This window comes from Engystomops pustulosus, chromosome 1 (genome assembly GCF_040894005.1).
Source record: "Engystomops pustulosus chromosome 1, aEngPut4.maternal, whole genome shotgun sequence".
NCBI lineage: Eukaryota > Metazoa > Chordata > Amphibia > Anura > Leptodactylidae > Engystomops > Engystomops pustulosus.
Genome location: NC_092411.1, coordinates 147,815,160 through 147,887,109, shown reverse-complemented (window position 1 = coordinate 147,887,109; position 71,950 = coordinate 147,815,160). Strand labels below are relative to the sequence as shown.

At 41.2% G+C, this 71,950-nt stretch overlaps 3 protein-coding genes across 5 annotated transcripts in view; 2 read left to right on the top strand and 1 right to left on the bottom strand.

The window, feature by feature from the left end:
* Window positions 1–15,023, bottom strand: part of TMEM38A (transmembrane protein 38A) — an 18,561-nt gene extending 3,538 nt beyond the window's left edge. The window contains exons 1-4 of the mRNA XM_072156587.1: window positions 14,743–15,023; window positions 3,242–3,398; window positions 1,115–1,299; window positions 381–468 (exon numbers count right to left, since the gene is read on the bottom strand). Of these exons, the coding sequence (XP_072012688.1) occupies window positions 381–468; window positions 1,115–1,299; window positions 3,242–3,398; window positions 14,743–14,866 (554 nt within the window). The 5' untranslated portion in view covers window positions 14,867–15,023. The remainder of the gene's footprint in view (window positions 1–380; window positions 469–1,114; window positions 1,300–3,241; window positions 3,399–14,742) is intronic.
* Window positions 15,024–30,430: 15,407 nt separating this feature from the next.
* On the top strand, window positions 30,431–41,595 carry SMIM7 (small integral membrane protein 7). The gene is made up of 5 exons (XM_072156574.1): window positions 30,431–30,587; window positions 33,165–33,206; window positions 34,194–34,246; window positions 38,873–38,963; window positions 41,069–41,595. The coding sequence occupies exons 1-5, from the start codon at window positions 30,562–30,564 to the stop codon at window positions 41,082–41,084; spliced, it is 228 nt and encodes a 75-aa protein (XP_072012675.1). The 5' UTR covers window positions 30,431–30,561; the 3' UTR covers window positions 41,085–41,595.
* A 3,425-nt stretch (window positions 41,596–45,020) lies between these two features.
* Window positions 45,021–71,651, top strand: MED26 (mediator complex subunit 26). 3 transcript variants are annotated; one of them, XM_072156550.1, is made up of 3 exons: window positions 45,021–45,279; window positions 67,190–67,264; window positions 68,663–71,651. In XM_072156550.1, the coding sequence occupies exons 1-3, from the start codon at window positions 45,208–45,210 to the stop codon at window positions 70,328–70,330; spliced, it is 1,815 nt and encodes a 604-aa protein (XP_072012651.1). In that variant the 5' UTR covers window positions 45,021–45,207; the 3' UTR covers window positions 70,331–71,651. The 3 variants fall into 3 exon arrangements, with proteins under 3 accessions (XP_072012651.1, XP_072012661.1, XP_072012643.1); XM_072156560.1 differs by lacking the exon at window positions 45,021–45,279 and adding an exon at window positions 45,327–45,514; XM_072156542.1 differs by lacking the exon at window positions 45,021–45,279 and adding an exon at window positions 48,285–48,331.
* The last annotated feature ends 299 nt before the right edge of the window (window positions 71,652–71,950 follow it).

Here is a 71,950-nt window from a genome sequence, read left to right as displayed (position 1 = left end):
CATGAAGTGTGTAGCTTGTTCTATGTGAGCAATAATTGTTAATAGCTTATCTGGACAGAGCTTATAGTGCAGAGTACAAAAGAAAGACAGAGAAAGTTCTGTAAAATCACAGACTGGGATGGAGGTATCTTAAAGTGTTCAAAACGTATTAACAAATAGCCCACATGTCATATTTGAAACATAAGGCTGTCAGGATGTTGAAAACTGGACTAAATAGAAAGGGGCCAATAGATATATACTAAAAGTTAGTCTTGAGTAGCTAAGTGGCTGCCTTAAACAATGAGAACCCTGTTTTGTTTTATTTCAGTAAAGCAGCTGTTAAGGGGTTGATGCTACAGAGAGCAACTGTCACATGAAACTATAGTAAGTTGTGCACTTACAAGGACATGTTAAGAATTTCATTAGTCTCCGGCTTCCAAACACCACGCAATAGCTGTTCCACATTAGACATCAGTGCCACACCAGAACCTATGACAAAGTAGAGCAGTAAATTAAAGCAATCCCGTTCAATTAAGACATTTTAAATGTAATATCATAACAACGTGCACAAAATACAATTAAAACTACACATTATATCACCAAATATGTAGAGCAAGAAAGATAAAAATAGGATTACTTTTTAAAACATTCCATTAAATATTTGAAATTCTGTTACTGCAATAAGAGATCTGGATACAAGTTCAGTAGGAATTGATTAATAATCTGTGCTTATTTCAAATACTTGTTCTATATGACTGGACCAAAATGTAACAAGAACACATAACACTAGTGGTTTTGTCATAGTCTATATCAGCAATGTCATATTTGATAGCATAGAGTGCTGCTCTTGGAATGAAATTGATGGGACACTACAACAGAACTGAGGCAGATTATGTATCTGTATCTATCTGTTTGTTGGTGGGTGTCTAAAGCCTGTTTGAGGAAGAAGACTTTCAAGTCAACTATCCAGCTATGGGAACATGTAGTGGCAATTTGGGTTTAGAGTGTATTTGCCAAATCCAATGATAAATTTATTGACTGAATAAATGATCCTCTAATATATCAGTTTGATTATAAAACCTCCCTTTAATAGGAACATTCAATTGTGCATAAATACTTTTTTTACATTCCTTACCTTTGACCCAGCCAATAAGTACCATAATAACCCAGCCATGATGGTAGTGGTGATGGGCATGGTGAATTCCAATAGCAATTTTTCGTACACGAACAACTTCTTTCATACCAACAAACACAAGTTTCACTGGTAGAAAGCTTACACACTTGTAGAAGAGATTAAGTGGACAGAAAAACATGAGATACCTGAAGAGATAAGATAAGGAAAGCATAACATTTTAAAAGTCTCATGATGTAAATTGATAAAAACACTGCAGCAAAAATACAGCGTCTACTGGGAAGTATGTGGACCTGCCCAATAATGCATATGAAAAATTAGTTACCATCTAATATATATCAGTTTAATAATAATACCACAACAACTAAATAAAGATATAACAAGTGATTCATTAAACAAACTGCTGTCATTTTTAAATGGGGCTGTTTTGTAAGATGAAGTGAATATCCTCTCTATTTTTAAAGTCTTCTATCTCCTGTTCGTTTATTGTTGTTTTTCTCCTTCAGGTCTGTCTATGGATGTGGATCTCAAGGCAAATTTAGATTGCCACCCTGAGTGAATTGTGAAGAAGTAACACTGTGTGGCTTATTTACTAAGAGTCACGCTGCTCACTTTCGTCGGACTGTGCGCTGTCTTCAAGGAATACACGGCTTACACATTTATTTAACAGGTGTATGCGCTGCGATTGTATTGTACACAATTGTTTTTTGGTGCAGCTGCGCTGGCTTTCAAGCGGGGAGCGTGCCATCGATGATCCAGACTGACTGCGGAATTTAACCTTCAAATTGTGCCGCAAGACAATGCACTTACATGCACCAGGAAGAAGAAGGTGAACTCCATCAAACCTGGTAAAGCGACACATGCACGATATTGGACGCACAATCTCAGTGAATGGCGGCACAGTGCATTATCATCGGGCAATGCGCTTTCTGTGAACTTCGCAGACCGGGTATGTAAATGTGCCCCTATCTATGCAAAGGGGTTAAGTCCTTTTCCATCTACAGAAAATTGGGAAGTATGAGTAGGTGACTGGTGGTTGTCTGGCCAGTACAGACGGTATACACTGGTGCGCACCTGCCATGAGGCAAGTTGAGAACTTACTGGACGACGGGGCGGCATTGTGCGCCCATCCATGCTGCTGCCGGCCCGCCACCCATACAGCCGCCAGAAAGGCAGCAGAAAGGCATGGTTCACCCCTGGGTTTACAAGAAAGTTTGCTACATGTAAAAAGAGATACCTGGGGTTTACCCACAGACAGAAGACGGACTAAGTATCAGTGTGCAGTTAACATTTTATTTACATTGTGTTTTGTAAATGCAAATGTTAACAGGAACTTAAATAGACAAATTTCTTTCAAAATGCAATCTAAATGCCTTGTGTAAACAAAGCCTTAAAGGGAAACATCTGGAGTAGGAGTCAAGTGGGTGTCTCAATCAGCCAGGTTATGGAGGTTATGGAATAAGGCCAAATGATTTGGACTCCAGAGTAGAATATAGACAGATACCTTCTCTAAATGCGATTTCTCCAAAATTAACAAGCAGATATGTTTGTGTTGCGTATAATGGGGCCTGCTTTAGCAAATGAATAACCTGATATGTAAAATCCAGTTGACAGGTTCCCTTTAAATGTAAATGAGGATCCTATTAAATGTAAATGAATGGTAATCCAGAAGGATTTACTCAAGCAAAAGCTATTTCTAAGATTCAATAATACACACATAGGGGCACATTTACTAAGGGTCCGAACGCCGCACTTTGGTCGGGTTTCCCAAATATTTCTCTTTTGCTCTGAATTGCCCTGGGTTTTTGGCGCACGCGATCGGATTGTGGATTGCATGCGACAGAAATCGGGGGGGGGGGCATGGACCCGACGGATTCTGACAAACCGCGGAATTTAAAAAAGGAAATTGTGTCACAAGATCAGCAATTACATGCACCAGGAAGAAGCAGGTGAACTCCGGTGGACCTAAGAGGGGAAGCGACACGTGCAGGAACTCGGACATACGATATTAGTGAATCGTGCCTGACCCGAATCCTCGTCGGACAACGCACCGCGGGATCGCGATGGGACCGGGTAAGTAAATCTGCCCCATAGTCATGGAAACATATACTGTAATACAGATATACTTACCAGACAGCAGATGCTAGAAGTATATTGACATTGTTACTGAAATAATCAATGGGAGAGTCTCCGAGCAAAACATCTGCAAGTATGTAGCTCCCAAAACAGTAGAGCATGGCACACAGCCAGGAGGCTACAGGGCTGCGTCTAGACAGGGCCACGGCACCTTTATGTGAGAAAAATGTTAAGAAATATTAAATATATTATTTTGCATCATCTTTGTTGATAAATAAATTAACTTCAGGTATAAAATAGAGTCTTGTTTTTTTAGCACTCACAGTTGTGTACCACCTATTGTGGTGCACAAACATTAGGGGAGAAGATAGGCCAAAGGTGTGAGTGTCTATATTAAAACTTTACTTTTATCAAATACAGGTTAAAAATGAATTACCTTGCTTTTTGACTAGGATTGGTGCTGTAGGCACCTGTGGCAATTGCCATAACAAAGATTATCATAAATGCTAAAGACACTTATGCTTTTGTCCTCTTCTCCCCCAATTTTTCCCCTATCTTTCAATATCTTTCTTCTAATTCACATTGGGATGAAAAGGATGCAAACAGAAAGAGTATTAGTTATATTAAGACATGGTAGGTAATACATGTAGATTTTCATTGTGGATTCCACATTAAAAAATGTCCATTGTAATGTGCAAAACAACATGGATTAGGTTCTGAGGGCCTCACTAGCATAAAACAGATTTTCAGTTTTGGGTTTGAGGGCATGGTACTGATTCTCAACTCTGCAGTTTTATCTTGCATATTTGCCAAAGATATTTGCATAGCAAAATCACTAGTTATCCATCACTATGGATTTCTCTTGATTCTGGGATCATAAAAGCAGTTTATGTGGTGAAACTGTATTAAAGAAAAATGCAGAACATCATACAATACATCTCTAAATCCTCTTTAGCTAAAAAAAAGAAAACAAATTAAAACTGCAAATTCTGCTTCTTAAAGGAAACCTACCACTTGTAGTGGCAGGTTTCCGATGGCAATATCGGGCACCAGCTCAGGGTGAGCTGGTGCCGGAGCTTATTTTAGTTAGTGTTTTAAACCGCGGTATCGCGGTTTAAAACACTTTTTAAACGTTGTAGCCGGCGCAGGCAGGTACGCGCTCGGCGCTTACCGTGCACGCGGCTCTCATTCACTTCCTATGTAGCCGCGTGCACGGTAAGCGCCGAGCGCGTACCTGCCTGCGCCGGCTACAACGTTTAAAAAGTGTTTTAAACCGCGATACCGCGGTTTAAAACACTAACTAAAATAAGCTCCGGCACCAGCTCACCCTGAGCTGGTGCCCGATATTGCCATCGGAAACCTGCCACTACAAGTGGTAGGTTTCCTTTAATGTTTTAAACTATATTTTATTCTTGATGTAATTGTTTATTTTGAACAAGCACTGCAGAAAAAATGAAACATAAATTTTTGATTTCTCATAAAGAAGTTCAGAAATGCAACTGGTAGCCACATGCCTATAGTCTGTCTTGGATGGAGTTGATCAGCATGTGGATGGTGGTTTTGCAAACTTCTAATTCGTTCTTACATGTGAATTTACATATACATTCTGTGGCAAACAACTGAGACCTGAACAATTTTATAAATTCTCAGAAAAGTGTTGCACTAGCAGCTGAATTGTTAATGAATTGAATAGCCCTCTAAGGATAATGTCACTGTGGGGAGGTGAAATTGGATGACAGACAGCTGAACCACTGTACAGAACTAAATATAACCCATAGGTCAGCATAGGAGCAGAGGACACCTGTCAAGGAATATCAACCATTAATCAAATAGGAGAAGAGAAAACTTTGAAAAGCCTGGTCTAGCAGAAATAGCAATAAGAATTATCTCGATTGATCCCAATGATATTGGCAGTCATTAGTGATAATAATAATCTTATGGTTATAAAGTGGTTGCTTTAAAATGTTAAATAATTAGTTGTATAGATTGCAGTTATCTTCACAATGGTTTGGTAATAATGGCAAAGGTCTCATTACTGCAAACACAGAATAGTCACATTGATGTTTTTGTTTCATTGCACTTCAAAGTGAAATGTATTCTTACAATAGTTTAGATACAAGGCAGACATTCATTTGTTATAGTCATTTGACGTGATTAACAGAAAGATTACTTTATCTACATGTGAATTATTGTCCTGTACACAGAGTTATTTACATTTCTATCACAGTTTACAAAATAGAAACTGTTCTCTATTTATCTGCTTCAGAGAAATAGGAAACTTTGCTTTGCATATAACGGAGTTGTAAATCAAGAGTTAAATGTTAAAGATTGAGGGAGCACACATGTGGCCCTTGCGTTGTGTTGTAAATGCACACAGTAATCCAGAACTATTTTTAGAATGTACATGTTTAAGGAAGAAGACTTGACTTATTCTAGTTCCATTTTTCTTAAACACATACATTCTAAAATATAGAAATAGTTTTGGATTATGCTACTACTAAGTGAATGGTTTGTTGAGGGTGGATCATACATGGCACTTGTGTTGCATTTACAGACACATCGGAAGTGCCATGTATGACCATACCCTCAACAAACCACTCACTTAATAATAACATAATCCAGAACTATTTCTAGATTTTAGTATGCACGTGTTTAAGAAAACTAGAACTAGACTAGAGTTAGACAGCACAGAAAATGAAATAAATGTATATGTATGTCCATTGCTATGGCTGCATTGCAAAGCAAAGTAACTTTAAGGATACTGCAGTACTCTGCCAATAATGCATAATGGACTATTTTTGCCAGTACAAACAAATCTTACAAATCAAAATGTGCTTGATTTCTGGTCAATGTGGAGGACACTTTTTGCACCTTCCTTTTCATGTATCATGATTTGGAGGTAAAGGGGCATAAATCAAAATGTGCCAAACTGCAACAAAATAGTAGTATATCCAGTGACCCGTTAGTGACCACCAATAAAGGATTTGATGACCCACTAAGGGGCAATAGGCTAGACAACTGTGTTTTAACAGGCCTAATCTACATCTCCTTTGACTGCCAGCCACCTACTTTGCGAGGGAGGGGGCTCCTTCCGTCATCCTATTGGATCCCTACAATGCAATCGAAGGGTGCCAGTATTCTCACTGGCCCCTGTAGGCTTTCCTATGGCCTCCGGGCCTGCCATGTAGGAGAGCCTACAATTCAAATGTGGTGTACAATAGGTTGCCTGTCAGTATAATGTACTACAATATAGAAGCATTTAAATTTATTATACAATTGATCACATCATTGCATGTGGAAGTCTCATAGTGGGACCAAGAAGTGTAGTAAAAATTGTCAATAAAGTGAAGAAATGTTAAAAACAAATACCAGTTTCTATATACAGAATGCATTTTAAATATAAAAAATACAAATAAAAAAAACTATACATAATAAGGAATTAATGCATCTGTAACAACCCAACCAAAACATCTACTGTGTCTTTATCTTGTACAGTGTACAATTTTAAATATTAAAAAAAAAAGGAATACGTAGAAGAAAATGGAACCTGAAAAAACAGCAACTCGTTCCGCAAAATTCAATTCCATCAGTTAGCCCCGTCGGTGAAAAAATAAAAACATCATTTTTGTAAGTGATTTTATTATCCAGAGCCTTAAAAACCTTTTTAAAAAGTCTTTTTTCTAGGTGACCCCGGCGTATCAAGATTAGATAACGCAAGCACCGGGATCAAGATGAAGAGGAGGACAGGTGAGTATCTGTAGGTTCTTTTTACTACAAACTTTCCTGCAAAAATATGCCCTAATATGGTCACGTTAATGGGTAAATAGCAAAGTTATCACTCGTGGCATGTGCCCTAAAGCACATAAACAGGCCTTTGATAAGATACATTACAAATTTTGCTATTCTAACTTGTACTGATGTTTTATGCAAAGTTTGCTAAGAGTTAAGATTTTTTAGACAGTATAAATAAATCTGTCTCATTATGTCAGATTATTGACATTCGAGTTGGTTTTGTTAGAAACTTTGCATCTTTTTATGCGCCACTGTGTTGTGCCCAATGTTCACAATACTAAACGATACCACTATGTTATACAGCAGTCCACTACTTGGAGATAACAGCGCACTGCCATCAAATTGGTATACATGCAATTATTTTTGTGTGTTTTGGTGTGTGTGCAAAGGTTCACGTTTCATTGTTTGCAAAACAAGAAGAAAACTCACATTATACAGGAAACAAATTAAGAAACTTCATTATCTACCCAACGACAAGCTTATACACTAGAAAAATTGTTCTACACATATTGACATTGTGTATTTACTTAAGCTACATGGATAATACCTAGGGTGGAGACACATTTAGCTAACTCTTATCAGCTTTTCCATGCGACTATACAACATAGAAAAGAATGTTGCTGTACATCGATTTCCTATTGTAAGTGTATCACAGCCTAGCTTTTAGCAGCTACAGACCTTTATCTACCCAAAGCAGCAGTAGTGTCATATAACAAGGCAGCTAGCACTAGTTTCAGGGCCTTACAACAGTACCGTGGTTCAGGTTTATTAAATAAATACAAAAATAAATATAATAATAAGAGACAGAGCTCTTAATGATATGGAAAGAACCTTATTCATATTGCTCCTACCTATAGGGAAATAGCAGTACTGTAGGTACTGTTTATGATTTTGAATCATAAAAAGAAAGAATCCTTCCTTATGTAGATAAATTACAGTAGCTTGAATGTACATAAAATTAAATATTTCCACAATAATTGACAATGGCCCACATTTATTAAAGTTTTTGCACCAGTTTTGTGTCTTGCTTTGCACTGTAAAGAATATGCAAACTGCTTTTGCTCATGTATTTACAAAGTGTGTATGCCAGTTTTCTGTCTGACTTTGTGCTGTAAAGAATATGCAAACTGCTTGCTCGTGTGTTTATGTGTTTAAGTGTCTGACACTCCACTGACCTTATCTGCTCTCTGCCTACAGCCTCCTCCCTTTCATTCTAGGACGAGAGCACACAGACACTCACTTCCTGCTGGCAAACAACTGCAGCATTGTGAGGAGAGTAAAGCTACAAGCTACAGAAAGATAAGATCTTTATATCAGGGGAGTAGGAGGGAGATATATAGCCGAACTGTGTGTTTAGTTAGCAGAGCTGAGATTGTCATTGTGTGTTATATCTATCTCATGGATCTCATCATCACTCATCTCTGATCTGTCACATCTCTCTTTCTATGTGTCAGATGTGTTCAGAAGCTAAAAAAAAGTGTATATAAATCCGTACCCTGATAATTTAAGCACATTGTCAGTACACTGTATCTCACAGCACTATATAGATCATAATGTGTCTGCTTAGAGAGTCCAAACCCACACTCTGGAATTTTGCACTGACTATCACTGAGTTATGGAAGCTAAAACAGCAACAAAACTGAGTAAAGTTGTAAAGTTATGGGTTAAAATTATCTTTGTTGTGTAAACATCACTAGGGGATTCTTTCATGGACAACCCCCTTTAAGAAAGACTTGGACCAGTTAACACACAGTCCAGAGAATTAACCAAATTTGTGACATTTCCACTTGTATTGTGTTTAGAGGGTCAGATGTGAACAACATTAAATTGTCTGCATATAGGGTTGTACGTTTTATTCCTTTATAAACTGGGTGTCTCAATTTTATGGCCAGTGGCTCGCAAGAGTGAATAATAGGGGCGACAGGGGGCATCCCTGTTGCATACCTCTGCGCAGGGCAAATTAAGCTAAGGGGGAGCTATTCACTATTAGTGAAGCTTGTGGTTACATAAAATATCCAGCCACGCAGTGAAGACAGGTTTGAAACAAAATTTCCTAAGTACTTGCTGAAGAATGGGCCACTCTACTGAATCAAAGGCTTCAGTAGCGGCCAGTGACACCAAAGCCCAGTCAGCACCCAATTTCCTACCTCGCTGTGTAACTACCTGTACTCTCCTAATTTTTTTTAGAAGCCGATTTGCCTGGCATAAAATTGCATTGATCCAGTTGGGTGAGAGCAAGAATAACTAAATTTAGTCGTTTAGCCATTATTTTAGTAAGAAGCTTGTAATCTGTAATGTTTAATATGGCAATGGACCACACATATTTGAGGCCTCTTTGGTTGACACCCTGTTTGGGTGACTAAAGTACTTAAATGTCAGTGTAAAAAAACTAACTTGATTATAAAACAGTCATGTAAAAAGGAAAATTTGTTGCGTCTCCTATGTTTTAGAAATAGTCTATATGCTCACCTTTTGCATGAATGTGTGCATACCGATAAAGGTACATATTTACATACTAACAGGTTTGACCTCTGGTAGAAGCAAGGAGCTGCAGGACATGACATAATCAGTATTCTTGCTGATTACAAGATACAACACCTTTCAGCGATTCAACTGCAGAAGGTGGTCAGCATGCATTATTCCACATTGAGATCCAGAAACATCATTGTATCAGTGAGTCCAATGAGCAGCTTATCAGATGTGCAAATGGGCTTATATTAAATTTCCTCCACTAATTCATTTAACTGGTTCACGACCACCCGCCGTCTATTCACGGCGTGCGTTGAGTTCCGCTGCATGGAGAGGGCTCATGGGCTGAGCCCTCTCCATAGCTGGTAAGTATATGCTGCATATTGGCCAAAAATTGCCTGAAAATGCCTGATCTATCAAAATATAATAACGATTATTCACTGCATTTAACCTCGTAACACAAAATAGCGCCCAAAGTCGAAAATGTCACTTTTTGGGCATTTTGAAAAATATAAAAAAAAATCTATAAAAATTAATCAAAAGGTCGTATAGTCCTAAAAATCATTGAAAACATCATCAAAAGTTGCAAAAAATGACACCACCCACAGCTCAGTACAGAAGTATGAAAAAGTTATTAGAGCCAGAAGATGGAAAAAAAAAATTTGTACAGGAGGTTTTAACCCCTTAAGGACGGAGGGTTTTTCGGCTAATTTCTCGCTCTCCAACTTCAAAAATCCATAACTTTTTCATTTTTACGTGTACAGACCTGTGTGAGGGCTTATTTTGTGCGTAACAAATTTTACTTTCCCGTAATGTTATTTATTTTAACATGCCGTGTACTGCGAAGCTGAAAAAAAATTCCAAATGTGGAAAAATTGAAAAAAAACCGCACGTGCGTCACGTTCTTGTGGGCTCAGTTTTTACAACTTTCACTCTTCGCTCCAAATAACATGCCTACTTTATTCTTTGGTTCGGTGCGATCGCCGTGATACCAAATTTATATAGGTTTTATTGTGTTTTAATACATTTTCAAAAATTAAACGAATGTGTACAAAAAAGAAAAAAATTTTTTTGCCATCTTCTGACGCTAATAACTTTTTCATACTTTGGCGCACGGAAATGTGTGAGGGGTCATTTTTTGCGAAATGAGGCGACGTTTTCATTGCTACCATTTTGAAGTCTGTGCGACATTTTGATCATTTTTTATTTCATTTTTTATGTTATGTAAAAAGGTGTAAAAGTCGCATTTCGGACATTTGGGCGCCATTTCCCGCCTCGGAGGTCACCGCCGGCCGTAACCGTTTTTATATTTTGATAGATCGGGCATTTTGGGACGCGGCGATACCTAATATGTCTGTGATTTTTACTGTTTGTTATGTTTTATATCCGTTCTAGGGAAAGGGGGGTGATTTGAACTTTTAATATTTTATTAATTTTTTTTATTTTTTAAACTTTTTTTTTTCTTTTTTTTTTCACTATTTTTTAGACCATCTAGGGTACATTAACCCTAGATGATCAGATCGCTCCTACCATATACTGCAATACTACAGTATTGCAATATATGGCGTTTTTGCAGGTCTTACATTACAATGAGCCACTGGCTCATTGTAACGAACCTGCATAAACCATGTAGCCTCGTGTCAAGAGAAGACCCGAGGCTACCATGGTAACCGATCGCCGCCCCCCGATGACGTTCGGGGGCGTGGCGATCGAAAAAAAGATGGCGGCGCCCGCGCGCCGCCGTCTTTTAAACGCCGCCCGCGACTTTGCGGGCGGCGTTTAGAGGGTTAATAGCCGCGATCGGTGCAAGCACCGACCGCGGTTATTAGCGGTGGGGGTTTTGTGCAAAATGCAAAAACCCCCACCTCTGTATGAAGAGGACTCAGCCCGTGAGCCCTCTTCATACATCCCTTATACCTCTGCGCCGTAGAGCTACGGCGCAGAGCGTTAAGGGGTTAATATGTGAAAACATTATAAAACCTATACAAATTTGGTATCCCCGTAATCGAACCGAACCAAAGAATAAAGTAGACGTGTCATTTGGCGAGCACAGTGAAAGCTGTCAAATCCAAGCCCACAAGAAAATGGCGCAAATGCACTTTTTTTTTACCATTTTCACTGCATTTGGAATTTTTCCCGTTTCCCTGTACATGGCATGAAATATCACAGAGCTCTTTACGTGTAAAAATAAAAAAAGTTGTAGTTTTTTGAAGGTGGGGAGTGAAATATGGAAATGAAAAAACAGGAAAGGGCCTGGTCCTTAACCAGTTAAAGGGGTTGTCCAAGTTTAAACAAAAACATATAACCGGCCGGGGGAGGGGGAAGGGTGGACAAAAAGAGCTTATACTTACCTTCACTGGCACTCCTGTGGTAAAGCGCTCCCGATCACCGCAGTGCATTGGACACAGCATTAGATTCAATGCTGTAGGCGGTGACTGGAAATTTTCGGCTGTGCCAGAATATTGAATTTTATGGTGCACAGACTGATCTTACTGATCTTTTGAAGCCACAACCCTTTTACCAAGGATATGCCCTAGTCCGAAAAAAATTGTCTAAAATCTGCAATAAATGTGGTGCCCAGCATTTCAGTTTGATACATCCCCCAAACAGATTGATACATCTCTCTTCAAATTTTTTTTTTGTCTCTCAAACAATCCATTGCACTATGGCAGCATTCCTTTGACATTTCTGAGGTCCTGTAGAGGCTGAACTATTATAAGATAAATGGAGACTTGCTGCCCTGACATGGTCACACATTGTGGTGCCCACTTCCATTTCAAATCAAAAGAAACACCTAACTTCCACTAGTGTTCCCTTTTGTCCTGCGCTCCATCTAGCTTGTTCCATTTACACATGCGCTTCTTGAATGGGTCAAGTAAGAAAATGTATAGGGGAGTAGGACTAGAATCACCGTTGATTTTGTCAGTACAGACAACATAATATATAACAATTGCTTATTTTGTTACATGTATCAATGATGGATTCTCATTCTCATCTGTGTGTAAATCCATTATAGTCCTATACATAGCTATGTACTAGCAGCTGTTTAGTCCACTGTGACAACCATTACCTTATTCATGTTCGTTGTCATAGGCTTGCCTCTGTTACCAGTATCCCTGAATAGAAATACACGCTAGTTTTGGTCCTGACCTGTAATACTATATGTATGAGTGAAGGGCAACTCCATGTTTCTTCAACTGTTGGTAGAAACAAAGGGGCATAAGCAATCCATGAGAAAAAGTGACTTAAGAGCAGTATGTGTAAGGTTTTGTAATAGATATGATTCGGAACTAGGTAAAATACATTATTGCTTCAAATATTGTCTTTTTCACCTCATCCTCTCAAAAACGGGATAGTTTAGATTTCATTTTCTTTTAGGATTAACTGTCATTACAGCAATATAATCAGTAGAGAATCATAACAACCTGTTTGGGTGGTAGCCCTCGGCCCAAGTCTTCTAGGGTGCCCATGGCCGCCCAGACCACCCACCAAATTTTATACTGAGAAAGACCTTCACCCATTAAATCTTTGTACATCAGTTCCTGCTCACAATACACAACAATAATTTCCGGGCATTTGAAGGTCCTCCAAAGGTCCTGAAATTGCAGATTAAAAGCAGGCAGAAGGGACGCATCCTCCATTCCCCAAGAAGCTTGATTCTAGTACCATATGTAGGAAGTGAATTCCACATTACGTAGGAGCTATAAAATTCATACAGCCCAGGGCCCACAGCAGTCTAAGTCTGCCCCTGGTTATATTACATTGTTCCTGAAAAGATCTAAGGTTCTAATTGGTAGGTATCCAATCCAGAACAGAGCATGTCTCCTTAAAATGCATTTGTACTGTAGGATGGATTCCCGACCAATACTTACAATGGAAGGCTGCAAAGTATCCCACTGTATAGGTATAGTGTGGGGTACTTCTTATGGGGCCCCTCCCTTTCTGTCAGCAGGTGGATGAAGCACAATCTAAGAGTTAATCAATGCAAATGTCAGGATATTCAAACAATTCCATATTTGCATCCATTTATGAAGAGACAAGGTGATGTGAAATCTGTATGTAAGAGAAACAGCTCAGACTGAAAACCTCATATTTTTCTCAATCATGTATTGTCATAGTTTCTAGAAAATTGTAATCAGCACGTTAAACCTCTGAGACCACATATAAGGTTATAGTAAGGGAAGTTCTATATATAGTTGTAGGGATACCCTAACAAATGACTATACATACAACAAATGCTGATCTATACCACACCAAAACCATCTTTTAGAGGGTGGACAGTTGTTTGTAACTATACACTGCAGTGTTATCAGTAAAAAACTTCTGCACATCAGGGCTTTACAGTAGCAAACTATATATATTTTCAACCTAACACATAATGCAGCTTGAGTTGCTTGAAGTGAGTAATGGTTCCTGTAGAGTTGCAGTCAATTAGAATTGTTGGTGAACATTTTGTGCATTCCTATGACAGCATAACTGGCAAGGGACTAAGAATGACCATGGGCCCATTATAGATTCTATTTAATAGAGCTATTTCCTTCTACTGATCACTTGCTGGTCTTTGACATCACCCAATGATGACAGGTGAAAAGATCATTTAGACTTCATTAACTTCTTAGATGATTGTTCCATTTTACGGTTTGTTCTCTGTGATGTAATGTAATATTATATTTGTATATATATATATTTGTCTCCTAAGATTTATAAAGAGTTACAGAATATGATAACACTATATAAATAAAAATTATTATTATTATATCATACTTTTGAAGTACTACATCCCACTGAGGGCCTATAGGCAATGCCTTAGTGGTCAATTTTTCATATCATTACTGCCTAGGACTGCAAATGTTTGCCCTAAAGGCCAAAATAAGAATTGGGTAATAACTAACTTTATTGTGCCCAGATTCTGTTTATGTAACTGTGAATCAACTTCCTTTTCATGTTTATAAATGTTATTATACAATGCTATTATGATATCATTACAATTATCATTACACATTGTTTCTGTTATTATTTTTAATATAATGATACATTTACTTTTTTTCATTTTGCAGGTTAACTTAAATGTTGAGCTCACACACTAAGGCTTAGTGTGGAGCAGGTAAATCAGAAAGAGTTAAATTTCGCCTGAAGCCTGCCAACAATTTATCCATTCATTCTCTTACCTAAATCTCTATATCCTTAAAAGGCAAATGTGCAGCTTTCACCAATTAACCCCAGCAGTGATAACTATGTATGCAGAATACATGCATTAGACATGAGTAGTAAATATTTAGGCTGAAATAACCTACCTGGTTCATACTTGAGATATAGGATGGAGATAATATAGTAAGCCACATCAAATAATGGGAAGACAGGTAATTTGGAGAAAGATACAGCCAGGTCCTCCAGGCTAAGAGATGACAGTAGCTCCATGGTTCTGGCTCAGCTTCCCACGCTGTCCTTGCAGACAGTGACAGCAAGCTACACTGACTGTGCAGGGGGATCTATGGGGAGGGGTACAGGGATGAAGGGACTGTCAGTTTGTGTGGGATCCCCTCTCCCACCTCCAGTACTGCTATAATAAACCAGGGTTGTGAGGGCTATATTTAGCTGACTGCAAGAAGCCACTCCTCTTTGCTGCCTGCATAGGAGGGTGAATACACAATTGTAGAACATTGCAGGACTTCCTTGTCCTCTGTTATATGTATATTGTTATGTTCAGAACAAAATACCAGTACAGTATGGTGTAAATTAAAAATAGAATTATGGTGAGTTGTGAGCTGTTTATTTCATTTCAAGCAGTAAAGTAGTCAATTCAATTATAGGATTAAGAAAATATGATCTCCTTTTGGTTATAGGATTAAGAAAATATGATCTCCCTTTGGTTTGCAACTGATCCCTATTAAAGGAGATGTCCAGGATCAGGATAGGTCATCAGTATCAGAAGTGTGAGTTCATCCTGGGCTAATTTCATGATATTATTTGCCTGAGAAATTGTGGAACTGTTGAAGCAGACAGCTCCATAGAACCGTCTGCTTTCAGTTCTATATAATGTACAACAGTTATAGCTTATATCATCTGATTTGTGGGAGTTTCAGATTGATCTGATATTGTTGACCTATCCTAGAAATATGGGATAAGTATATGCTGTGTGCAACCCTTTGAATAAGGATAAAGTACCAGACACAACCTATGGAAAAGAGTTGCATTGTTTATAGTTAAAGTGATTGGCTTTTAAAAAATTATTAATAAGAATTGTGTTGGGGGCAGGGCCGCACATGCCTTGAGGCAAGATGAAAATCTCGCCTCAGGCGGCAGATGTCAGAGCCATGATGAGAGCGGCATCTTAGGTGAATAAAATAAGGGTGATTCGGGCGCCCATTGCCGCCCGAATCACCCATCATGAAATTAATTGCGTCTGTTTCTTTAAGAACACAGACGTGATTAATATACAGAGTGGCGCAGGCCTGTTTGGCTGCACTGCTCTGTTGCTCTGCAGGACCCAGGGGGCTTGTGATGATGTCACGCCACATGGGTTCCAGCACAGGGACTGCATGCAATCTCGGGTCTCCGCGCTGCCCCCGGCAGCGCCAGATAACAATCCCCTCTAGCCTTGCAGGGAGCAACGGAGGAGGCTCAGATCATGCACCGGGTAGCACAGCAGCTGCCCGGGGCCGTGGATGGTGATAGTGGTCTGTGTAAGTCAGCCAGGAACTCCCACAGCTGCCACTCCTCTAGCTCAGGGTACTGACCCATCGGATCCTCACGATACTCACACAGTAGCAGCCCGCACCGTGTCCTTCCGCACCATCTGGAACAGCAGCAGCCCTAGCCGCACAGCCATCTAGGGGAGACAATAGGAGGCACTGACGTATGTATATAATTTGTCTATATGTATGTGTGTGTTTATGGTTTGTATGTGTGTTTATGGTGTGTCTGTGTGTTTATGGTGTGTATATGCTTTGTATGTGTATATGCTGTATGAGTGTACATGATGCGAGTGTTATGTTTATGGTATGTATGATATATGGTGTGTACATACTATATTTATGTGTGCATGATGTATGTAAAGTGTGTGTGTATATGATGTATGGTATGTATATACTGTATGTATGATGTCTATATACTGTATGTATGTGCATACAATACAGTATGTATATGCAGTGTGTGTATATATTGTGTTTATACTATATGTGTGTGTAGATACTGTAAAGCGTTTATATATAAGGCAGCAAAAAGGCTAGAATAGGCCCTGGGGGCTATCAAATATTAACCCTTTCCGGACATTTTCCATAATAGTACTGCATGGCGGGAGGAGCATTCCCGTATTATGCAGTACAATTACGTCATGCTTCTGGCACCGGCTCCTAAACGTATTCGTTTAGCCAAAAAATTAAAAATGTCAAAATTGCACATGATTTTGTTTTATCCCCTGTAAAACAATTAAAGGGTTAACAAACTTCATGAAAGTTGTTTTACATTCGTTAAGGGCTGTAGTTTCTATAATTTATGGGGTTTTATTTAGGGCTCTTAAAGTGACATGAAATCTGAGCATGTGCCGCAAAAGCATGATTTAGTGTTTTTTTATAAAAATTTGAAAAATCGCACCTAACGTTCAAAGCTCCCTGTTATGACTATGTTTGGAGAAAGTAGAACATTTTGAATTTAGAAAATCAAGAATTTTTCCAAATTGTCACCAAATATTCGCTTTTTTCATAAATAAATGCAAAACATACCACCAAAATTTTTCAACTAACATGAAGTACAAAGTAGTACTACGCTGTGTGTATTATATGGTATATGGTGGCACACTGTATGTATTATATGGTATATGGCGGCACGCTGTATGTATTATATGGTATATGGGGGCACGCTGTATGTATTATATGGTATGTGGCGTCACGCTGTATGTATTATATGTAATATGGCAGCACCCTGCATGTATTATATGGTATGTGGCGTCACGCTGTATGTATTATATGTAATATGGCAGCACCCTGCATGTATTATATGGTATGTGGCGTCACGCTGTATGTATTATATGGTATATGGGGGCACGCTGTATGTATTATATGGTATATGGGGGCACGCTGTATGTATTATATGGTGGAACACTGTATGTATTATATGGTATATGGGGGCACGCTGTATGTATTATATGGTATATGGCGGCACGCTGTATGTATTATATGGTATATGGCGGCACGCTGTGTGTATTATATGGTATATGGGGGCACGCTGTATGTATTACATGGTATATGGCGGCACACTGTATGTATTACATGGTATATGGCGGCACACTGTATGTATTATATGGTATATGGGGGCACGCTGTAGGTATTTTATGGTATATGGTGGAACACTGTATATATTATATGGTATATGGTGGCATTCTGTATGTATTATATGGTATATGGGGGCACGCTGTATGTATTATATGGTATATGGCGGCACGCTGTATGTAATACATGTATTATATGGTATATGGGGGCACGCTGTATGTATTATCTGGTATATGGCGGCACGCTGTATGTATTATATGGTATATGGGGGCACGCTGTAGGTATTTTATGGTATATGGTGGAACACTGTATATATTATATGGTATATGGTGGCATTCTGTATGTATTATATGGTATATGGGGGCACGCTGTATGTATTATATGGTATATGGCGGCACGCTGTATGTAATACATGTATTATATGGTATATGGGGGCACGCTGTATGTATTATATGGTATATGGCGGCACGCTGTATGTATTATATGGTATATGGCGGCACGCTGTATGTATTATATGGTATATGGCGGCACGCTGTATGTATTACATGGTATATGGGGGCACGCCATATGTATTATATGGTATATGGGGGCACGCTGTAGGTATTTTATGGTATATGGTGGAACACTGTATATATTATATGGTATATGGTGGCATTCTGTATGTATTATATGGTATATGGGGGCACGCTGTATGTATTATATGGTATATGGTGGTACGCTGTATGTATTATATGGTATATGGCGGCACGCTGTATGTATTGTATGGTATATGGCGGCACGCTGTATGTATTATATGGTATATGGCGGCACGCTGTATGTATTACATGGTATATGGGGGCACGCCGTATGTATTATATGGTATATGGCGGCACGCTGTATGTATTATATGGTATATGGCGGCACGCTGTATGTGTTATATGGTATATGGCGGCACGCTGTATGTATCATATGGTATATGGCGGCACGCTGTATGTATTATATGGTATATGGGAGCACGCTGTATGTATTATGTATGTATATGGCAGATTGTTTTATGTATATTGTTCTGTGTAGTAGCTCGCTGTGTGTATTATATAGTACATGGAGGGAAGCTTTATGTATTTTGCATTGCTTTATTTTCACATTTTACCAATATGATTTGGTCTGGTTCTGACACTCCTTGATATTTTACATGTATAGAGGGGGGGGGGGGGTTCTATAGTTCGCCTCAGGCAGCAGAAAGGCTAGGTGCGCCCCTGCCTATGCTGTATATACATGGGAACACCACGGTACTCCCACTCCTATCCTGTATATACATGGGCGCAGTACAGTACTACTACTCATGTCCTGTTTATATGAGAACATCACAGTATTACTACGCCTATGCTGTATATAATATAGTCCAGTACTACTACTATTCCTATATTGAATAGATGGGCACAGCACAGTACCACTCCTATCCAGCATATATGGATAAAGTACAACTACTGTTATCCAGTACATATAGCCACAGCTCAGTACTGCTACTCCTATCCTATAAACAGCCAGTCCCCAAATTACATACAAGATAGGTTCCATAGGTTTGTTCTTAAGTTGAATCTGTATGTAAGTTGAAACTATATATTTTATAACTGTAGTTCCAGACATTTTTTTCCCCAGTGACAATTGGAGTTTCAAAATTCTTTTATGTAATGGGACCAAGAATTATCAATAAAGCTTCATAACAGTCACCTTAGAGCTGATCATTGCAGTCTGGGACTATAGTAAAGGATTCAGAGAGCTTCACCAAAGATCACAGTGGTCAGAGGTGTTCGTCTTTAACTAGGTGTTGTCTGTTAGTCGGGTGTCCTTAAGTAGGGGATCGCCACTACTCTTATCCTGTGTATATAAGCAAATAACAGTGCTACTACTGCTATCCTGTACTAAGCAGTACTAAGACTCCTATCATATACATATGGGCACCGCACTTCTACCCCTATCCTGTATAGATGGGCACAGTATAGTACTACTACTCTTATCCTGTAAATATGGGCACAGTACAGCACAACTGCATCTTGAACACAACCTTCTTTAAATATAAGAAAGTATAATTTAGTAACATGATTTACTTTTATTTATAGTATTACATAGAAACCATTCCATGTATTTTATTGATGGGCCTCCAAAAAGAATCCTGACACCAAGGTGGTCAAATATGAGAAGTCAGGTAGTCAGTGTGCCAGGGGGGTGTTTGGGGTACTTCTATTGATGTCCATAAAAGTTCTTGTAAGCTGGTATTTGCAGTATATGGTTTAATAAAATAGGAGCTTTTAGCAGAAATCTTGCTAGAAGTGACAATACTTTATGTCTATTATTTTAATCTGGGTTCCCCTTGATGTTAGCTATGTTATTTTCCATAAACATCACTTCTAACGCACACATGAAAATTATTTCTATTTCTTTATCTCAAGAGAGGGAAACTAAAGAAGGGACTGTAACCTCCAGCTGTCAAGTACTCCCTCTTCTTGCACTGCAGCAGACTGCTTTTTTCCATTCTTACTGACAAAAACAGGTGCCTGGATCAAAATACACTCAAGTAAGGGTTACATGAATGGCAGAAGCTTAAGTGTTCTGCAGAGCGCAGCATTACACAAGCACAGGAGTCTGGGCACATGACAGTCTAGGGCAGTATGTGGTGTGGGTTTGTTTAGAATAATTTCAGCTATGTACACATATACTCAACACAGGAACGGGACACAGGAACGCAGGAACACAAGAACGCAGGAACACAGGAACACGGAAACGCAGGAAGTGGCCGGCTTTTATAAAATTCCTGGAAATGGGCAGCACCAATTAGTGGGGTGCTGGCCCTTTCAATCTCCATACGCTGCCGCGCACACGCCCTATGTGGCGGAACCACGCACGCCGCCCTGCCGAATCCTGAGCAGGAGCACGGAGAGGTAAGACCGTATGGGGGGATAATGGGGGCTGCAGAGGTGCCAGGGACCGGAGCGAGGCACGGGTGACCCCGTGACACGGGGACACCCATGACAGTGGGGCCAAAGAACCCCGCTGCCACACTGGGTAGCGATCTCTGCAAAACAGTGCAAACTAATATGATACCATCACTCAGTGGGCTAAAATAAACAACACTAAATAATAATTATTATAATAATAATAATAATTTTCAAAATAAACTAGTTTACCGAAAAAAAAGCAATATTATCACAATTTTTTTAAACAAATGTAAATTAATTCACACACTGAATAGATTTTTTCTTGACACAAAATCTGGGTTAAGACCCTCATTTGGGTTTTCTGAGGCATATTTCTAGTGGTATCTTTCTGGATTCCAACAGCTCCTCTTGACTTCAACGGGAGAAGGCTTTTGGTATAGATTTTTAGTTATAAGTATTAGAATGTAAAACACAAACAGTGACCCAGCACAGCCTAATCAAATGTAGCTATTGCCGACACACTAATAACCAATTGATACATATGCCAAGAAAAAAGCCAGTGTGTCATCAGGCAAAGTATAGTACAACAATGAAAAAATCTTTATTAATCTTAGGTTACATACAAGACATACAAGGAAAACTCAAAGTTAAAATCACTTAAAACGTACCAAGTACATATATGAGATGCAATGTTGGATACACATGTTAGTATAAACCAACCACACCCCCTCACACATAGGATAAAGTACTACTGAAGTAATCTGTAAACATCTGACTGTGTGTGCTGGTTAGGCCAAAGTATGAAAAAATAAAGTCAAGGTACCTATAGCAAAGAAGTCAGTGAAAAAAGTGAATGTATTGAAACAAAGTTTAAGAAAATATTTACATTTTTCCTAGAGACTTTTAACAACTATACATATAATATATCTCTAACCGTAGCTCCCTACATTGCCCGGGATAGTAAATAACAGCTCTTAGCTATAAAAAAACATCATGGGTTAACAAAAATATTTTATATTTATTCTCTCTTTGACTGTCTCTCTCTTTCTCTGACTATCTCTGACTTGGACTGCCTCTGTCTCTGAGTGTCTCTGACTGTCTTTGTCTGTCTCGGACTGCCTTTGTCTGTTTCTGTCTCTGACTGTCTCTGTCTCTGATGCTCTCTGACCATCTGTCTCTGACCGTCTCTGTCAGTGACTTTCTCTGACTATATCTCTCTGTTTCTGACTGTCTCCGACCGTCTCTGTCTTTGACTGTCTTTGACTAACTCTATCTGTCTCTGACTAACTCTATCTGTCTCTGACTGCAGTTTTCTCTGACTGTCTCTGACCATATCTGTCTCTGACTGTCTCCAACTGTCTCTGGCTGTCTCCAACTGTCTCTGGCTGTCTCCAACTGTCTCTGGCCGTCTCTGTCAGTGACTTTCTCTACCTATGTCACTCCATTTCTGACTGTCTCTGTCTTTGACTGTCTCTGACTAACTCTATCTGTCTCTGACTCCGGTTTTCTCTGACTGTCTCTGTATTTGTAGCTGACTCTCACTTTGGCTATCGGGGGGATTTATCAGAAGTGTCTGACAGCAGCTGTTCTAGATGCCAAGGGCAACCAATCAGAGCTCAAGTGTTAATTTCCCACAGCTGTTTATAAAATTACAGCTGATTTCTGATTGGTATCCATGAGCAACTATAACAGTTTTACCTCAGACATTTCTGATACATCTCCCCCTATCTCTGTTTATCTTACCTCACACATAAGCTGTCTTAGGCACATTGCCTATAGTAACCAAAGCTCAGAGCTCATATTAATGGCAAAACAGCAACCAATGACGGCTCAGTTTATAATTTCCACAGCAGCAGACAATGGTTCCTGTATATGGTGGTTAATAAAAATATTTTGGAAATATATATATATTTGGTGAATTTATATTCATGCTGAACCGAAGGCGATGTGACAATGAAATCTGTAAAAACTAAATTTGTAAGAATATGGTACAACTGAGAATTTAAAGCAAGTACATTTCATAAAATATTCAATGTTGCCACCAGGAAGTAAAATAATCCGTTATATACTTTTTTGAACATTCAAATAAAAATGTTTAGTCGGTTGTAAACATTTGGAATAAAAAAAAATTCAGAGGGCTTTGGCGATAAGGAGTTAAATAACATTGATCTGAAGACTACAGAGCTCTTGCTCACTGGATCGGATACCTTTGATAAACGGCAGAAACCTAGCTGAAGACCCCATAATCACCACTGTAAAAAGATGGAGCACTAACATCTGATTTTGGGACAAATGGATTTCCAACATACCACACAAGAAGAGATGAACTGCAAAAAGTATTTTTCCAGCAGGGGTCATCAAGTAGTGATGTGGGGTTTATATTTATACAAGTAATTTGTATTTTTTCATTACAAATAGTTCTTTGGGATCGGGAAATAAGAGCTCTCCTTATGGAGACTTTGCTAATTAAAGGGGTATTCTCGTCTGGGCATTCACATTCAGTTTGATAAATCTGCCATATATAAACATTTCTTCAATTAGATGTTATTAAAAAAATATGTTCCTGTGTGAAGATAATTTCTCATAAATGTAGTCATTTTGTCCATTAGAAACGAGATGGCTTCCTCGGATACGGCCACGTCTGCTGGAGGGATTGCACAAAGAAACAAAAGGTTTTTGTGTATGAAATGTCCGGGATTTACTACATGTCGCACAGCCGTCCTGTGGTAATGATTGCTGAATCCTGGAGGTCAGACAGGACTCAATAGCTCATGTCTGGCCACCGCTGCCAGAGTGTGACGTGGTCGTAACCGAGGAAGCCATCTCGTTTCTAAGGGACAGAATGACTACATTTATGAGAAATTATCTTCACACAGGAACATTTTTTTTTAATAACATTCAATTGAAGAAATGTTTATAAATGGAAGATTAGTGAAACTGAATGTGAATGCCCAGGCGAGAATACCCCTTTAAGGCCGCCTTAAAGGCATGTGGAAACTTAGGGTGCAGTCACATGTGGCACTTGCATTGCATTTAGAAATGCAATGCAAGTGCAGGGAGCAGGCTTCCATGGAAACACATGTAAATGGTAACCAGCACCTGTTGTCTTGTTTTTAACCCCTTCGTGTCGCAGCTTTTTTTTGTAAATTTTTTGCTCCCCACCTTCAAAATCTATCATTTTTAAATTTTTCTGTGTACAGAGCTGTGTGAAGACTTGTATTTTTTAGTGACTGTATTTATAATTCCATGTTGTGCACTGGGAAGCTGGAAAAAAAAAGTCCACATAGCAAAATTGGCAAAATGTATGGGCTCAGTTTTTAAGGCTTTCACTGAGTGTGCCTAATTTATTCTTTTGTTGTGTTACGTACGATCATGGTGATACCAAATTTATATAGGTTTTATTGTGCTTTAATACATTTTTAAAAAAATTAAACATTGGCCCTTATTTACTAAGGGCCGTGCATCTTGTGTAAGACTTTGCCTGTTCTTTTCAGTGCAAACTACTTGCCCAGCTATTTAAGAAGTGTCCGAGACACATTTGTTGCACACTCAACACAAATTGTGGCGAAAGCGACACTTTGTGGCACACCCTGCATTATACTAGCAAACACACTTTTAGTGCAGTTTACACTACTCTTAGTAAATGTGCCCATTGTGCACTAAAAAAAATTTTTTTTTTGCAAGATAAGCTGACGTTTTCCTTGCTAACATTTTGTGGACTGTGCAACCGTTTGATCACTTTTTATTACGTTTTTTAAGTGATGTAAAATGGCATAAAAGTGGCCGCCATCATTTAAATGCCGCCAGCTCACGGCCTCTTCATACATGGTGGGTGTTGGCCGCATTATGGGCCGTGATTGGGTCTGGCACCAATTGCGGGTGTTAACCGATTACCTGCCGTTGCCGGCATTGCAGGTAAATGCCAGGGCGTGTGGGTGCTGGCATCTTGGATTAGATTGACGCTCCTTGTGACGTCATATGAGAGCGATGATCTGTTCCCATGACAGCCTGGAGTTTATATGAGACTCCTGGACCTTTCATTGCGGTCGGGAAGTAAGAGTTCTTACGGAGGCCTTATGACTGTTTCGACCTGATCGGATCTCCTTATAGCCATGAATGCTCCACTAGAGGGATTCTGGGAACTATGCAAAGTTTTCCAGGATGGGATAAGGAAAATCACTCTTTTAGCTACCTTGTTAGGCAGCTCCCTTGACATCGAGCATAACCTATAAGATGCCCTATGACAGCGGTGGCGAACCTATGGCACGCGTGCCAGAGAGGGCACGCAAAGCCCTCACTGCTGGCACGCGCCCCATCCTCCCAACCACTGCCAGGTGCGGACAACCACTGTCCACACCTGGTTGTCATGGCTATTAGCAGCCATGACAGAGCAGGGCGCTGACACTGCCTGCTGTCACTCTGATCACTGCAGCATCCCCGCGCTGGCAGTGTAATGATGTCATTACGCTGCCAGCGCTGGGCAACCTTACTCTGTGTGCGCTGCAGCGATCAGCCGGAGGAGCGAGTCTGAGGTGAGTGTATTTATTTATTTTTTTAATTCAGCGCATCCATCCTGCCCGCTCCCGCACCTCCCATAAAACTCCGCCCGCAACCGGGCTGAAACTCACGGCACAAACTGCGCCCGCTACCACAAGCCCCCCCCCCCCCGCGCGCCCGAACCCCAGCCTGTTATGCCCGCTACCGCAACCCGCCGACCCCCCCGCAAGAACTCCGGCCGCTCTCACTCCCCCCCCCCCCCCCGCTCAACTCCCGTCACTGCCCCCCATCACCCCCTCCCCTGGAACTCATGCCTCATAACCACACTGAACCGAACTCCAGATGCTGCACCCCCCCCCCCCCTTCCCGGAACAACAGACACCTGAGCAAGAGTAAGTAACATATGTATTTTTATTTATGTATTTATGTATATGCATATTATATTATAAATTTATATGTGCATTTATATATTTATACCTGTGTGAGGGCTTATTTTTTGCGTAACATATTTTACTTCTCATTTATTATTCCATGTCGTGTACTGGGAAGCTGGATTTTAATACTTTCGCTGTGCGCTCCAAATCATTTGTGTCCTTTATTCTTTGGTTCGGTCCTATCGCAGTGATACCAGATTTGTAGGTTTTATTGTGTTTTAATGCTTTTTCTATACAGGCGGTCCCCTACTTAAGGACACCCGACTTACAGACAACCCATAGTTACACTTAGTGTAAAGGAGTCGTACCGCACACCTTATAAATAGCTTGTTCAGGTGCTCTGGATAGGGACCCAATCCCATCAATACATCTGATATGGAATCCAGTCACACTGATTGTAATCTTTAAATCAATAGTGTTTATTTTTCACACAGGTGAGTGTAACGTTTCGGTCAAACATTGACCTTCGTCAGACACAATCTGTGGTGTACAGGGAAGAGTCGAGCTGCTGTGCAGGCGTTCAGCGCTAAGGAGGAATGGCGGTATCACCGCTCTGTGGTCTAGGAGCGCTCCTAGACCACAGAGCGGTGATACCGCCATTCCTCCTTAGCGCTGAACGCCTGCACAGCAGCTCGACTCTTCCCTGTACACCACAGATTGTGTCTGACGAAGGTCAATGTTTGACCGAAACGTTACACTCACCTGTGTGAAAAATAAACACTATTGATTTAAAGATTACAATCAGTGTGACTGGATTCCATATCAGATGAACCCATAGTTACAGACGGACCCCTCTGCCCACTGTGACCTCTGGTGAAGCTCTCTGGATGCTTTACTATAGTCCCAGACTGCAATGATCAGCTGTAAGATGTCTGTAATGAAGCTTTATGGATAATTCTTGGTCCAATTACACCAAAAATTTTGAAACTCCAATTGTCACTGGGGCAAAAGAAAAAAAATTGTCTAAAACTTCCATTATAAAATATACAGTTTCGACTTACATACAAATTCAACTTAAGAACAAACCTCCAGACCCTATCTTGTATGTAACCCGGGGACTGCCTGTAATTAAAACAGTGTACGAAAAAGAAAATAGTTTCGCCATCTTGTGACGCTAATAACTTTAGTGCACGGAGCTGGGGAGATTTGGGTTTTTTTGCTTAATGAGCCGTTGTTTTCATTGCTACCATTTTGAGGACTGCGTGACCTTTTGATAACTTTTTATTACTCTTTTATGTGATGTAAAATGGTGTAAAAGTGGCGTTTCAGTGTGTATAGGACTGCTGGAATCCGAGCTCAGACAGTCCTGTATAAATTGATTCTAAACTAAACCGTCAGTTTTCTGGTTAAATTGCCGTACTGGCACTTTGCGATAAGTAATTAGGTTTTGGGTTGCAGTTTGGGCACTCAGTCTCTAAAAAAGGTTCGCCATCACTGCCCTATGACATGATACGGGATTAAAACCAAACCAGTATATTTATTTCAGAAGCAACAGACTCCCAACAGTGGTACGGCCTCTTGTAGGTTATGCTTGATGTTAAGGGAGCAAGGTAGCTAAAAGAGGTGTAGTTTTTCAGAAAAAAAGTTTTAAAAAACTAAATATTCAAATTATCTCCTTCCCATCATGAACATGTTAGGTATCACAGCATCCCAAAAGTCCCACTCTACTAACATATAAAAACAGTTTCCCCCGGCAGTGAACCCGTTTAACGGAAAATAGCAACCAAATGTCTGAAACGCCCCTTTGTCGCCGCTTTGAAAAAAGGGATCAAAGGGTTGTACAGTCCCCAAAATGCTAGCATTGAAAACATCATCAGCAAAAAATCACACCTTATACCGATCGTACAAAGAAGTATGCAAAAGTTATCAGGTCAACATGAAGAGAACTTTTTTGTACAAAAGGTTTAAATTACATTATTTTTAATCTATTAAAACCTATATAAAATTTTGTATTCTAACCCAAAGAATAAAGAAGAGGTATCATTTGGAGTACATGGCATGGTCCTTAAAAGGGTTTTCCCACACAGCAAGTTAGGCCCTAACAGGTTCTCGGCAATCTCCGTCAGCTCCACAGAGATGAATGGGGCTGCTCCGGTACATCGGTCCCCCGTTCTTATGATCTCTGGGGGTCCCATCACTGAGACCCCCATTGATCGGCAAGTTAGGCCTTATCCTGTAAACCCCAATAAAAGGTTTAAGAACCCAAGTGACATAATGCAGGATTAAAGGAAACCTACCACTTTGCAATAGGGCTACTAAGCAGCAAATACCGTGCACCAGCTCAGGGTGAGCTGGTGCCGGAGCATACACTCACCGGCCACTTTATTAGGTACACCATGCTAGTAACGGGTTGGACCCCCTTTTGCCTTCAGAACTGCCTCAATTCTTCGTGGCATAGATTCAACAAGGTGCTGGAAGCATTCCTCAGAGATTTTGGTCCATATTGACATGATGGCATCACACAGTTGCCGCAGATTTGTCGGCTGCACATCCATGATGCGAATCTCCCATTCCACCACATCCCAAAGATGCTCTATTGGATTGAGATCTGGTGACTGTGGAGGCCATTTGAGTACAGTGAACTCATTGTCATGTTCAAGAAACCAGTCTGAGATGATTGCAGCTTTATGACATGGCGCATTATCCTGCTGAAAGTAGCCATCAGATGTTGGGTACATTGTGGTCATAAAGGGATGGACATGGTCAGCAACAATACTCAGGTAGGCTGTGGCGTTACAACGATGCTCAATTGGTACCAAGGGGCCCAAAGAGTGCCAAGAAAATATTCCCCACACCATGACACCACCACCACCAGCCTGAACTGTTGATACAAGGCAGGATGGATCCATGCTTTCATGTTGTTGACGCCAAATTCTGACCCTACCATCCGAATGTCACAGCAAAAATCGAGACTCATCAGACCAGGCAACGTTTTTTTACTGTCCAATTTCGATGAGCTTGTGCAAATTGTAGCCTCAGTTTCCTGTTCTTAGCTGAAAGGAGTGGCACCCGGTGTGGTCTTCTGTTGCTGTAGCCTCAAAGTTCGACGCACTGTGCATTCAGAGATGCTTTTCTGCCTACCTTGGTTGTAACGGGTGGCAATTTGAGTCACTGTTGCCTTTCTATCAGCTCGAACCAGTCTGCCCATTCTCCTCTGACCTCTGGCATCAACAAGGCATTTCTGCCCACAGAACTGCCGCTCACTGGATGTTTTTTCTTTTTCGGACCATTCTCTGTAAACCCTAGAGATGGTTGTGCGTGAAAATCCCAGTAGATCAGCAGTTTCTGAAATCCTCAGACCAGCCCTTCTGGCACCAACAACCATGCCACGTTCAAAGGCACTCAAATCACCTTTCTTCCCCATACTGATGCTCGGTTTGAACTGCAGGAGATTGTCTTGACCATGTCTACATGCCTAAATGCACTGAGTTGCTGCCATGTGATTGGCTGATTAGAAATTAAGTGTTAATGAGCTGTTGGACAGGTGTACCTAATAAAGTGGCCGGTGAGTGTATCTTCGTTATGTTCTTAATCCGTTGTAAAGCGTTTAAACACTTTAGTAATCTTTATATACAAAGCAGCTTCGGTGCACGGTGGTACGCACTCTGCGCACCACGCGTGTGACCACTTCCCATTCAGGCGCACTCACGGTCGCACGCATTGTGCGCCGAGCGCGTACCACCGTGCACCAAAGCTGCTTTGTATATAAAGATTACTAAAGTGTTTAAACGCTTTACAACGGATTAAGAACATAACGAAGATGCGCTCCGGCACCAGCTCACCCTGAGCTGGTGCATGGTATTTGCTGCTTAGTAGCCCTATTGCAGACTGACCGTATTAACGTTACCCAACCAAAGTGTACCCCACTCCCCCTTTCCCAAAAACCAACACAACTACAACTCTTGGGATAAAAAACAGGGGGTCGGCCACAGCTTTATTATTTACATAACAGATTAAATGACCTGTGGGAAGAACCCTGACCCTTACCCTAACTTCACCTTGCATGCCTGGCCCCGCCTCCGCGGGGGCATGTCCTAGTTGTTCCGTCAGGTGATTTAACTAACCGCAGAGAGGGTCAAGATTCCACCACAGGCCAAGCTGTGACTACCAACAACAAACATGAATAACGCAATAACAAAGATCAAAGAATAAAAATTAACAAAAACCAATAAAATACAATATTAACATAGGGAGGGTGGGTGGGATCTCTTGAGCGCGGAGCAGTCAAAGAGGCTGGCTAGCTCCGCGCTCAAGAATAAATATCCTGGCCCGCTGCCCCCCAGTGGCCAGCGGAACTCACTGGCCACCAATGAAAATTTAACATCTGAGGAAAGGGGAGGGGGAGAGCAGGAGGGACCGTGCCCCTTAAAGGAGCCAGAGCACGGCCAGTCCTGCAGCCCCCCCGCTTATACAGCCTGCGGGCTGAGCAAAGTGGTAGGTATCCTTTAAAGCCAAACCAGTACATCTATATCTCAAAAGGAACAGACTCTCTGCTCTAAACAGCACTGTTTCCATGTCTTTGCATCTTGTATGGAAAGTGTAGACTGGTTAAGCTGAGTGAGAGGCTTTTGACTGGGGTTGGGAAGTAAAAGCTCTTCTTATGGAGCCTTTGCCAATATAAATAGTTCTCTTACACAGTATTATAGCTTGCTCTTGTCTTCACTGGTTCATTAGACCATAAGGGAGAAGATAGCAGATTCAACCCAATCAGACTACTACAGCCTTAGAACAAAAGTAGAGAGCAGATTGGTTGTGTACTGCATCTTCAACTCTACCAGTCATACATAAGGCCTCTCGCAGGATATCTGTAGCACATAACGGCCTCTAGAGGATACAAATGGAGCTGCATCCAAACCGCCATATTTGTGGAGACCAGGATGTCATTGAATCCGGATAAACAGTAAACACGCGTCTCAATAACGCTGATTGGCTGCGTTCCTGTATAGGCCGCCGGAAAGCGGAAGTGTTTGCACCGGTGAGCTGGCTGCTGCGGTGGCAGGATGATCGGGGACTTATTGCTGTTCGGGTAAGAATGGGCACAAGGCGTGTCTACATGTAGGCACAGGTGGGCGGGCAAACTGAGACCCTCAATTACGTATGATATCACGCTGCAGCTCGGTGCCCTGAAATGATGACGTCATGTGTTTACATTCTCTATTTGGCTACATTGATGGTCTGTAGTGATATGTCCCTGCCTTTCAAGACTAAAGGGGCTGTGCAGCTACAATATCCCTGGCATCCCGGCTGCTCAGCTCTGTAGCCAGAGGTTTTTCTCACATGGCACCGCAGGAGTGGGGAGACCAGGCATATCCGCAGACAAGGACACTTTTATATCATTGTCGTAGGATGAGGCACATAGGACTCACATCAGAAGAAAGAAGGCTCCTCTCGAAATGTGGGACGCGAAGGTGCGACATTATCCCAGCTTCACTGCGCATGCACTATAACTATGGCATGCGCAGTGAAGCCAGGGTTTAATGTTCCAGTTTCTCTCCCCAGAAAGCACAGGCGCCAAGGGAATAAGGGGAAAAGTTGAGTATTATGTTTTTTTCTCCCTTGAATGCAAAAAAATTAAGGCAATTTGGGACACTAAACCACCAGTCCATAATGACAAATGGGTGGTTTATTGTTCCAAATCACCATTGCAGATTCCCTTGAAAGAAAGCTTCAAATTTAGAAAAGAAGCTGTACATATACGTGATTCCAGCATTTCATACCAATCTCTCCAAGTGAAGCCATTTAATTAGCATATAAAGCAATAGGTGTGTTTTGAAATGCGTTTAGAAACACAAGAGAGGAGAGGGTGTCTTCCCAATCTTAGTTGCATTGAGACCCTGATGTTTGTGTTTGGGAATGAGCACCACTAGACCCGATGGTTTGGTTCGGCCGACTGACACAATGGGGCACACTTATTTACCCGGTCCGAGGAGTTCACAGAAAATGCATTGTGTGACGATAATGCACTCTGCTGCAATTAACTAAGATCGTGCACCCAATATCCTGCATGTGTCGCCTCCCCACTCAGGTCCGCTAGAGTTCACCTTTTCCTTCCTGGTGCATGTAAGTGCATTGTCTTGCAACACAATTTGAAAGTGAAATCCTGCGCTCAGTCCAAATCAGTTGGATCGTCCGTCGGCTTGCCCCCCCATTTCTGACGCATGAAAGCCAGCGCAGCTGGCGCAAAAACCGAACTGTGCAACATAATCCCAGCACAGACCCCTGTTAATTAACTGTCACAGCACCGCAAATCCTGAAAACAGTGCAAAGTTCGACAAAAGTGCGATCCGCGACCCTTAGTAAATAAACCCCATTATATTCTGGATTGTCGTCAGAACAGCCAGTCCATCAAATTGACTCCCCTAGCAATTAGATATGGCTACTGGCATTGGGCTGCTGACAGAGGTCAGTCAGGTAAGATTCTTACTCATTTTAACACAAAACTGCAATGAAGTAGCATTGTGCTTGAGCTGCAACGCCCCATTACAGTTTCCATATACATCAAACTAGTTATAATAAAAATAAATAAAATCATAAACATGTTATGTATCACTGCATCCTAAAAGTCCCAATCTATTCCAATATAAAATTGGGGGAGATTTATCAGAAGTATCTGAAATCAAAACTGTTCTAGTTGTCCATGGAAACCAGTCAGAGCTCAGCTTTCATTTTTCCACAGTTGTTTATAAAATGAAAGCTGAGCTCTGATTGGTTTCCATGGACAACTAGAACAGTTTTACCTAAGAGACTTCTGAGAAAGTCCTGTTTCCCTGGCCACTTTATGAGAGCAGGCGGTTCTTCCCAGTCCCTGATTCCTATGATCAGTAGTGGAGGAGCTTCACTACTGAGCATGTACATAAATTACAACACAGACTGTCATCTCAACTAAAAGCCTGTCAGACTCTGAGTCCAATGAGAACCTCCATAAACTAATGGAAGGGTTCAGTGGTGCAGGTATCAGTGAGCACAGTGGAAAAGTCCTCACCGCTTCCAGGTCCTCTTCTTCTGTCCTGACTCCTGAAGCTGGTATGTGTTGGTGCAGGGAGAGGACAAGAGAGGACACAGGATTAGTAAGTACTTGTCAGCTGTACCGTACTGCTCTCGGATCCTCTCCTTCTCCTGGCACAGCTCTGCTCTGTCCTGATTCCGGTGCATACAACTAAGGCAGGAAACAGAGTAGAGCGGCACATGAAGGAAGGAAGCATCTAGTGGTGCAGGGAGGAGAAGAAGAGCCAAGGGAGGAGACAATTTTTTTTTTTTTTTGGTCTACTCTGGGGTCTCCATTATTATTATCTGCCTTGAATTCAGTATTTGGTTGCATGGGGGTATTTATAATTTCTTGGGTGACGTTTAGTGCTGTACAGCAGTTGTTGGTGTTTCTAGGGTACTGATTGCACACAATTGCACTGGGTCAGGTGATATGGCCGCATCACGGCCCACATGGAGGTTTATGGCACCTGGTCACAGCGTGGTAAGCACACGGTGTGCACAAGCTTGCTTTTAATGCAGAAGGGAGGGGTGAGGAGCGCTATTTTATTACAGTACATTTTATTTTGTTATTACTTTTCTTTGTCATCAGTATTTTCTTTTCATTCCTTTGTAACAGGACATTGTTGGTGAATGCGGGAGCAGTTTTGAACTTTAAATTGTAAGTTTATATCACATTTAATCTAACTATTCGACAGTTTGCTCCGCTGGGGAAATATCGGGGAAATAAGAACTCTGTTCATCATATATTAATATAATGCACAGAGTTCAATATACTGCACAATCCTCACAATCAGTCCGTGGCACCGCACTCGTCATGGCCGTGATCATGGAGTAATGTGAAACAGCCCTATTAATTATTATAATAATAAAAATAATCTTTATATCTATTCATTGAGATGCATTAAAAGGTTATACCCATTTAGGAAAATGAATGTTATTGTTCGTTTTATCAAAAGTTATACAATTTTCCACTATACTTTCTGTATCAATTTCCCATGGTTTTCTAGATCTCTGCTTGATGTCCTTCTATACGAAGCTTCTCTGTTTACTACCAGTAGACAGTATCTGACCATGATTACACAGGTGCATGGCTCGTAATATCACAGCGAGGAATCAGAGCTGTGTGATATAACGAGCTGTACAGGAATTGATATAGAAGGTACCGTATATTGGAAAATTGCATAACTTATTATACAAACAATAACATTAATTTTCTGTAATAGGAATACCCCTTTAAACCTGTTTGTTTCCTGCAGTAAGAATAAAAATCAAACTTCCATTTACAGGGTCTATATTAAAATGTACAAATAAACACATTCAAAAAAGAATGTGAGAAATTATAGCAATAGAAAAGGGACCTGTGTGAATGAAAAGGGCATACATGCTATCACCCAACTCTATGGGACTGCTATTGTTATAGGCAGTGCTGTAGAGATTAATGGAACAGCCACCTATACCTCTATTTTATTAGATGTTCTTTCTTACCACTGGTCTATCTTTGTGACCATTGGCCCCAGACCCATTGGATATGTTGTGTCATGTTGGGAGCCTCTTCTAGCAACTTAATGAATTTATATACAACATGGAGATCATTGTCAGAATGACAGGAATACTTACTTGATCTTCTCAACATTTTAATTCACAGAAAGAAAAAAGAATCCCAGGGATTTGGAGATGATCCCTCAGTGGCAACTACAGGTGAGGTCTGGTAATGGGCAACTGAAACACTGCCATAAGATGGTCAAGTGTAATAATGTAACACACCCGATGGAGAGGTATGACAAAATAAAAGAGGATGCACCATTTTACAAGAGATTATGCCCTTGAGGGCGCGGTCACACGTTGCGTTTTGGTCGCGTTTTAATTGCGTTTGAAACGCATATACGATTTGCCTAATTACATTACCGTTTACGTTTGTTAACAAAACGCATGTGTTAACGCGTTCTTAACACATTCGTGTTAAAAAAAATAAAATTCACAGCTGCTGCAGATCTGACCTGGATTTCTTTTAATGGGATCATCCAGGATTATACATTTCTTTCAATTTGCAGTGAATTTACAGACCAATTTAACCCCTTAATGACCGCCCCATTGGGAATCTACGGCGGTCATTAAGGGTACTTAAGAAGATTTCGGGACACCGGGTCTCGCTGGTGTCGGGCTGTGATATCACAGCCCAGACCCGGCACTAACACCCGGGATCGGAAAAACTCCAATCCCGGGTGTTTAACCCCTTACACGCCGTGGTCAAGCATGACCGCGGCGTGCAAGTGTGTCCCCCGTGGATCGGACCCCCCCGGTGTGCTTACCGGGGATCCGATCCCTCCTGCCGCAGCCCCGGGTTCCGACGAGTGACCCGAGGCTGTCGGCTCCTCTTCTTGCCGGGTCCTGCCTTCCTGGCAGGACCCGGCTGTAAGTAACTGAGCATGCGCGGCATGCTCAGTTACTTACACTATACACTGCAATACAAGTGTATTGCAGTGTAAAGGCTTGAATAAGCAATCGGATGATCGCTTATTCAAGCCAAGAAGTAGAAAATGTAAAAAAGTTAAAAAAAAAAAAAAAAAAAAAATTAAAACTTTTTATAATATAATTAAATAAAATAAAAGTCCCATAATCTCCCCAGTAACACATAAAATGCATATACAGTAAATAAAACACAAAAACATACATATTTGGTATCACCGCGTCCGTATTAATCTGTACAATAAATCTAAATCAATATTGAACCCGCTCGGTGAACTACGTAAAAAAAAAACTCGGAAAACTTCCCATAATATACAATTTTTCATCAAACACCATCACAAAAAATGTTCTAAAAAGTGATCAAAAAAAGTTACGTTCCCTAATATGATACGACTGAAAAGAACAACTGTTTTCGCAAAAAATAAGCCCTCAACCAGATCTGACAACAGAAAAATACAGAAGTTATGGCCCTGAAAAGTTGTCAATAGTAAAAACAATGCGATTTTCTCCAATATTGGTTTTGCTCAGGAAAATTAAGCAAAAATAAGAAAAACTATATAAATGAGGTAACACCGCAATCGTAGTGAACCAGAGAATAAAGATATTATTTTTACATTACGGTGAGCGGGGGGGGGGGGGGGGGGAATGCTAACAATCCAAAATAAAAATTGATGATTTTGTTTGTGTCCCCCTTGAAATAGTTAATTAAATCTCAAGAATAAGCTTTAGACTCCCAAAATAAATTATCTATACATTGTATCTCATCCCATAAAAAATAAGCCCTCATATGTTTGTATTACCAAAAAAAATAAAAATGTATAGGTCGTACAATGTGACAATACAAATCTGCTGTGAATGGCGCCTCCATTCATTCTATACTTGGCCGTGCGCCCGTACAGTAGTTTACCACCACATATGGCAGTGGTGGCGAACCTATGGCACGGGTGCCAGAGGCGGCACTCGGAACCCTCTCTGTGGGCACCCAGGCCATCACCCAAGCATGAAGTTCACCAGACAAGACTAAAAAGAATCTTCCTGCAGAATCTTCCTACAATGATAGACAAATTTGCCCTCCTCCTTTCAAATGCGTTGGTGTCCTAAGGAGGCTGAATGGTTGAAAGTTGTCAAAAGAACAAGGAGAAATAAATTACTGCTTTAATTGCTAAGCTGGCACTTTGCAATAAATAAGTGGCTTTTGGTTGAAGTTTGGGCACTTAGGCTCTAAAAGGTTAGCCATCACTGACATATGGGGTATCAGTACACTCGGGAGGAATTGGGCATCAAGCGTTGCAGTGCGTTTCATCATTTAATTTATTCTGAAAATTTCAGTTTTGGCCTAAATGAATGTATTTTCCAAAAAAATTCAATAGTTTCTAAATCGCAGGTCCATATTTTTTAACCCATGTGAAACACGTTGTTTTACGTTGTTTTACATACGTTGAGGGGTGAAGTTTCTATAGTGGGGTAATTTATGGGGTTTTACTATTATTTAGGCCTCTCAAAGTCACTTGAAAGCTGAGTTGTCCCTCAAAATGTGAGTTTTGGCAATTTTCATGAAAATAAGAAAAATCGCACCTAAAGTTCTGCACCTCATAACATTCTAGAAAAATGACCGGAAGCATAAATTATCATCCCAACATAAAGCAGATATTCTGTAAATGTTAATTATCAAACTTTTTGGGTAGTTTTACATCTTGTCTGGAAACCAGAACATTTCAAACTTGGAAAATGAAGAATTTTTACAAACTTTTGCCAAATTTTCACTTTTTTTCAGAACGAAATGCAAAACTTATCACTTAAATTTTATAACTAACATGAAGTACAATGTATCACGAGAAAACATTCTCAAAATCACCGGGATATGTTAAAGCGTTCCGAAGTTATAACCAATTATCGTGAGACTTGTCAGATTTGAAAAATCGAGTCTGGTCATTGAGCTGAAAACTAGTGTCGGTGATAAGGGGTTAAAATTGAAGGAATAACACAAATTTGTCAACAGGTGCAAGTATCACCTGGTACAAATGACATCTTTCATGTCTGCAATACAATGAAACCTATTCTTGACCATGCCGCACATAGTTGATCGTTTTCTTTCTCCTGATTTTTATTAGTCATGTGTATTTTATATACATTTCTCTGCATTTCTAACACTGTCTGGCAAAATAATCTTTACCTTGTTATACCGGTTTGTCTGGTTCAACCCTACAGCTTTAGAAGTTCATTCTTTTGGTAGATGCTATAATTAAGATAAAGTAGCAAACACTGTTCATAGCACATATTCCAAGTATATTTATAAGATAATGTTTACCTATAGCATATTTAACCCAGTTACCCCAAAAAAACGTAATAATACTGCACTGTGTGAGGTGACTTCCCATAAACCGCAGTACTAGTATGTCCAGTTTCTGGCATAGGCTCACAACCATTACCAGAAGCTGCAGATTTCAACTGTAGATAATAGCTGACATCCTCCAACACACACAACTGTAGATAACTCATTGGTGGTGTTAGCATGACTGTGGAATAAAAATGGATTCTTCCTAATTCCCCTTTCGTTTGGTCACTCCTGTGCCGCTTACCAGGGGAAACGGATCTCAGGGCCTGAGATCAGATCCTACTTCTGGTAGAACCTGGCAGATCCTGAGTCTGCATGCTCAGACAGTTGCACTAAACTGCAATCAGAGGGTCCCTTGTTCAAGGCTGTTAAAAAAAATGTAAAATATTTTTATAATAATAAACAATGAAATTCCACCTTTTCACTAAAAAATGTGATATAGTATACAAAACACAAAAAAAAACCATGATTCGTATTGCCACATCCATAAAAATCTGAAGCATTATTGGACCAACACGGTAAAAGCTAACTATACGATACAATAACTTATTATTTTTATTGTACGGTGAATGGCAAAAATTGATGATTTTCCTTTCCTCCACTGAGAAAAATCCTATCAATAAGCTTTAGACACCAGAAAATGAAGTATCTGAAAAGTGCATCTCATCCTGCAAAAAAGAAGCCATATTCCCCCATTTACAAAAGAAAATGAATAGCCTGTACAATGTGATAAAGCAAATGTGCTCTGAATGACGCTCCTTTCTAATGCCATGACGGTAGCCCACATAGCAGTTTACTACCACATTTGGGGTATTGCCATACTCAGGACAACTTGGGTATCAAGCAGAGCTTTTTGTCATTTAATCTATTGTGAATGTGTAATTTTTAGGCTAAAATTACAAATTCAAAATTGTACCTCCCATTTTGTTTTAACCCAGTGAAACGCCTAAAGATTCAAAAACTTAAAAGTTGTTTTACATATGTTCCAAAGTGATAATAGTGATATATTAGTAAACATAGGGCATGGTCAAGAAGGTGAAGGGGTTAATTATTTGTGAGAGCAATTTGTAATAGTTATATTTAGATGTAAAGTAACTTTCAAAGGGGGTCATATTAGAGGCGCGTCATACATCCTAGCATTAAATCAGCATATTAGTTAATTCCAGTGATACAAGGTTCGGGTTGTGAAATCTCTCCAGCGCATGGAGGGTTTTTTTCTGACTGCACTCGGTCGTGGGCATGTGGCCTTACCTTACAGCTATTCTTCCTGATTCCCATTATACCATGTTAGAGGGAACCTGTCTGGCAAAGTAATGAGTTGCTCTGCCTGATGATATTGAAATGAGTCAGTGGCTCCTGTGAATCATAAAATGACCTTAATTCTGGTTCCTATGACAATCCAACATTTTTTACAATCCAATTGTCACAGAGACCAAAAAAATTGGGAGCTCCAACTAATTTGTTTGTCTTATATTATTATACACTCCAAATACTTGTATTAATATGTTCTTTTTTTTCTGAAGGTGACAATATCCGAGAGTTTCTCCTCAGCTTACGCTACTTCAGGATTTTTATCGCTATGTGGAACATTTTTATGATGTTTTGTATGATTGTGTAAGTATGCGTAGAGTTTTAATATTGTTTTCATAGGCAAGACAGCTACGCTTGCCTATGCCACACCACCACTTACAGTTGTGCTCCCTGACTTCTGAACCAGTCAATGATCAATTTTTGTGAATGAAGACAGAAAATAGTCTTTTGAGGCTTATTTGGTAGTACTTTCTAATGTGTAAGGAGGTCTCCTAATTCACCCTGTCATCTGGGGAGGGGGGCTGAAATACCAGAGGTGTTTGAGAATTAAACCAAACCTGTCACCACACTACCCTTCACCACATATCCACAAAAAAGGTCAGAGGACCTCATTATAACCCATTGGTCATATAAAACTTTACTTTTATTTCTAATACTAAAATGTATACATGTACAACTATCAGGAAAAGAGTGAATTAAAAATGTACTGTCCTAGTGAGATGATTATACAATTATAGATTTATCATACAAATAGATTGTCTTGTGGGTTAAATATTCAAGGTATAAGTATATTTAAAGGAAATCTACCATTTGATTTGATGCATTATGAACCAAACATACCTTGAGAATGCTGTAGCTATGCTGATGCAGGATCATATCTTGGTTAAAGGAACCAGACACCAGGGACCTCATTTTCACTAAAGACTGGTTGTAGAAGCCCATTACACCTGAAGTGCAAAAATGCCTCTCTGCCTTTTATAAGCATTTGCATTACAATAGAATTGTGAGTAATAACTTACCTTGCACCCTGACAAAATCTTCTGTGTAGTCCCAGGGGTTGGATTTGGTTTGGATGCATTTAAAAAAAAAATAACACGTGACTTGTCTGTACTGCAGGCTGCCTCCATCTTTGTACCCCTGTACAGCTTCTTCCTCCCTCAATGATGTCATCTAACCAGGCTGTGAGCTCTGGGGAGGAGCTGTACGGGAGCACAAACTTGGGGGCCAGGGTTTTTTTCCTCTACTGCTGTTACATGATGTACCACATTTTTAATACCATGTAATAAATTATGTTTAAGTGTCACGTTACCTTTACTTTCCTGCCAGATCATATATTGATCTAGAGAGAATCAGGAAGCGTGCTTGGTGGTACAGAAGCTAATAAGACTGTGTAACACCCAAGCAGTTTCACGTACAAGTCTTTATTAGTTTAATAGGAACTGCTTTCTGTTAGGAAGCTACAATCGATTTGTACTTGTTTGTTTGACCACCTGTGACTGAGAATTCTGTTTAGAGCTTCTTCTAGTGAGGAAGACTAACTTGGCTATTATAGTACAGGCGGTCCCCTACTTAAAGGAAACCTACCACTTGAAGTGGCAGGTTTCAGATGGAAATACCAAGCACCAGCTCAGGGTGAGCTGGTGCCGGAGCTTATTTTTGTTAGTGTTTTAAACCGCTGTATTGCGGTTTAAAACACTTTTTAAACTTTATAGCCGGCGCAGGGAGGTACGTGCTCGGCGCTTACCATGCGCGCGGCTCTCCACTTCCTATGTAGCTGCACGCACGGTCGCGCGCATGGTAAGCGCCGAGCGGGTACCTCCCTGCGCCGGCTATAAAGTTTAAAAAGTGTTTTAAACCACAATACAGCGGTTTAAAACACTAACAAAAAACAGCTCCGGCACCAGCTCACCCTGAGCTGGTGCTCGGTATTTTCTTCTGAAACCTGCCACTTTAAGGACTCCCCCCTCTGCCCACTGTGACCTCTGGGACTATAGTAAAGAATCCATAGACCTTCACCAGTCTGCAATGATTATCTGTAAGGTGTCTGTAATGAGGCTTTATTGATAATCTTTTGTCCCATTACAGCAAAAATTTATGAAAATCCAATTCTCACTGTGACAAAAATAATTTTTGTCTGGAGCTACAATTATAAAATATAAAGTTCAGACTTGCACACAAATTCAACTTGAGAACAAACCTAAAGAACCCATCCTGTACGTAACCCGGGGACTGTCTGTACTCACCTAAAAAATTATTTCATGAACTGTGCACTATTATATGTAGTTTTTACATTGTGGCCTGGTTATAGGCTTAGTGTTCCTGTACCCCTAAATATTAGTAATAATAATGTAGCATAATGCATGCATATAAAATGTCTGTTTAAATTTTTTTTATGTTCTTCCTTTTAGGTTGTTTGGTTCATAATTAAAGATTGCAGACCTAGAAATGTTTCACTTTGGATCGTTCTACCTTGCAACCTTCAACACGATCTGATGCCCACCCTCGGATTCTTTAGCTATCACGAAGGCCTAGCTTACTGTGTTTATGTATAGGATTGTATATATTGGACTTTTTTGTGACTATAACCACAGTTCAGCTGTAATATATGAAAGCGCAGTACAGAAGCAGATGCATATCTGGCTTCTCAGTTACAGGTGTATATGCCTCCCCGAAGATGATGCAAAATGGTAATGTTCTTAGTATGGACAGGACAAGGCTAGATTATGTAGTGATTTCATCTCAGTACATAGGAGTCATACGCGTCCTTATCTTTTTTTCTATACATTACCTTAAGTCCAAGCTACAACATTCTATATTAAGTGATAAACCGCAGCAGACCAATGTTTTTAACCCTGAATATTCTGATGTATTGTGGGCATAGTCTGTGTCAATTATTCATTTGTAAAGAAAGTAAACTTGTAAAAAGATTATTTTACATGTGTCTCCTATTTCCTCCAGGTGTTGGTTATAACCATTTGAAAAGCCATGTTCATTCTATGCAGAAAAACCTCTGCAATTTAATCTACATAAAGATATGCTAAATAATAGTGCAGATGTAACCTTCATATTTTGGTACAGTGAGTGAAATAGACTACATATTGAATTCATATTGGGAAAAAGAACTGTACAGAAAATATATGAAGTGTATGATTTGAGGATCAGACTACATGGCATTTGTAGTCTGTAACCATGGAGACATTTGAGCTGTATATTCAATAACAAAAAAAAGCTCACAATTGTATAGTCAGCCACAATCCGGATGATCTCAGTGAGTTTCTTTTACTATGAAGTATTAGTGCAGAGGCAACATGCGTGTATGGCACATCAGCACTGCAGAATAAGTGGACATGGGGCTGGCATATGATAAAGCCCTGCCACTGCAGATATATCAGGAGGCTTAGATCTCATTATGTATTTGCTGACGCAAAGTACTGGTGGACATAACTACTTCATGTCTGACCGGGCGTCGTTGTGGATGAAAACATTCACCACTGGTTTTGAGGTTTTTAAATAGTGTGCACAGAGGTGTGACGCCCCGTGTCAGCGCACTCCATTGGCAGCTGTGCCCCTTCACACCCACATGGCTTGGAGGTGGTATAGTTGCAGTGTGCAACAAATTGTGACTATTTCAGTGCTTCTATGCCAGAATATTGTTATATGCGATCTCTGCAAACATTTCAAACGCCTATACCTCCTGAACTTTTGCACATAGAAAAACAATGTCATATTAAACAGAAGAGTCTCCCTTTTAATATGATATCCATATCTGTTTAATATGACACCATAATTGTGTTTCTATGTGCCAGGGTTCAGGAGATATGGCCGTTTGAAGATGGTCACAGTCAAGATGTTTATAAACTACCTTACTGCCCCAGGCATGTGCAAATAGGACGTAATATCGCCTTATTGCCGTCATGAAGGGGTTAATTTAGGTATCCATCAACCAGTTCATGAGAGAAGAGGTTATTGTTGATATTGGAAAAGTCATGTAATGATACTTTTATTATCATCGTGTTCTGTTAGGCCAAGCATACAGAGGATAAGATTATTAAGCCCGATTTACGTCTGTTAGTTTTTAGTTATTTGATCCAAAACCTGGTGAGGAGGAATGCACAGAACGGCTGCAACTCTTTCCAGCAATTATACAGAGGTAAGATATAATGGAAAGTTCAAGTACTCATGGTTTTGGCTCACAATAAATGATGCAAATTACTGCACACACTGGACAAAGATGTGAAATGAGCTCTACTGTTGAAAACAAACTTTTTGTTGCCTGTTGCATCCATTCACAGCACAAGTTTTATTTTTCAAGAGCAGAATGTGAAATGAAAGTTTCAGTGCTTGATTAGTTTTGGACATCTTTTTATAAATCTTCTTCATAGCTCCACTCTCACTTTCCACAAATTATAGTTCTTAGATGCTCCTTAGCAGCAGTAATACTTGATGCAAATAAATGATGTAGTCTTCTAGGGAGCAACTGATATGTTATGTGGCACTGCTTTACCTACACTGCTTTAGCTCCAGAAATAATTCTTACACTATTCATAAATCATATTTGAAAACTGTACATGGAGATTTTAATTGCTCCTGTAACCTCTTTTTTTTTTTTTTTCATCAGCGATCTTACGTTATTTCTCCAATAAATCCACATACAAATCTGAATGCAACATACATTTTTTTTTTCTTTTACAAATTTCTACTTGCACATAGACTATTATGTTTAAAAATACACCTAAACATGTGTTTATCTGGTGTAGAAGATTGACATGCTGATTTATTTATATTCTGCATACAACGGCAATTGAACTTGGTTGCTATGGTATTATGTGAAATGTACAGATGGCCTAATAATACTAATGTAGGGGTATATTTACAAATGCATTTAAAGTTTGGTTTTTTTTTTAAGCCACATTTTTGATTCGGAGGATGTGCAGGAAAAAAAAATGCTATAGTATTAAGGTTGCATATACACTGACATTTGCCTGCATGGCTATGGCCGGTCAGGCATATGTCAGCCAGGATGGAGAGGAGGATGGGTGACATGTCCTCTCTTTTTCCTGTGTACGGCTCCGTGTGGCCGTTGCCCCTCTATGGGGGACATATGTACGGCTGCACATACGCCCCCCTACGGTCGTGTGAATGCGGCCTAATATATATTTTGTGTACTTTTGCACCATGTACAGTAGTTGCACAATACTTTCTTTTTCTTTCTACATATTATCAAATCTCTTACCTATTTCTTTTGATATGTCTGCATATAAATAGAAACTCCAGAGTTTTTTGTTTTCTTTTATAGCCTGGTAAATACAGGTATTTACTAAACATACATGTCCGGCCAGGTGAAAGGACCACTTTAAAGGAAATCTATCCCAGGAAGAAGGATTGTAAACCAAGCACATTTACAAGCAGATACCCACTTCTTTCAGCTTGTATACCCTTGTTTTTACAAACAAAAAGGTTTTAAAAATGATGCAAATAAGCCTGAGAGGCTCTGGGCTCCATAACTGTTAACTGAGCCCAAAGCCCCTCAGGCTCATTTGCATAATTTATAAAACCTTTTTGTTTGTAAAAACAAGGGAATAGGAAGGTAAAAGAAGAGTGGATCCTCTTATCAGCATGTAAATGTGTTTGGTTTGAAGGATTATAATCTGGTGGTACATTTCCTTTGACCTCCATAGTTCACAAAGCTGTTTTGTAATATGTGTACAATATGTTGTTGGGTACCAGAACACCTTTTATAGAAGCAATGCTGGGAACATTCTTATTACTAAAAGGTGAAACTTAGTGCTTGTATTGCATAACTTTCTGACCTGGAAATAAGTGGCTGCCGTGGTGAAGTGTATGCTATCTCTCCCATAGAGTCTAATTTTGCTTTAGACAAATCCCTTGAAGGGTATTCGCCCAAAGTCTTAGTTACACATTGTAACAGTAACGGCTTCTGTTATAATTAGTTAGGTCGGTCTTGTGTTGCACTACACATGCCACGGTAGCAGTGTTGTATTTGATACAGTTTGACACGGGATATATAAGGATATGTAGCCGTGTGGCATAAGATCACAATTACACTGCAGCCACCATCTATCAGGGGTCCAACATTCACTAAAGACGTGAGACCTGGCCATGACATTCCTGCAGTGGTGCAGCCTCAGGCTCTGAGCCTGTCATGTACAATGCTGTTATTGTAGAGCAGGTCGGTGCACTCATCCTGTGTGACTCCCTGACTGTGCACATTACTTTACAAGTGACAGTTACATGCTGTTCCTGACACTTCCTGTTGGGGGAGGGGAAATGAACGTCCTTACGTCCATACGTGACGTGCGTGCTGCCCAGAGGAATTGTGACGTAAGTACGTAGCCTCAGTGGCGTCACAAAGCGTGCGGCGGCGGATTTCCCGTCGTGCCTCGGGGCTCCCGGTCGCTCGACTCCAGCTGGAGAGACGCGCCTGGGAGTCTCCGGTGTCCTGCGCTCCCGGTGCCCAGGCCACTGTGTCCCCCCCTCCCCGGGAACATGCCGCGCCGCCCTCCGCAGTGATCCCCGGACAGAGGCAATGACAGCGGCTCCGGTATCCCCGCGGGAGATCAGGGAGAGGCTGATTCAGGCCATCGATAAGCACAGCAATGTGAGTGCCGGGGCTGGGGCACAGTGGGAGGTGAAGCTGCGGGAAAGGGGCTCACCGGAAAGCCGGTCATAGAGCGGCGGGAGCACTGAGGCTGCCGGTGTGTGGGCAGCGTGTGACCCTGTACTTCCCACCAGCCCGTAGAGTCACGTTGCCAGGGGGAAGAGTCCCGGTGTGTGTGGGGCGCTGCCGGGTGGTGAGGAGTGACAGGAAGTGTCAGCCGTGCTCCCGGGGACAGGTGAGGTTCCGGCCCGCACACTTGTTGCCGGTGTTCGCTACTTTGATGAGGCGGCCTGTGGCGTATAGGCTCTGGCCGGCAGGCGCTGACCTCATGGAGCGCCCAGTCGCCTCTCCTCATGTCGACCTCCTGCACTCATTCATTACACCACTGGCTGACAACTTTCAGGAAACACCGAGGCTTAGGCCTGACTCTCCAGCCGTAGGCGGCTTGTCCTTGGAGGAGGAGTCCGGCTGCTAGGAGGCCCTGGAGTGTGCCTAGGGGTGACACATGCTTTCTGTAAACGGGGTCACTGCTGTCATTAGGGGGATCTCTTCTTCATTGTTTCATCAGTTATTGTGATCTATAACCATGTGTGACAGCTACACAGAGAAACGGTGCAAATCTCTCCATTGTACCTCATGTGTATTATCACTCCTGGTTTTTACTCACAGTGACTGAAGCAAAAAACAACCACTGATGATCTAACTGATGTGTAAACTGACCCTGATCTGTGTGTACACAGGCCCAGGTTGTCCATTTGGCTTTGCTGTGGTTATCGGCCAAGGTTGTGCGATCTTTGTTAGTTTCTATTAGCTCATGTTGTGCAATTGGTGAATGTGTGTATGTGCAGGCTCTGGTTGTGTGAACATAGTGAGTTTGTGGTACTCAGGTTTTGTAGTAGTCACTGCAATGATGAACTCTCGTGTGTTTAAGCTTGGGTTATGTGATCATATTAGTCTCTGTATGCGCGCAGGCTTTGGTTGTGTGATCACATTGTGTGTGTGTGTGTGTGTAAAGGCTCGGTGTTGTGTGATCGTATCTTGCACGCATATAGGCTGGGGGTTGTGCGACTGTGTGTTGGGCACCTGTAGGCTCGGAGTTGTGTGATCAATATTCGTTTTTGTCATACTGTCGGCGTTTACACTTAGCTTGTGTAGTTATTGGCTCAGGTTGTGTGATCATTGTGTATACTACAATTATAGTTAAGGGGGTCAGGTTGGTTTAGCATTGTGTGTGTATGTATTATATATATTATATTCAATTTGTGTGGTGCTGCTTTTACTCATTTCCACTATTATTCTTTATCAGTATCTAATCTTGTATTTCCATGCTGGGTACCCAGCATCTGGCATCTTAATGGTAGTGGGCTTTAGATGCCCTCATGTCATAATTCACACATGTGTACTCCACTTACTTTTATCATAATAACCTTGCCCTATACTAACCAGGCTTCATGCACATCATAATAGGCTAGTACATTGGGATCACAGAGCTGGAGAACCTTTTCGATACCTTTTTTTATAGCAGTTTGGGGACGTCTGGGGTCAATGTTGATGATGATCAGCTGCTTCAATCTTGCATGATCTGTTGTGTTTGGATGCTTGTAGATTATACAATCTTGCCTTAAAGAACATCTACCAAGGATTGCAAACCAAGCACACTGACATTCTGGTTTGTGCCCCCTCTGGCAGGATCTGCTCTTCTCTTAGCTTCCTATGCCCTAGTTTTTACATAAAAAGACCTTTAAAGTGAGAGGGAGCACACACCAGAATGTCAGTGTACTTGTTTTATAATCCTTGATATTGGTGGTAGATGTCCTTTAATGAATTATAGGTCTATTTTGTTGCATCTAATGGTATATGTCATTCAGATCTATACAGAATTTGGTGAAATTGGAGGCATAGTAGAGTCCCATAGGTGCATATGTTATATAGTTTGGAGGTTATATGTAACTACAGTGTGCCCTTGCACCCTGGTCAACCTCAACTGGTCGTATGTACTACCAGTTGTAGATTGCTGCAGCTTTATTCCATGTGGTGACTTGTTTGACATTTGTTACATCTGCTTGAAACTTATTATAGGAATCTTTTTGTGTGCGTCTTGATTGGATTTTTTGTTTCTTCCTGCTAAACTCCAGGAGTTGCAATACTTTCTGTGAATTAAAATGTATTGAATTTACTTCATAGTGTAATATTGTAAATAAGTTATTTGGTATTTGAGGGCCTTAGTTGACATGTTACATGGAAAAGTGCTCCCCAAGTTGCTATGTTGTCCTACTAACTCGCTCTGTGTCTGCTGGATTTGCTGGTCCGAACCCAGAACCACTGAACTTGCCATGTCACTCGTGTACAACCAGCCATAAGGTTGCATTCACACATGGATATCCATAAGCTTGGTGCTGAATTACAGTATTAACATAGTGCATTTGATTTGCCTTACTTTTGTCCTTTCTGTGGATTAAATCGGTAGCATAAAATGATCCATTTGCTCAAAGCACGTTTATTTGTTGCATATATTCTCACTGGGTTCCTGTTTGACAGTACATAAACTGAAATATGCATCCAAAAGATATAGTAGACATACCCTTTTATGGGTATTTTCCAAGATTTATTAACACTAATCCACTTAGAAGGTGAGGTGTATCTGGTAAATGACTGATGGAACTTGGTCCCATCTCCATCTTTCTGAATGAACTGACAATGCAGCGTCTACTGGCACTCCATTCATCACAGAGGAGCAAAGAACAGGCATCAGAACCTGAAATCTTTGAAGGAAATCAACCACTGAAAAAACTCAAACGCTGGAATCGCCTAGGGAAAAAAAAGTATAATTAACAGCGCTGGGACGAGATGCACACCGTCGCAACCTTCCATTCCCGTGTTCAGAGAAGCGGGTGACGTCATGTGAGAGGGAGATGGCGAGGACGTGCATAATTATCAGCCTGGAGTGCCAGACATCTTGTCCCTGCACTCCGTGCTGCTAATTATAAATTTGTTTTCTAGGTGATCTTGGCGTGTCAAGACTAGCGCTGGGATCAAGATGAAGAGAATGGAGGTGAGTACTTCTAGGGTTTTTTTTTCCTTTGGTTAATTTCCTTTTCCTTTTGAGTGAGACTGAACCTCAATCACTGAACTCCACATATATTCTTGATCCAAACCCGCTATTGAACAACAGGATTTACGATTGCTTGACAAATTGGACATGTTAGATGTGTTTTTGGATCACATGATTCCAGAGCACTTGTGCAGCTAGTAACATTTCTGCCTGCTGTCATTGCTAGGGGACTGCAGTGTGATAATCCTCCCATCAGTAATCTTCTAAATAAGAGATTACAAGTAGAGTCCCAAGGAGGGCTGTATGCTGATGGTCTTTATTGTAACTGTCACACACTACTTTAGTAGTTGTGGTGTAAAGGAGTTTGACTCTTACAAACGGCCTACATAAAACTTGTAATTGTAATTTAGAAGAACTTTATCCTTAAATGAGACTCGTAGATAAAACCATATAACTGAAGCCTCACAGTTGCCATCTTGAGATTTCATTGTTGTTGGTATGGTTTCAGCTTGGCAAATTCTAGTTTTTAAGGGCCCATTCAGGTAACCTTATGTGGGCCAGGGAAAAAGGTGCATGTGACAGCTTCACTTCCACCCATGGCCTTGGCTAGCCCTACCCAAACTCTCTGCAGCAGAATTTCTGAAGGACTGTTATTCTAATGTCCTGATCTCGCATGAAGTAGTAAATACGGGGCAGTAGACCTGTGGTTGGGCTGCAGTGCACAGCATCTTAAATCGCTATTTGTCGGTAAATTCCCATCAGACAGTCCACTGGAGATTTTGCTACCTTGTCAAAACTGGAACAGTTCTGAGTTTTGGAGACTCAACCACCTCAAGCTATTTTCATCATATTAAAGTGGATTTCCTGTAACATTAATGGCATATGAAAAGGGTTTCAAACCTAACATGCCCGCAGCCATCTTTAAAATGAACCAAGACTGTATATATAGAGAAAAAGAAAAAAAATGTCTCCCATACCCTTATATATTGAGGCAGCTCTAAGGTAGTGAAGGCTTCCTTCGGAGTGCACAAGTGTGACTGACTCAATTGTCCAAGGTAATCCAATGAAGGGGAGGATATGTAGCACATCCAATAAGTATTCAACTGAGTGATGCTTAGGGACAAGCCGAAACGCGTAGGTGGCTTACATACATTCACACCGTATGTCCTATTTAATGTAAGAAGAATAGTCTATTTTATTGTATGTGCTACGTATCCTCCCCTTTATTGGATTACCCCAAGACTGTAACTGAGCTACCCAGTTGCTTAACTTTCTCCCTTTTATGGGGAGCTATGCTACCTCTTGAGTTTATGGCAAATTCTGTGAACATACGGTACATGTTTTTGAGAATTGCTCACATCCTCATTTATTTCAATGGGCTCATACGCACAGCTGAGGATTTCACTGTGCTTCAAAAGATTGAGCAGGTCCTATTCCTGTCCCTCTGCTACTGGGCTGTTGTTTCTTATGGACACCGGCCGATGTCAGACCTGCTGCACGTGGGATCTTGCGTCCCACTAAATTCAAATGTTGGTGTGCATGAGGCCTGGCTAAAACTTAGAAGCAGATGTGAATTCATGTTAATAAACTTTGTATTAGTTGGGTAAGAATGCTTGCACAGGTGTGTCTTGGAACTGCAAGTACTAGATGTGAATGGTGCTCTTCCTCTATACCAGTGATGGTGAACCTTTTAGTGGCCGAGTGCCCAAAAAACAACCCAAAACCCCCCTTATTTATTGCAAGGTGCCAACCAAAAATGAAAGCAGTAACTTATTGCTCCCTGTTATTCAACAACTTTCAATCATACTGGCCTCTTGAGGACACCAACACAGTAGAAAGACTGAAAATTTGCATCATTTTAGCTTCTTTCCAATTTCCCTCTGTACACAGAGAATCCAGCAGGAGGTCCTCCAAAGATAATTCGGTCCTGTCTATTCATTCTCCCTCTTCCTACAGTCCCAAGTAGCGAAGTATCAAAATATGACTGAAAGCAGCATCTTTTAAGTTGCTTGGAGCAGCAGGAAGATTCTTTGAGTCCTGTCTGGTGTGCTGGGACTGTGGCCCGGGTGCCCACAGAAAGGGCTCTGAGTGCCGCCTCTGGCACCCGTGCCATGGGTTCGCCACCACTGCTCTATACGATCCAAGTTCAGAAGCCATACATTAAACCCCATATGGCACCTGTGGCTTGCCCGAACAATTTCAATTTGTTTTCAATCGTTATAGATTAGCTGTAGTGTGAAAACTAGTCTCTCCTTTGCTAGGCTGATGGTTGAGCCCCACTGACCTCATATTAATGAATTAGATTTTCAGAAGTATAAGTGAACTAGAAAATCATTGGCCCTGTTTCATTTTTCTTTTAAAACTGAAGTAGATACTGTAAAAAGAACTGTTGCTGTTTATTTTTTAAGCTTGTGAATCTTTTTTTTTTTCTTTTTTTAACCCCTTATCTAAGACACTAGTTTTCAGCTCAATGACCAGACTCGATTTTTCAAATCTGCCCTGTCTCACAATAATTGGTTAGAACTTCGGAACGCTTTAACATATCCAGGTGATTTTTGAGACCGTTTTCTCGTGACACATTGTACTTCGTGACAAATTCTTCATTTTTCAAGTTTGAAATGTTCTGCTTTCCAGACAAGAAGTAAAACTACCCAAAAAGCTTGATAATTAACATTTATGGAATGTCTGCTTTATGTTGAAATTATATTTTATGCATCCTCTCACTTTTCTAGGATGTTATGAGGTGCAGAACTTTAGGTGCGATTTTTTTTTTCTCATTTTCATGAAAATTGTCAAAACTCACATTTTGATGGACAATTCAGCTTCCAAGTGACTTTGAAAGGCCTAAATAATAGTAAAACCCCATAAATTACAATATGGACCTGCGATTTAGAAACTTTTGGAAAATGCATTCATTTAGGCCAAAACTGACGACGCTTGATGCCCAATTCCTCCCGAGTGTACTGATACCCCATATGTGGTGGTGACTGCTGTATGGGCGCACGGCCGAGCATAGAATGAATGAAGGCGCCATTCACAGCAGATTTGTATTGTCACATTGTACGACCTATAAATTTTTATTTTTTTTGGTAATACAAACATATGAGGGCTTATTTTTTATGGGATGAGATACAATGTATAGATAATTTATTTTGGGAGTCTAAAGCTTATTCTTGAGATTTTATTAACTATTTCAAGGGGGACACAAATAAAATCATCAATTTTTATTTTGGATTTTTAGCATCCCGTAATAACCCCCTCCCCCCCACCTGCTCACCGTAACTTAAAAATTTTTATCTTTAATCTCTGGTTCACTATGATTGCGGTGATACCTCATTTCTAAAGTTTGTTTTTTGTTTTTTTTTTCCCCATCTTTGCTCAATTTTCCTGAGCAATATTGGAGAAAATCGCATCTTACTATTGACAACTTTTCAGGGCCGTAACTTCTGTAATTTTCTGTTAGATCTGGTTGAGGGCTTATTTTTTGTGAAAAGTTGTTTTTTTTTTTTTTTTTTTTCTTCCCAGTCGTATCATATTAGGGAACGTAACTTTTTTGGATCACTTTTTAGAACATTTTTTGTGATGGTGTTTGATGAAAAATTGTATATTATGGGAAGTTTTTTGAGGTTTTTTTTTTTCTTGTGTCGTTCACCGAGCGGGTTCAATATTGATTTAGATTTATTGTACAGATTGATTCGGACGCGGTGATACCAAATATGTACGTGATTTATATACTTTATTTGCATTTTATGTGTAACTGGGGAGATTATGGGACTTTTATTAAATTATATTATAAAATGACTTTTAAATTTTATTTAACTTTTTTACATTTTCTACTTTTGGCTTGAACAAGCGTTCATCCGATCGCTTGTTCAAGCCTTTACACTGCAATACACTATACACTGCACTACAAGTGTAAATAACTGAGCATGCTCAGTTACTTACAGCTGGGTCAGGGGAGAGAAGCCGGTAGCCTAGGGTCACTCGCTGCACTCCGGTGCTGCGGCAGGAGGGATCGGATCCCCGGGGGGGGGCGATCCCGGGTGTTAGTGCCTGGTCTGGCCGACACCGGCACTTGCAGGACCCGATGTCCCTAAATATTATTCTGACACGCCGCCGTAGAAAGCAGTCACGTCAGAAGAAGTACCCTTAATGACCGCCGTAAAAAGCTGATTAAGATATTTTATCGTGTGTGTAAACTTGCATTAGAAAACAAAGTTTTGTGGATACAAAAGAACTATTTTTGGTAGCTGTGGTGCTAGTTTTATATTTAGAAATCTTCATATGTTCCCTGTCTTGGTGAGACCTTGAAAGTATGTGTGTTGCTAAAGGCCAGTTCACATTCAAATGAAATGTATCTGTCATTGTGAACCGAAACCATGTAATAAGGATCATTTAAAGACCTGCACTTATTGACATAGGCTCACAATAACTCATGCACAGAACTGATAATTGTGATATCTGTGGCTTTATCCATTCTGTTCCTTGCTTTTTATTAGTTAGTGGACCCCCACCTGACCGCCACATCTGTTATGTCTGTTCTGAAACAGGCATCATTTCTGAGATTTCTTGGTTCACTTGTATTGCCTGCATAGACAGCAGTTTAGATTTTCTGTTTGGTTCCCTGGAAACCTTTGCCCTGGAATGCAGGACTGGCTGTTGTTGGATCAATTGTTAGGAACACCAAGTTACTATGCTCCTTGTATACCAGACTTGTGCTGAAACATGACTGCTGCTTTTGTGGAGTTTTTTTTTTCCATATGCTGTTTACAAGTGTGAACTGACTTGAGACAGGACAAGATAAGTCGGTAAGTTTTATATAGTCAGTGTGCCTAGAAATCTTCATAAGAAACTTTTCTTATGTTAGTGCTTTTTGGCCTGAATTCATTTGTGTGTGTATATATGTGTATAAATATGTATGTATGTAGGCAGAGATCGCATTAACGCCTCACCACGCGTCATAGACGCGTGATGAGGCGCCATTACCCCCCAAAATAATTGCCATGCGTAAAGATACGCTTGGCAATTATTCCGTGTAGCGCGCAGGCTGAGCGGCCCGGCGCGCACTGCATAGGAGGGGAATGGCAGTAGAGTGATCGCATCGTGCGCGGGACCGCTCAGCAGGATGCAGCGATCTCTGGGATCTGTGAGTTCCGGACCCAGGGGAGACATGTGAGCCGCTGCTACTCGTCCTGCTCCAATTCTCTCTGCCTGCAGCAGCGGCCAGCAGTTATGTGATCCAGGGTGAGTGTGAGCCGCGGTACACTGCACTCTGTGTATGTGAGTGAGTGCTGTGTTGTGCCAGTGCAGGGCCCACTTAAGGCGGGGGAGGTGTGTGACAGGGATATAATAATGATACAGAGAGCGGTTACTCTCTGCATCCTCAGTGTCTGTGTTACAGCCGTGCACTGTACTCCCGTACGGGCCATGGCCGAGCCTCCCACTGTGTGATATACCGAGCACTCAGTGCCTCCAGCCACCAGCGCTGCTCGGATCGGCCTCAGCATTATCAGCGTTCAGACAGAAACAGACAGGAAGCAAAGCCCACTCCTGTTTGATGTATGGTGACCCTGTGACCTAGCTGAGGAGGACAGCATGGTAGGAGTCAAGCCCTGTGTGTGCAATTAACCCTTTCAGTCTTGACTCTGACAGAGTCGGTTGTGTTTTTTTTATGCCCACTTTCTGCCCCCTGCAATGTTACCTGTGTGCCACCTGTTCCACCACTCCCTTTCTCTTGACCTCCTATCTCTTTCCCATGTACAACCACCTAACTATATTTGCCAGGTCACCTTGCCTCCAAATTATGTCCCTGCTGCCATTCTATTAATGCTTCCTTACATTAACCCTGACGGTGCATTCACACAAAGCACATTTATTAAAGTGTTTGCGCCAGTTTTCTGTGTGACTTTGCACTGAAAAGAAGGTGCAAACGGCTTGTACATGTATTTATGAAGTGTCTGCGACAGTATTGTGTCACGGCATCTGTGTCCGCTGTACCACAAAATCCTGCACAAAACAGGGCGTTCTGGTGCAGAGTCGGACCGTGCTCCATATTTTTTACTGCGTCTTGACAGAATTATGTCAAAGGTGCATAAAAAAAGTTGTTGACACTTCCCGAGCAGTGCAGGGGGCGTCAGATTCATGAAGAACGTGCCCCAGTTTTGATGAATCTGCCGCACTTGTGAGGAAACTGCACATAGTACAGGCTTCACTACTTTTGATAAATGTGGCCCACAGTGTTTGGACGTATGGGTAAGAAGAACGCATGTATTTCTAATGTTACCATGTGTTTGGATGCTTTCAAATCGTATTCTTTCATTGTTAGAAATGTATGCAAATGTGAAAGTGTTAACACAGCTGTTTACGTGTCCAGCAATGAATAAAAAGGCTTTCAAAGCAGCCAAACACATGATAACATGTAAAACACATAGTGGGGTTAGGACAGGGGGCAAAAGTGGGGCCATATGACACGTTATCTGCCACAAAATTTGGGAGCTATAGCAAAGGGGCCCACTAAGGTTCTACTCAAACCTAGAGCCGGCCCTGTGCCGTTGTGTGTGCGTGCTGTGTTGTGTGTGCGTGCTGTGTTGTGTGTGCGTGCTGTGTTGTGTGTGCGTGCTGTGTTGTGTGTGTGCGTGCTGTGTTGTGTGTGTGCGTGCTGTGTTGTGTGTGTGCGTGCTGTGTTGTGTGTGTGCGTGCTGTGTTGTGTGTGTGTGTGCGTGCTGTGTTGTGTGTGTGTGCGTGCTGTGTTGGGTGTGTGCGTGCTGTGTTGTGTGTGTGTGCGTGCTGTGTTGGGTGTGTGCGTGCTGTGTTGGGTGTGTGCGTGCTGTGTTGTGTGTGTGCGTGCTGTGTTGTGTGTGTGTGTGTGCGTGCTGTGGTGTGTGTGTGTGTGCGTGCTGTGTTGTGTGTGTGTGTGTGTGCGTGCTGTGTTGTGTGTGTGTGTGTGCGTGCTGTGTTGTGTGTGTGTGCGTGTTGTGTGTGCGTGCTGTGCTGTGTTGTGTGTGTGTGCGTGCTGTGCTGTGTTGTGTGTGTGTGTGCGTGTTGTGTGTGCGTGCTGTGCTGTGTTGTGTGTGCGTGCTGTGCTGTGCTGTGTTGTGTGTGCGTGCTGTGCTGTGTGTGCGTGCGCGCGCGCGCTGTGTTGTGCCAGTGTGTGTGTGTGTGTGCGCGCGCTGTGCTGTGCCAGTGTGTGTGTGCAGTGAGCAGACAGATGATTCTTTTTGTATAAATAGCGTCTATTAACATTATAAACACCTATGAGATGTGTATATGTATTACCAAAATTTTCATACTCCTCATCGGCTAAAAATACTCTTCAAAAATGGTAAGAGGAGTATTATTACCCTTCCGTAAAAATGTTAGTGCGACCTCTGTATGTAGGTATATATGTGTATATATAATATTTATTATTATTTTTGAGGATTCCTACACATGAATTTCTGCACACCAATTCCCAGGAAAATTGCTAGGCATCCATATCTAATAAATGTGGCTTCACTGCTGGTTTAACCCCTTAGTGATTGCCCATACTGATTTCTCCATAGGTCACTAAGGGGCCTAAGGCTAGGCCGGCGAGTTTCTCTGTCAGCTTAACCTAAGGTCTGCACAGGGTGAGCAGTGCCTCTGCTGTCTTATGCTCTAACAGTCCGTAACCCGTAAGATTCTGCGGTCAATGTAGTGACCAAGGGATCTACGTACCTATAGAAGGAAGGGGCAACCATCCCTTACCTCCTGGGATACAATCGCGGGGTGCCGTCTTCTCAGCCGCGCAGCTGTGGGGGGGGGGGGGGGTGATTGCTGGACCGAGCAGATGTCTTTCAGCCTATGCAAATGTATAGTCTGACACTTCTAATTCTAATGTTATTAGAATGTCCCAAAAACCCCTAAGAAAAAAAAAAAACGCCTCTTCCACACTAGCGTTGCGTTTCACGTCAGGGTGAAATGCGTGAAAAACTTACGTTTTTGGCTGCGTTTTTGTTCCATTTTTCCTTGGAGTAATTAGCGTTTTTGCGTTTTTCACGCGCGTGTTGTTAGCGTTTTTGCGTTTTCGGCGCATTTTTCACGCGCGAGTCAATGGGAGAATCGAGCATTTTTCAAAGGGACCATGGTTTGGGATTAAAATGGGTTATTTAATTCAAAAATAATGTCTTCTGATAAGTTGCAAACATCTGCGATCTATTCTTCACTGTTCCCCGTGTATATTATCTCCCGACAAGTTAGCAGATGTGAAGAACAGTGAAGTATAGAATAAAACCAGTGAACACAGTGAAAACAGTGACCACAGGATCATTTAAGAGAAAAACACAGTGAAGAACACAGTGCAGAATAGATTACAGATGTTCGGCACATCTGCTTACTTGTCGGGAGATACGCGCGGAACGTTGCGGCCAAAATAGCATGTGAAGAACAATATATATATGTGTGTGAAGAACAAATTGCAGAAGTTTAAATACATCTGCAATGTGTTCTTCACACATATATATTGTTCTTCACATGCTATTTTGGCCGCAACGTTCCGCGCGTATCTCCCGACAAGTAAGCAGATGTGCCGAACATCTGTAATCTATTTTGCACTGTGTTCTGCACTGTGTTTTTCTCTTAAATGATCCTGTGGTCACTGTTTTCACTGTGTTCACTGGTTTTATTCTATTCTTCACTGTTCTTCATTGTGTTTTTTTAATTAAATGATCGTTCGCGAGCAGGGGAAATACTGTTATTCTGGTCACCTAGCAACCCTTACGTTTAAAACGCATTGCACTCGCATTGCACTTGCAATGATTGCGAGTGCAATGCGTTCTTGATGCATCTCCATAGACTTGAATGGGGCGTGAAAATTGCGCGTGACTCGCAAAAATAGAGCATGCTGCGATTTTGACGCGCGTGCAAACGAACGCAAGCACGCGCGTCAAAAACAACGCTAATGGAGAAAGAGCCATTGAATACAATGGGACAGAGTGCAATGCAAGTTCTGCGCGTCAAATGCACGCGCAGAACTCGCGCGTGAAAAACGCCAGTGTAGAAGGGGCTTAACACACACAAAACAAATAGTGGGAAAAGGGTAAAAAGAGTCAACTTTTTTCCCTTTTGCAACACAAAAAGACACCTAAGCCAACTCTTAAATATGCAAGTTACTGGAGTCAAAATATGGTTTTAGTAATAATGGGGGGGGGGGCGTTAAAATAAAATTTACATTTTGGTAAAATCTATTAACGCCTAATAAAACCTATATAATTTTGTTATCCCTGTGATCATATAGAACCAAAAAATATATTAGAGCCCACAAGAAAATGGAGCAAATGTGGGTTCTTGTAATTATTACCGCATTTTGAATTGTATTTCCACTTCCCAGTACAAGGGGTGGAATGTAAAATACCATCACTAGGAAGTACAATTTGTTACACAGAAAACAAGCCCTCATACAGCTCTGCACACGAAAAAATAAACAAGTTATTGATTTTTGAAAGTGAGCGATAAACAAAGTAAAATGGAAAAAGCCAATCGGTGACAAGGGGTTAAAATGTCCCTCTTTACAACATGATAAAAAAAAAAGTTTACAAATTTTTTGGGATAAAGGTTTGTGGTACTTGAGACATTTGGAAATGCAATCCAAAGGCTGCACTCGTGATCAATTTTGGGTAACGTTGCGTTTCCAACACATTAACTGAACACGAAGGAAAAGCAATCTTACCTCAACATGCGATCACAGGTAGAACCTTTGGATTGTGTTTCAAAACGCAAGCAAAATGCCATGTGTAATTGTGACCCCAGGGGCCCTACAAACACGTCAAGGCACCTGAAAACTATTCTGCCCTACAAAAGCTCAATGCTCCTTCTCTTCCATGGCCTCCCATGTGCCCTGACAGCGGGTTATATCCACATGTGGGGTATCCTCTTACCGGAAAAAACTGCACAATATATTCCTTGAGGCATTTTCTTTTATTCAGTTAATGTGGATTTCGGCCATCCGCCATAAAAAAAAAAAAAAAACAAAATTGGCTAATTCAGGAGGCTTTTTTTGTTTGCTGTTGATTTCTGTAACGGATTGTCCACTATGGGCACACAGTGAGTACTCCTCTTCAACCAAAAATTCTGTTCAAAAGAGCTAGGAGTAGTTTGACCTCTTTATACTACCACCTCTTGTATGGGCACCCGCATAGCAAAAGTAATCTAACGCAATTCATACTTTCTAGACCCTAGTATTTATGTGGTGGTGATTATTTGTAGCTATTAGGGTACATTATCTGTACAATAAAAAATGGTAGAGCATAATGTGGGTTCTGCTGTGGGACCATTCAGGATATGCAGATGAATCTGTCATGTTGTATCAATGTAGTAAAGCAGTAGCTGAATGTTGCTACTTTGTGTAGTGCTATATCTAGTTTGCAAATGTTCACAAAACCAGTTCACATTATTTTCCATTTACATGGTCGTATTGTCCACTGTACCATATTGCTTGTCCTAATTTCTCGAGTATTTCCACTCCAAATGCCCCATAGAAGTCTAGAAGGTGGGTCTTGGTCCGATTTGCATATGGAAACTAGTGCAATTGGTAACCATAACCCGGTCTCTTGCATAGTTTTAATGCAAGACACTGGGTTCTGGTTACAGATTGGAGGCCTACCCGTACCCTTGCACTGCGTTTTTAAACGCAGCGGTACCTATGACTGCACCTTAGTCTTTCCGGACTATACAGAAGTAAGGTATAATGGAAAGACTTGCAACTGTTCAGTGTGTTCATTCACAAATAATTTTAGCTCAAAATAACTGATGTCCGTAACTGGAGATCTAAGGCCTCATTTGGAATCTCCTTTAGAAATGCAAATAAAGTGCAGCATGCAGGGGTTTCTCCTAATCGCATCTGTTTCTTGACCTAAACTATTGCAATTGAGAAACAGTGTAACAAAAACAATACAAAAAAAAACATATTGTCCCTTCCCACTTGCAGGAGTTTAGGTCTAACAACATATCTCCTCCCTGCTGAGGGTGAATTGTACTTCTAAAAGCGTGTGAATGTGGCTTGACAGTGATGTGAACTGGGTGCCTGGTAACTTGGCATCTGAGAATGTGGCAAATTATGGCAGGTTGGTCTTCTGTTCCTGGGGATGACTGCAGTTTTTCTCACTGATAACATGTTGTGTTCCTGTAACATTACCAGCTTTTTTTTTTTTTTTTTTTTTCTTCTTCTTCTCCAAACCCCATATCCAGATCCCTACCTGCCCAAGTTCAAGCAACAAGCAACCACCTTGTATGTGGTTGTACCACGTTTTGTGATGTGGGACTCCCTATACAGGCAGTCCCCTACTTAAGAACACTTGCATACGACCCCTAGTTACAAACGGACCTTTGGATATTGGTAATTTATTGTACTTTAGTCCTAGGCTACAATGATCACCTGTAACAGTTATCACGGGTGTCTGTAATGAAGCTTTGTTAATTCTGGTTCTAATGACAACCCAACTTTTTTGAAATCCAATTGTCACAGTGACCAAAAAAGTTCTGTCTGGGATTACAATGATAAAATATACAGTTCTGACTTGCATACAAATTCAACTTAAGAACAAACCTACAGACCCTATCTTGTATGTAACCCGGGGGCTGCCTGTAGTGTCAGCGGTGCAGCAGGCCTGGCACGCCCGTCCTCCTGGCTGAGCTGGACTGCCCTGTGTGCTTATCACTTATAACCTGATCGCTGTCCTGACAAGCGCTCCTAGGAATAGCATTCAGCTCACTATTTATAGAGGACTGTCCCAGGGCATGATGGGATGGCAGCCCTGAACTGTAAACAGACTAAGGTGCATGGCCCCAATCACATTAACCCTGTCCTGAGCTCATGCACAATAGTTTCTATAAAGTTCGCTTGTCAGACCAATGCAGGCTGGGTCATTTTAATAGTGTGTATATACTGATCAAAAAAATAAAGGGAATACTCATTTTATTGATTCAGATCTAGGATGTGTTATCTAAGTTGAATGTGCTTAAAACAAAAAAAAATCATGAATGGCAACCAAATTTATTAACCAATGGAGGCCTGGATTTGGAGTCGCACACAAAATTAAAGTGGAAAAACACACTACATGCTTATCCAACTGTGATGTAATGTCCATAAAACAGGGCCAAAATGAGGCTCAGGACATGGTCTTTCATCACCACATGGGCCCTTGGCCACTATATGCTGTAATCCTGATTTTTGTCCCAGACATGCAGATGGGAGACATCCAGTGGTGGCTGAACAAGGACTTGTATAGAATAATGGATTTTTGGGTGGGGAATTTCCTCAGAACACTTCAATTTTTTCAAGACTCTCATTCCTTGTCTTCTACAGAAATACACAGGTACCACAAATAAAAAGTTTTCCCTTGTCATGGAAGGCTAAACACTCAGTTATGTCTACCCTCTGAACCCTGGAATTTTTATGTAAAAGCAGTGATTTGGGGGGGGAAGTAGTTACGTTTTGGGGGGAATTTTGGGACCTTATCCATTCCTTGACAGGCTCTATTGTTGAGCTTAATGGTAAAGTTCCACAACTACTGAAAGTTACACAAGTTTATTAGGGTTATCTTGCTAGTGGCAAAAATGGCCAATGCACTGCAGTGGGCAGTGGAAATCCCTCACCATCCCATTTGCCTTTGACATTCAAATTAATGGGGATCTTGAAAAATGACCATTTGAGTCATTTACTGGCAGGTTCGATAGACAAATTTTGATAAAATTTGGAGTACCTGGCAATCTCGGGTAACAACACATGTATGAGATAACTGACCCTTACTTTTGATGTGGGATCTAAGGAATGCTGAAGGGCATGTCATGGAGATTCTGTCAGTATATCCCCCCCCCCCCTCCCTTCCTACCAAATGTCCTGAATTCCATTTGGTGTTTTAAAGTTAAAAGTTTCAATGTTATTTTCTAAGTTTTTAGTTGAAGCATGAGTTTCATGTCTGAGAAGAGGTTTCTCAACTTGATATTATGTGCAATTATGGAGGACTTAAGTCCTCAAGCTGTCATTATAAACCTTATTCACTCGATGATAGCTCTTCTCTTATAATGCGTATCTTGTATTAATGGTAACATTTGTGATACACCTCATCCTGTTTGAAGGGTCCTGTTTTATTCTGTAATATATTGTACTGTATTCAATAAACCTGAGCTGAAAACAAAATGATACCTGGTATTGTGTGTGGCCTCCATGTGCCTGCATCGCCTCCCTACAACACTTTGGCATGCTCCTGTTGAGCGATGTCCTCCCAGAGCTGGACTAAAGCATCCGCCAAATCCTGGCAGTCCTGTGGTGCAACGTGACATTGGTGGATGGAGCGAGACATGATGTCCCAAATGTGCTCAGTTGGATTCCTGTCTGGGGATTCACCGGGCCAGTCCATAACTTTAATGCCTTCATCTTGCAGGAACTGCTGACACACTCCAACTATATGAGGTCTAGCATTGTCCTGCATTAGAAGGAACACGGGGCCAACTGCACCAGCATATGATCTTACAAAGGGTCTGAGGTACTCATCCTTGTACCTAATGGCAGTCTACCTCTGGTGAGCACATGAAGGGCATTTCTCCAAAGAAATGCCACCAAACCATTACTTACCCACTGCCAAATCCGTCATGCTGAAGGATGTTGCAGGCAGCCGATTGCTCTCGATGACGCATCCAGACTCTTTCATGTCTGTCACATGTGCTCAGTGTGAGCCTGCTCTCCTCTGTGAAGAGCACAGGGCGTCAGTGGCTAATTTGCCAATCCTAGAGTTCCCCAGCAAATGCCAAGCGTCCTGCACGGTGTTGAGCTGTGAGCACAACCAACATCTGTGGATGTCGGACCCTCATACCGTCCTCATGGAATTGGTTTCTTATAGTTTGTGCGGACACGTGCACATTGGTGGCTGCTGGAGGTCATTTTGCAGGGCTCTTCCTGGTAGAGCCTCAGGACACCGCGCTGACAAACACTGCAAACCTTCTTGCCACAGGTCGCATTGACGTGCCATCCTGGATGAGCTATACTACCTAAACCACTTGTGTCGGTTGTAGAGTCTGTCTCGTGCCACCACGAGTGTGAAAGCACCAGCAACGTATAAAAAATTTACCAAACACCAGCCAGAAAGCGTAGGTACTGAGAAGTGGTCGGTGGTCCCCACCTGCAAAACCACTCCTTTTTATTGATTTACCGTGTCCTCGCGCTGTCCATCGCAGGGAACATGACATCGGTCATTCAGCACACACTAGGATGTCAGCAAGTGGCTGACATCACGATCCCTTCAATGGACCACGCGGGGACACGGAGCTAATCCCTACAGGAATTATATTGCGAGCAGGGGCTGGGCAGGCTGTATACTACAGGGAGCTGTGACTAATGCATTTGCCACCCTTGGGTTATACTTGGGTTGGCTTATACTCGAGTATACACGGTATGTTCTTTTTGTGTGTGTATATTATTCCTTTAAATGTCTGTTCTATTCCTGAATTATGTATTTAGGCCACCCGAGACACCAGCAGTGTGAAGGATACCGGGTTGGGACCCGTCATGATAGGGGACGTGAATAATTAAATTTATAAATTATAATCCCACAGAGCCAGGTGGTGTTCAGGTGACGTAAACATACAGAATGTAACTTAATATTTCTACGATGGATACTACCAATCATTCCTGAGGAGGTCTCCAGCAGGAGAAGGAACACGTGGGGAGTCCTCCACGTCCTCCATAACCGCTGAGCCGCCCTGGTGGGCTACTGTACAGACGCTGACCTGTGTACCCTCTATCCATACAACTGACCTGTAATGTATGAGAGCCCTTTTTGTACCTTAGTGATGTGCCTTTAGAGCTTTGGCTGGATACTCTTCACATAACTACATATGTAGTTAGCTGTTCAGCTATGATCTCTTGTTGAAGGTGTATTGTTGGTGAACCTTACATGGTTGCGCCAACTATTTGATTACCATATGTACTCTGTACATTTTTAAATGCTTTTAACCTGTCCACCACAACCTTGTCGGAGTGAATTTTGTGTTTAAATAAAGATTTATTGTACATTTGTTAATTGTTGTCCTATGGCACATTCCTTGCTTCTTTAGAATATTTGAATTTACATATTGAGTGCCGACATATGTTTTACCTTTGTTGGTTGTGCAGGGTCCATTTGTATAATAGACACTACAGGCAGTAATAAGTGTTTTAGAAACCTAAAAGAACACCAGACACGTGAGTTATAGGCGGCTACCATCAGCATATCTTGATAGTATATGTAAGGAAAGGAAGGAAGCTAAAACTAGTCATCTGTCCTCTATTAAGGCATTCGCACTGCTGTATGAAGAATGTATATATGGCCGGCGTATATGCGTGCACCATAGACAGCAATGAGCGCACAGCGCCATACGTTCCGAAGCCGGTAGAAAGATGGGACATGTTCTATCTGTCTGCGAAACACGGGGCCGTGCCCCATGTTTCTCTATGGAGAGGGGCGGGGGTGAGTGGTGCTCAAACACCCTCCTCTCCCTGGCGCTAAATTGTGTCCACTGTGCAACTGTACGGCGGGCACACGTTCGTGTGATTTTAGCTAATGTCAGATGTTAAATGCCTCTTTGAGCCTACACCTCCTAGGACTCTTAACACCATCAGATTTTGAAGTCTTCCCAGTGCACACAAACCATCAATTATAAATGGTCCCCCTCTTTTTCAAGATGCTGTTTCAAAAGTATTTATTCTCCCCTATCCACAGGATAGTGGGTAACCATCCAATCTATGGAGGTCTGACTGCCTGAACCCCTACCAATCACAGGAACAAAGGGTCTCTAGTTAAAGGATCTATCATTGATTTCATGCTTTATGAACCAGACGTACCTTGAGAATGATGTTGCAACACTGATGCAGGCACATATCTTGTTTAATCCTTGAGCTGAGTGGTTTTGCTGGAAAAAAAAAAAAAAAATAACATTCAGGACCTTGGGAAAGCTGGATTCAGGCTTGCATTCAGCCTGCCACATTACACGAAGCTACCTGAACTGTCCAGACAGGACTAGTCAACCTGAGCTGGATATCTCATACACAGCAGTTGGATGCTCATGCAGTGACTGAATACTTCTGCCTGTCAGGCACAACATAGTGATAACATTATTCTCTGGAGAAGTGCCAAGCCCCAGCACAGAAGTGATAGAGCTTCATTATTTTAATTTTATAATTGTTTTTTCAACAAAACCACTCAACTCAGTGCATCATTCTCAAGGTATGTTTGCTTCATAATGATTTAAATCAAATGGTACATTTCCTTTAAGAAGTAGGAAGGATGAGCTCTGATATCCCGTTTATATTCTGTCTGATGACATTAAGTGGGCACCTGATCTGGTGACTCTGGCTACAGTTATCAAGTTTTGTTGTCTTGGGGATTCCCACTTCTACAGTATATGATCCTAATGCCAACCACAACATAAATACCTATACAAGTATATAGGACTAAGTTACTATCGACCATAAACTGACTCCAGTATTGTAAAACAATCATTCCAATCTTTATTTATATCAAAAAGACTAAAACCTACAATAATATCCACAAAGACAAAGTGTGGTGGTGGCTTTAGCAAATGCATGCACTTAAATCCACTGTAAATATCCAGGTAGACAAAACCAAAAATTGCATACAAGATGTAAATAGTAACTTTACCCATCCAGGCTTGCATGGTAAAAAATATTGAGAGAAGTAATTGACCACCACCACAGCACCCAAGTTTTGTCTTAATTTCCCATACTTCTGTCCCAAGTGTTTGGCTATGGCTCTCAAGGGGACCTCTTGAGAAAGACCAGTAGGTTGAAATGCGGGTTGGGGGCTGGACGCCAGGTAATGTCTGACTATATCGTACCCTTTCAAATATATCTATATATTTGTTGGATGTACATATACACTCACCGGCCACTTTATTAGGTACACCATGCTAATAACGGGTTGGACCCCCTTTTGCCTTCAGAACTGCCTCAATTCTTCGTGGCATAGATTCAACAAGGTGCTGGAAGCATTCCTCAGAGATTTTGGTCCATATTGACATGATGGCATCACACAATTGCCGCAGATTTGTCGGCTGCACATCCATGATGCGAATCTCCCATTCCACCACATCCCAAAGATGCTCTATTGGATTGAGATCTGGTGACTGTGGAGGCCATTTGAGTACAGTGACCTCATTGTCATGTTCAAGAAACCAGTCTGAGATGATTCCAGCTTTATGACATGGCGCATTATCCTGCTGAAAGTAGCCATCAGATGTTGGGTACATTGTGGTCATAAAGGGATGGACATGGTCAGCAACAATACTCAGGTAGGCTGTGGCGTTGCAACGATGCTCAATTGGTACCAAGGGGCCCAAAGAGTGCCAAGAAAATATTCCCCACACCATGACACCACCACCACCAGCCTGAACCGTTGATACAAGGCAGGATGGATCCATGCTTTCATGTTGTTGACGCCAAATTCTGACCCTACCATCCGAATGTCGCAGCAGAAATCGAGACTCATCCGACCAGGCAACGTTTTTCCAATCTTCTACTGTCCAATTTCGATGAGCTTGTGCAAATTGTAGACTCAGTTTCCTGTTCTTAGCTGAAAGGAGTGGCACCCGGTATGGTCTTCTGCTGCTGTAGCCATCTGCCTCAAAGTTCGACATACTATGCGTTCAGAGATGCTCTTCTGCCTACCTTGGTTGTAACGGGTGGCGATTTGAGTCACTGTTGCCTTTCTATTAGCTCGAAACCAGTCTGCCCATTCTCCTCTGACCTCTGGCATCAACAAGGCATTTCCGCCCACAGAACTGCCACTCACTGAATGTTTTTTCTTTTTCGGACCATTCTCTGTAAACCCTAGAGATGGTTGTGCGTGAAAATCCCAGTAGATCAGCAGTTTCTGAAATACTCAGACCAGCCCTTCTGGCACCAACAACCATGCCACGTTCAAAGGCATCAAATCACCTTTCTACCCCATACTGATGCTCGGTTTGAACTGCAGGAGATTGTCTTGACCATGTCTACATGCCTTAATGCACTGAGTTGCCGCCATGTAATTGGCTGATTAGAAATTAAGTGTTAACGAGCAGTTGGACAGGTGTACCTAATAAAGTGGCCGGTGAGTGTAATTGCTTTAAACTAAATTTTGTGATTTCAGTGGAGTATGCACATTATTAGTCGTTTACTACTGGACACACTATTTGGTGCATTCCTATAGATGAACTTATTCTAATTATTTTCTTTACCCACTTGCTTTGCCATATCCCCCGTGACCATCCTGAGTGCTCCCTATTCTGTAGTGTGATTTCATCTCCACATGATCTTTTTCAATAGATTATAGTTGTTGAAAAAAGTAGGAAAGAGAAGTTGGAAACTAAGCAGACAAGGAAGCACCTTTCTGTGATGCTTTAACAATGTTTCTTGCAATCCTATTATGTTGTGCATAACTTGTTTAAAAGAAAAAAAAAAAAGAAAGCCTTGCTCAAAAATGCGTTTTGAATACTTTTTGGTCCAGTTCCTAGGGTTGGAGTGACTAAAATACAGACTGTTGGCATTTTAATAATGCATTTATGTGAAAGTCTCCAGTGTGCTACTAGTGACTTTTGTACCTTATGTCCATAGCAAGCCTCCTATTGATTTGTGTCCACGTTACACCCAATGTGAGTGCAAGTCGTCCAACTTGAAGTCTTTTCAAAGGGCTCTGACTGAAAAGAGGAGCAGCTTTAAGGGGTCTTTCAGGGGCTGGTTTCACTGCAATCTGCACAACCCTTTACTTTCTTGCCGTGTGTACTTTTTATACATTATACACCAAAAAAATAAGATGAAACTGACAATGGTTTTTATTTGTTTATGGACTGATTTGTGTCTTTCTCTTACAGATTCTTAACATGGTGGCTGTGTTAGAAGTGATCTCCAGTTTGGAGAAATATCCCATTACCAAAGAGGCACTGGAGGTAGGTTCTGTATTTTTAAAATTCCACACATTGATATATTTACTAGTGACTTGCAGTCGCATACAGCTTCCATTGATGTCTGTGCAGGCAAAGTCCATGACTTGCCTAAAATCACAGCTAATGGTGACTAATGTTGCCATATAGCCCTGGCCTTAATGCTGGGCAAACAACTAAGTATCTATTAAAAGTTAAAGGACACCTGTAATCAGGTCTTTGCCACTAGTCCTGTCACTACTACCTGTTGGAGCAGATCACAAGGATCCCATCCCAGCCTTTATCTAGTCAATTCATACATTAATCATTGTAAAATCTTTTCTTTATTATGTAAATGAGGCTGGTCAGAGGCAGTGATGTCATTCCTGTTCCTCCTCCCCCTGCTAATGTCTGTGTGTAATGTATAGTAAAGCATTGCCAGTGTGTGTGCTGCATCCTCCTAATACAGAGACACAGACATCAGCTACACAAGTGCCTGACATGTTCTGCTATAACATGGCTGCATCCTGGAGCAGCCTCTCTCCTACATATACACACACACAGGCAGCAGGGAGTGTGGCCACCAGCAAGCACATGTAGCAGCCATCACAGCATTACACAGGCTGTCAGTCAAGCACTGGGGGTGGGGCTGTACCACCCACTCATGAATAAGCTGGACAGCTTGAATATGCTAATGACTCATTGGACATTTCACAGGTCATTTGCATACAACTTTAGGACCTCATTGCTTAGGTTTACAGGCATGTAGAGGGACAATGAAGGGATAGAGGCAATGCTTTCTAAAGGCAGTTTATGAAAATCTATTTAGTTTAGAGGGGTTATTTTGCATGACGGGTTCTGTTTAACTAATGCAGGCCCACTATTTGTCCCCAAATAGCTGATCCTTTGTACAGGATATAGGCTGCTGCAGTAGTTGCCTGTAGAACTAGTACCTAAAGTCCCTCAAATTAAATGGATATTCTCATCTGGGCATTGACATTTCATTAAATTCACCTGCTATATACATTTCTACAATTTAACAAAATGTATTTAAGATAATTTCCTATAAATATAGTCATGTTCCTATAAATATATACATCCTTGTCTTTTGATATGGCCACCACTGAGTTTGACTGAGTTTGTTTTTACATTTCTTCAATTGGATGTCATTTATGTATCAATTGTAGATGAATTAAATTCCTAAATGTAAATGCTCAGATGGGAATACCCCTTCAATTTCTCCCCTACAGTCACTGTAGGATGCGTCTTTTTTGTTGTAATGTGATACATGCTCAAGACTTTGTGTGATTTGCCACCTGGCATACACCCTGGGACTTCCATGTCTGATCGTAACATAGGTTTGTTTGTTAATATTGTTCGATAGACGTGGAAGGAGATTCTAATATGTTTTTGCTTATTACACAGGAAACAAGATTAGGAAAATTAATCAACGATGTCCGGAAAAAGACCAGCAATGAGGAGCTTGCCAAACGTGCAAAGAAACTCCTGCGTAGCTGGCAAAAGCTCATAGAGCCTGTACAACAGAATGAGCCGTCTGCTAGGGGCACTCCAAATCCGCCAGGTTCTGCCAATGGAGGTAGTACCCACAACTGTAAGGGAGACACAACCCCAGCTGTACTGTTGAGTGGAAAACCTATACAGGATCTCAAAGTCCGGAATGACATCCAGAAGGCACATTCGCCAAAGGCTGAAAAGTTGGCTAATAGAAAGCGAAAGGGGGATGTTAGAGATGGCAACCAGGGGCCTGTTAACAAAGTGGCTAAACCTAGTCATGAGCTGTTTCCAAACTCCTCACCTCTACCTACAAATGGAATTGGTGGTAGTCCCCCTGAAAACCTGATTAGTCCACTTGATGGTAGCTCACAGACTAATCGGCTGGAGACTGAGCATGATAAGCATGGCAAAATCCCTGTAAATGCTGTTCGGCCTCACACCAACTCCCCTGGACTTGTAAAACACCCAAGCACTTCCTCATTGTTGAAAGCGGCCGTCCTGCAGCAGCATAGTGTAGCATTAGAAGATGCTCATTCTCTTCAACCACGTAGCCCCCGCTGTTCCTCATTCAGCCCTCGTGGCACTAGAGCAGAGCTAGTGGCACGGCAGCACACCACATATGCACCAAAGGGTTCTGCGCCCAGCCCCTCCCAAAGGCTGCCTGGTGTGGACACTGCACATACACCTTCTTATCAATCCCCTGGGCATCCTGCTACACCTCCTGCCATAGTAAAAAGACTTGAGTCTCCCAGAAGAGAAATGGCAATCTCTTCACCTCACAGGTTGGTTGAGCAGCCACTCCCTGCTGACTGGCCCCACCAGCAGTCTCCAAGGATAACACAACAGCACACACCGCGGAGCAGTCAGCCGTATGTAGATCCTCAAACACCACGCAGTGGCTTTTCACCAGAGCCCTCCAGAGTGGACAGCGATGATGCTACATCTGGCTCGGACAGTCGAAAGAAAAAGAAATCCCGTAATCGAGGCGAACAAGAAGGGTATTCTACAGACGGAACTAGCAAACAAACAAGAGTTAAAAAGGATCGTAAATTAAAATTTGATTTCATAACTGGGCAAATAAAACCCTTAACACTTAAAGATCCAGCTCATAATGATAGTTCGGCCCCCTCAGAACAGCACAGGACTGAGACGGACAAACAGGACCCCAAATTTGGTCTACCAAGTCCTTTTGAGCAGACAAACTGGAAGGAATTGTCTCGAAATGAGATAATCCAGTCCTATCTCAATCGGCAGAGCAGCTTGTTGTCTTCCTCTGGTGTACAGACACAGAGTGCACATTATTATATGTCTGAATATTTAAAACAGGAGGAATGCACTAAGCGAGAAGCTAGAAAAACACATGTTTTAGTGCCACTTGCCCTTCCTAGTGACCTGCCTGGAAAAAACAGGGACGTGACTAGTGCTGACGTGGAAAGACTACATGACCAACATTGGCCTGGTGTCAATGGCTGTCACGATACACAGGGCAATTGGTATGATTGGACGCAGTGCATCTCCTTGGATCCACATGGTGATGATGGTAGATTAAACATCTTGCCTTATGTCTGCCTAGACTGAGCACCTGTCCCAAATCTGCTTTCTCATATCTGCGGTTTTCACTGCAAACCATGGGTCGCTTGGCGGCCACTGCTCAATGTGGAAGATTTCAATGAGAGAGGATCTCCCTGTTTCAAGGGAAGTGGAGGGTGGGGTTGTAGAGTACCTGGAAGAGGAGAAGCTTTGTGTCCACTACATCCTGGGAATTGCCTTCCCCTGCCAGAGCTCCCCCTACATCTGCTACACCCGTTCTTTTGTGCTAAATGCTGCTACCAGTTTACTAAAGGATTACAGAAGGGGGTCGAGAAATGCAATGTAAGGGTGTGCAAGGGGTTACGTTTTGGAGTTTTGAAACTCCTATAGCTCCTAAAGTCGGCTGTAATAAAGCAAACAAAAAAAATATGTGAAAAATTCAAGTGTTAAGTTCAAATCTACCCTTTCAAATGCAAAAAAAAAAGTGAATCTTCTGGTACCTGATAAAGGGCTGGAATAAAAAAAATATATATATATATGAGACAGGTACCTAAAACTTATGTGAAAGAGGATTTAATTAAGTTGAGAGTAAGTTACCATAACAGAGTATGCATTTATTTATTTGAATTTTTTTTTCTTTAGATTTTATTTCCACTTAAAACAATTTGACAAGAGCGTTCCAAGTACAGGCGCAAATTGAAGTGTTCAGTTCCAAGCATCACAAATGGTCCCTGTATAATGGGTAGGGGAAGAGTCTTAAAACCATTCATCCCCACACAAGTTTTTACTTTTTTTTTTCCCTTTTTTAGAGAAGATTTGTGTTCTCCTCCCTTTAGCCTCTGTATTTGTGATGAAGCGATCCCTAAGCTGCTGCTAATCACTGTGTTTAGAAGCCCAATACTGAATCAAATTTGGTATTGACTCTTGTTTTAAAAGCACATTTTATCATATTTTCTTTTCAGCGTTTTCAGGTCCCATCCCCTGTTACGTCAGTTCTTTATATAACCCTCACCTCCAAAACCACAAGGTGACCGATGGTGCTAACAGCTTCTAAATTGTCCAGACACAACACACAGATGGCTGGTTTGTATGCTGGGAAAACAACAAAAACAAACTTAAAACTACTTGCTATCATTCCTTTAGATGTAATCTGCCTTATGGGATCTCCATCATAAAAATTGATTTTTTTTTTTTTTTGCAAAAAAATAAAACCTAAAAAGAAAAAACAAAGCCTTAGTTGAATGTACAGTAAGACTTCTGTATTTCTGATATGCAGAAGAGGGCAACTTTGCTAACTTTGGTCCTATCGGTGGACAAATTGTGATATAAATGTGGAAACCATAATAAAAAAAAAAATACAAATTGTGCACAGTTTTGTGTTATTTTGAATGGTGCCTGATAGTGAATTAACCATAAAGAGGTAAAAGGCCTTATGTTACTGTATAAGACAGGGAAATCGGTTGTGTGAGGAATGGCTCGCCATTTACATGTTTAATGTACCTTTTAAGTGTGTTTATTCTATACAATACCAGTCAATATCTGGGTAATTGAAGTCCCCCATGATATGTACTTCACCATGCTTTGAAGCCGCATCCATTTCACTTATCAGCATTTCCTCTGCTGCCTCCATTATATTTGGAGCCTTATAACAAACCCCTAGTAATATTT

What these genes read in the sequence shown, in the direction of transcription:
- SMIM7 (XM_072156574.1), top strand. Translation starts at nt 30,562, where the DNA reads ATGATCGGGGACTTATTGCTGTTCGG. An exon ending in GGGGACTTATTGCTGTTCGG is followed by an intron (nt 30,588 to 33,164) that starts GTAAGAATGGGC and finishes CCTTTGTAACAG; the next exon opens with GACATTGTTGGTGAATGCGG. An exon ending in GCAGTTTTGAACTTTAAATT is followed by an intron (nt 33,207 to 34,193) that starts GTAAGTTTATAT and finishes TTTAATTCACAG; the next exon opens with AAAGAAAAAAGAATCCCAGG.
- MED26 (XM_072156550.1), top strand. Translation starts at nt 45,208, where the DNA reads ATGACAGCGGCTCCGGTATCCCCGCGGGAGATCAGGGAGAGGCTGATT. An exon ending in CCATCGATAAGCACAGCAAT is followed by an intron (nt 45,280 to 67,189) that starts GTGAGTGCCGGG and finishes TTTCTCTTACAG; the next exon opens with ATTCTTAACATGGTGGCTGT. An exon ending in TTACCAAAGAGGCACTGGAG is followed by an intron (nt 67,265 to 68,662) that starts GTAGGTTCTGTA and finishes CTTATTACACAG; the next exon opens with GAAACAAGATTAGGAAAATT.